Source organism: Carassius auratus, unplaced genomic scaffold (genome assembly GCF_003368295.1).
Source record: "Carassius auratus strain Wakin unplaced genomic scaffold, ASM336829v1 scaf_tig00037925, whole genome shotgun sequence".
NCBI classification, from domain to species: Eukaryota; Metazoa; Chordata; class Actinopteri; order Cypriniformes; family Cyprinidae; genus Carassius; species Carassius auratus.
This window is the reverse complement of record NW_020526413.1, coordinates 52,638-124,726: the sequence shown is the minus strand read 5'-3', so window position 1 is coordinate 124,726 and position 72,089 is coordinate 52,638. Positions and strand designations below refer to the sequence as shown.

General features: G+C 36.8%; 1 long non-coding RNA gene across 1 annotated transcript; it reads left to right on the top strand.

The window, feature by feature from the left end:
• The first annotated feature begins 15,564 nt into the window (after positions 1–15,564).
• LOC113083362 (uncharacterized) lies at positions 15,565–35,341 on the top strand. Its single transcript, XR_003283197.1, has 3 exons — positions 15,565–15,971; positions 17,677–17,755; positions 33,835–35,341. It is a non-coding gene; the product is annotated as an uncharacterized LOC113083362 (long non-coding RNA).
• The last annotated feature ends 36,748 nt before the right edge of the window (positions 35,342–72,089 follow it).

Genomic DNA, 72,089 nt, shown 5'->3' with positions numbered 1-72,089 from the left:
GGAAACTGCACTTCATTACTGTTACATCACAAACACACTGCCATTAGTGTAACAGATCAAAAATGTGTTGTTTACTGTCCTTCCTTCTGGTGTCTTTGGATAAACACTGACCTGCCTTTAATTATGTTGTCCATCTTTGTGACATTTACACAAATTGATACCATTGGAGTTCATAAATTGTTAAAAAAATAAAAAATTACAAAATGATACTGACACAAATTTAAAATGATTTTTAATGGTCGCTTTGTCACGTCCAGTATAAACAGACTTAAGTCTTTGTCGCATCCGGTGTAGACACATTGTAGTAAAGCAGGGATCTTTGTGTGTGTGTGTGTCTGTCTGTTTGTAATTGTTTTATGTCGAGAACCGTTCATCCAATCTACATCACGCGTGGTGGGTGTGTTGCTGCAGACCCAAGAACAGTGTCGCATTTTGGTGCAATATGGACACGCGACACGTTCAGTATTAATAAACTTTTAATAAACTACAGAATAATAATATTAATATTCGAATGCCAACCCGCCGAACGCATATTCGAATAATCAAATATTCTGGTTCAACCTTAGTTCTCAAATTGTTCTTTTGAACTTTCTTCAAAGAATAACAAACAAACAATAAATAAACCAGCATATTAGAAATATTTCTGAAATCATGTGACATTGAAGACAGGAGTAATGACTGCTGGAAATTTTGCATTGCAATATTTTTTACTATATTACTGTTTTAAAGTAAGTAAATGCAGACTTTGATGAGCATAAGAGACTTCTTAAAAAAAAAAAAAAAAAAAAAAAAAAAAAAGATTACCGACCACAACCTTCTGAATGGTATATACACACCCACATATATACAGATATTCAATCCCATTAATTAAAATGTAAACCACACCAACTTGCACAACCATATGTAGATAAGTGTGCACACTTTTCCAAGTGCCTGTTACACAGTCAAACTGTCAGTTACTAGACAGAAAATGATCACTATGATACTAAGACAAAATAATGAAGGTCATTGAAAATGACATGTATCAATTTTCTCTCCATGTCCGTCCCTCTCTGCGGAGTTGCCACATGACAAAGCCTCGGGCTAACGTTAGCACAGGCACACAGTCTAGAGATGACCAAACTGTCCTAGCAGAGCAAACAGTATTCCCCCTCAAAAAAGGGACGAGACTATAGGCACATATGCAAAATTTAAGTTTGAAATGCTTTGACCATGTACCCTACAAGAGACCTACCCAAGCTATTATGTCACAAACATGTCCTGTATTTGCTTGCAATAGCACTGAAATCACAAGGACCCTAGCTACAATTCTTTTAGATGATAAAAATGATTTATGGGTACAAAAGAATTCCAACATCTCAACTATGCAGTCTCAAACACCTTACACAAGCAGCTGAGGAAAGGTGCAGAAAGGGGAAAGAACATATTTAAAATTTCAACGTTCTATGCTGGCAGAAAAAAAGAAAGAAAGAAAGAAAAATAAATAAATAATGCAATTTCAAGCAAGTTACTGTGAAAACCAAATTTCCCACAAACAACCTGAAGCAACTAATCTCAAAGAAAGCGACTGTATCTCCACCAACAGCTCCGTGCTCAGACTGCACACAAGGTCAAAAAACAAAAGTCAGACCTTTTCGTTTAAGATATTAATGCTTAAATATGTGGCACTCTTCTTTACAGTCTATTAAATCAGAGAGACTTACCTGCATTTATGAAGAGCAGTGTTGATCCAGTGGTGGTCAATGGGGAGAGAGAAGAAAAAAGAAAAGATAAAAAGATCATTAGAAAAAGACCTTGAAATGTGGCAGTTATATACAATATGAAGCTGTATGCTTCAAATATTCTAGATCAAATTGATCCATATTTTTTAAATCACAAATAAAACACCTGGACCTAAAAGAGGAAGATAAAGTATAAATTTCATATTAATGGTGTCAACTGGCTCTTGACAAAGCTGTGAATCGCAGACATTATTGATTGTAATTCATGTTAATATTATTCAAAATTTAAGCTCGTATGAAAACCAAATTTGGCATCAAACCCAAAATGTAGGCAGTACATTAAATTATCCATTGAAGCGACTGGATTTTCGCCTCATTTAGACTCACACATTAATCAAAGGTTTACTCAACCACTGAGTTAAACTAAAATGTCAAAGTGCTTCCTGCTGGTATCGACATTAGGCTTTAAATGGTTTGATCTGAGTACATGTAAAATAAAACTTTGCTTCGGAATGCAGATGAAAACTACAGTATGAAAATGCTGCAGGAAAGAGGATCTAAGAAAATGACTTAAAAGATCTAAGAAAAATAACAAATAAGATCTCTATTATCTGAACTGTCCCTAACAAACAGCGATGTGATTAAATGAATAACAGATGACAACTTTTGCTTATCTTCTGCTTTTAGATTTCTCTTCTGAGAAAAAGACCTGAGTAATTTTAAATCTCTTTCAGAAAAGACTCAAGAATGTTCTCAGATTTGTCAAGGTCAAACCGCAATGATTTGAGCTGTCCACGACATTGGGTCATCATCTTACAAAAATTGCCTTATGTGTGTCTATTCAACTATAAGGAATTTTAAGAAAAATATCTAAGACAAAGCTAGGTTCAATCAAACATAAATGAGAACTCTATTGTGTCTTGCGAGCTTTAAAAAGCAAAATCTCTGAGCTTTCCAGGAAATCTAAGAAACCCTGGAATAAGCACTTATTGAGGACATTGGGGGGAAAAAAAAACAACTATCAATGCAGGAACACTTGCACATGTGGAAGAAAAGACAGTACTGCAGTAATTCTGTGAGAAGATCCAGACAGATAATGAGATTACATATGATGAACTGTAAGAAATATGTGCCAGGAATGAAAGTGCAGAGGGACAGACTGACAAATACAGTGATTCAACTTCAGAAAATGCAAAGAAAATAGAGAGGCATGGGGAAGGAGATGATGGCTTTCACCATTTAGGATTTCTTAATTTTAAATTGCCTGCCAATCTAGGAATCCACAATGAACCATGGTAGATTCTAGACTATGTTTAAGGGGGTTCATCCCCAATCTCTTATCCCAGCCCCCTTAAAAATCTGTGATTGTCTAAGACGTGCAATTCACTTCTCTGTCACTCATTTACAGACCACAATGCAATAACAAAATGAAATGCCATCCAATGTGCTCAGTTTAGTCACATACACGCATTGACATTTAGCTACAATAATAACTGACTTTAAAAGGCATTCAAGCAAGGATTGAACCTGGGATCTCACAAATTAAAAATCAATAATCAAGGAATTCTATATGCTTATATAAATAATAATAATCCTTCCTGCTTATTTCATTTCGTAACTATACAACATAATATATTCCAAAACAGTTATGATGGCTCAGGAATTATTTAGAGAACAGACCACCCAGAATTATAATTCCATAACCCCTGGATTAAAAAATGATCAATCAGATTCGCCTTTTCACAAGAGAAGCACTGCATTCTCCTTGTCTTTTACTAACAAGAGAGAAGAGGAAATAGTAAGACAAAAAGAAAGGCTTATGGATGTTTCTAAAAGAGCGGTAAAAATGAAAATGTACTCAACAACTCAATGACACACAAATCACAAAAACTGTTCAACCTGGCTGGGCAAAAGAACAATCCCAATGTTCAAAAGCTCACACGTACACCTTTTAAATTTCAATTTAAAATATTATTGTTTAAAATAGAATTACAGTATACTTGATCTTAAAAGTCATTATTTTATGCATACAAATATGAAGTGCCAAATAAATAAATGAATAAATAAAAATAATAAAATATAAAATAAACAGTCAAAATGAAAACAAATATAAAATAAAACAAACAAATAAACAAAAAATCATATATTGGGATGTTTTGAGGAATTAAGAGGTGGCTAGTGTAAAAGTTTACACATTTACTCATCTATAAAAATGATTCCCCCTCATGTTTAATGGCTGCTACAACTCTGTAGCCTGGTCATGTAGATGAGATGGGGCAATGACAACATTCTTACATTACAAATTTAGAGGGAAATGAGCCATGCAGTGAGTACTAGATCCTAGACATGTACTAGCAATGCACTGGGAACTAGATCTTTCCTGCCCTTATCTCTTCTTTTTTTTTACCCTCCAAATGTGAGCAAGGCGTCGGTGAGCATGGCAATTACAGGGTTTAACCCGGTTAGTGCATCGAATGCTAATTACTGAGTTAATCCCAGCGAAGCTATAAACACACATTCATTCACCAGCAGGAGATGGGGTGGGGAGGGGGTGAGGCTTCCATGATGAACCGATGGTTACAGCCCTCATCTGCTCTCTGATGACTTTTTAATCTGTCACTAATCACTGTGACATAAATGCGACAGCACGAGAGAGATGCAGGGAAAGGGCAGGGGATCAGAAAGGGAGAGCATACTGATAACTATCGTCTGCAGCAGTAATGTTTTAATGATGATTAAGGCATAACTTGTTTTGGTCCGCTATGGAGAGCTACACCCCACAACCCTCAAGTGTTTTGTGCAGATACCGCAATCATGTGAAACTACCCGCAGAGATGAGGAGGAGAGGTGAGAGAGACGCAAGAAGCAATCAGGACAGCCACCAGGAATGGAGCATGAATGGGAATTCATTCAATTTAAGGACAACTTTAAAGGAGTCACAAAAGCTCTGATGTTTAGCAGTCGGGCCATTTGTCTACCAAAGTTTTCATTTTCAGACACTAACAAGGCACGTTTCCACCAAAAAACAAAACCAATGCCAGGAGTTGAGGTCATCAGAACAACAACAAGGGAAACTAATAATACTCAACTACACTGTTAAAAATATTCTGTAAAATATACGGTAAAAAAACAGCAGCTGTGGTTGCCAGAATTATACTGATTGTAGGTACAAATATACACTGTTGTAGCTTTAACGGTTTTACTTTATATTTACAGTTTAATACCATAATTTAACTGATATAATATTAATATACAAACTTCTTGAAGCACTGAAATCTGTTTTGTACCTTTGTATTACACTGGTAACCACCAAAAGCAGTGGTGGTTTAAAGTTTAAAGTTTACAGGACATTACCGTTAACCAGTAAACAGGTTTGTACTGTAGCATTTTCACAGTTCTTTACCGTTAAAATAATAGTAATTTTTTACAGTGTAACTAAATCCCATTATAATCAACAAAGGTGTCTACACTGGAAACACTTGATGTTTTGATGTCCCACACAATCATTTGACAGACATACGTTTTTTTTTTTTTTTTCATCATTCTGCACAGCTGCTCTAGACCCTTTATTTCCTCCATAAGTCCAAAAGACTTAAACATAGTAATAAAATAATATAGCTGCCGTATAACTATTTAAGAATTTTAGATTTGTCTAACTGATTGTGTTACTTTTAGTACTGTATTTTGAATCTACTACTAGGGCGCAGTTGGGGGTTCGGTGCCTTGCTCAAGGGTACCTCAGTCGTGGTATTGCCAGCATGAGATTCGAACACACAACCCTAGGGTTAGGAGTCAAACTCTCTAACCACAAGGCCACGAATTTCAGTGCAATAACTGCTTAAAAATGTATTAGTAAATTTGGATACATTAACATTAAGATAAACAGAACTTTTGCAGTGATGTACAAATACAACAAATACCCCCAAAATAAGGCTTGCCAAACAAGTTTGCATGGATTAATCAGCTAGAACAGAAACTAACAAGCATAAACCAGCCTTAACCATAGCAGTTGGTGTTGGTCTTTTCAGTGGGAATTAAACTCCAACAACATTGCAGTCAGATTAGGTATTTTACATTTGACAACAACTTTAAAAAGCATGTAATTGCAGTTGGAAATTATTTCTGGAGGCGGAGAGTCATGGTAATGTGTGAAAGCATTTTGTTTCTAGGTCCTGTATCTTGAGAGTTAGTGGGTGAATGTATCTGATTGGTGAACAGGATCAGAGCAGTGGCAGCTGCCTGTGAGGCCTTCTCCCTGGATCCTGTGGTAATTGGGAAAGGAGTTTGTTTGAGAATTATTACTGCTCACCAGGGAGCAAACAACCTCCAGCGATAAACCACAAAACCAGTACACTGAAAACAAGCGGAGAATACAAAGCAGGAAGAACTGAATACTACAATACATTCTGTGTGTGTTTGTGAGAAGCTGATAGAAGAGGGGCATCAGTAAATAAGTGTAAATCTTTGTTAGTAGGTGTGTGTTACATATGTGTGTGTACAGGCACAGGGTGTGTGTGTTTCAGTTTACCCGAACCTGTTCATGCTAAGCAGTGACTATGCTCAGGTGTCCCAAGGCACTTAATCTTTTCATGGATCAGCAGTTGTGTGAGAACCCTACCTGCATACACTAGTGTCCCCAATGTATGGCTGACACACACACACTCACAGAGTCACACTCTGATGCACTTCATGCAGGTAAATAAACCTATAAATTCATCATTGTGAGCACTTTGTGTGTTTCTTTCCTTTTTTAAAAAAAATAAAATAATAAAAAAATACATCCAATAATTTTACATGACTGTGGGCTAATCGATGAAAAAAGTCCCTTTAAAGCATCTTGGTAACAAGCTGAAGCAGGCAGCTCTTTTCTGTCTACTCAGTATTTAATAGACTGTTTCATAAAATGTTTTGTAAAGCTTTATAATAGGGTTTAGTTTGTTAGCATTCATGTATTTAAACTAAAAATTAACAACCATTATTTGATGAATTTATTAATCTCGATTAATGTTTTGGGTTGTCAAGACTTTTGAATCGCTAATGCTCACCAAGGCAGAATTTTTAAAATCAGTACAAATATATATATATATATATAGTGGAAATCGGTGTTCTACATTTTACATACATTTTTGAAATGTAGTTTATTCCTGTGGTGGCAAAACTGAATTTTGACAAAACTGGTGCTTTTTTAAAATCAAGAAACATTATATAACATTATTAATCTTTTATGTGTCCTTGTTCAAAAAATTACTTTTTTTTTTTTTTTTTTGCCATGTCAAAATTAACACCAATGTTAACAGATTTTGCTTTTAGCTAAAAACTAAAAGCTGATTGGTTAGTGGGGGACTTTGAATCCTACACCTGTTCTGTCTTGTAATGTCTCTGCTTCAAGAAATCCATGATATCTTGCTGAAACAACCAGCATATTGGTCATCATAGCACATTTTGGATGCTGTATCTTCTGGCATCCCACCAAGCCTCTTAACTAACATAAAGCCAAACCTTCTTCAACCAGCTTTTACCAGAAAAACCACGCTAGTTCACTTAGTTCATCAGCTACATTTTAAACAGCATGGCCAAGCTGGTAACCCTTATAGACTAACTATCTGGCTTAGAAATTTACACCAGTTCAAGGGGGGGGGGGGTGCATTCCCATTTATTGTGATATGAAATGCAAACATTCATAAAATACACAAACAGGCTGTCAGTGTGTGTGTGTTAAATGTAATTACAGACTGTGTCATTCTCCCCACCAAAATTATTATTTCTTTCTAACTGTGAATTTGTAATCATGTGTTTTGTTTTGGGTCATTGTTTTTCTTTATCCATCACTCCTTTTCTCTATGTTCTAGTCTGTTAGGCAGGTGGGCCTTGGACTCCTGGGGCTCCTATTCAGTCAGAGGAGAACAGCAAAAAAAAAAAAAAAAAAGGCTTTGATCAGACATCAGAGGATGAGACTAGCCAGAGAAAAAACCTATAGATTTGCCGAAACATGAGCAGCTGGGTGCCTCCTCTGACCTGCACATCAGTGAATAGAAGATTAAGAAGTCTGGTAAACACAATGATTTTTCAGAGCACCAAAACTGTCAGTGCCGATGAAGAAGGATGCTAACTGATAAGCAAATTTAAATTAAAGTTTGATTAGATGACATCCAAACTGGCCTTGGTTTATTTACCAGCTAAACCGCCTAGGGCCAAATTCCTTCTTTTTGTAAGCTAAAGCCACATGTTTATTGCTCCAGATGTTTCTCTGGGGAAGTGGCACATTGCGCATTTGGGCACAATTCAACAGATGGAGAAAACCAGCACCAAAAGAATATAAATAAAGATGTGACAAAACACAAAGACTTTTTTAATTATTATTTATTTTATTTTTTTCTGGAGCACAGGAGACTCAAACTAGACTAGACAAACCAGACTCTCTGATCTTCCTTCATCCTTCAGATCTCCTCATTTTTTAAAGCAGTCTCACATTTGAGCGTTAGAAAAGGAGGGCATCTCAACCCCTCAGTCTGTTAATCTTCATTAAACTTACAAACCCCAAGAAAGGCAAAAGGAATGAAGCCTAATCTCTTTCATCGGCATTAAAATATTTAAATCACAAGCAAAAACAAAATATACTGAAAAACACTGCCATCTGAAGATGAAAATAGTCTCAGACGGCACACCCACAGTCTGTTTGATGACCCTCTGATACATGTTGCGCACAGAACTGGCAAGAATGATCTAAAAATTCATCCGTTTTAATAAGATGGAAAGTCAGAGAGGAAAAGTTAGAAGTAAGGTTGTGTTTACAAAGGAAACAATTCAAGCTTCTCTTTAAGAAGTATTCATTGGATTTGCCAAAATTCGCCAGATAGGTTGTCTATAATATTTACAATGTACTGTATGCATTCTGGTTTGAGGGACTTACCAGTATATTAACCTACTTTATATATCCTTTAAAAATATCCAAATATCCATGAACAGAAATGTATATTCTACTTTGCAATTATTTTTCTATGCCAGTTTAACTGTATTATCTACATAAACCGGTCAAGAACTACTTGTGAAAATCGAAATTGTTGTGTTTGCTTTGGGTCACTCACACAGCCCCTAGTCTAGACAGGCAGTTTGCAGCCAGATTTTTTTAAATTTATTTTTTATTTTTTATTTAGTCCAAACGATCAAAATGATTTGGCTTCCAACATTCTTCAAAAATATATTTTGTGCTTCACAGAAAAAAGAATGTCTTCAGTTCAGATTTGGAACAACATGATGGTGAATAAATGATGACAGAATCTTAATTTCTGGGTGAACTATCCCTTTAAGATGCAATACGGACCAGACCTTATACTGAAAGAATAAGTTATGCAAGACCATGATGTATAAGATATAAAATATACTTATAATTTGTAAATTATTAACTGGAAATAAATCAATCGGAAGGAAAGGCAATATGTAAGGGGAAACTTACTTATCAAGAATGGCAACTGGCATGCAGCATGTGCACGCTAACATCCCTCTGCATAATTTACAGTTTATGTGAGAGACAGAGAGAGAGAATGTGTGTCTGGATGTGTGCTTTTAAACATGCACACCAGCATGCTCACCATTTCCCTTTATGCTTTCTTGGCAGAACTGTGCATATATAAAGTCTTATCAGCAAGCGAGGAGTTAGCTGGGATGGTTCTTGCTCAGCTACTTCAGACAATTCCTCCACCCCAACAACACACAATGCATGTGATTTACAACCTTGACGTTCCGATGTTCCTCATGCCACCCTTAGCAACAAACGTGGAGGACAGGGCGACAAGATGGCACCCTGCCTCTTTTGCAACATGACATATCACCCAAAATCCTTTCGGAAAGCCTGACAGTCTTACCGTCAGGGACACCATAAATCAAACCAAGTTGCTTTAACAAGGAAGCAGAGACATTACAGAGAAAAGCACCAACTAAAAACAGAGAGCACCATCTGCTTCCTGTAGTTTGGACAGTTTGAGAGGATTTGTGTGAGAAAGAAGGGAGACAGAGCAAGCTGTTTGCTGAGGGAGGTGAGAGCACAAACTGAAGCATGGTTCGGTCGTAGCAGAGGGTTTGAGCAGGTTGATTCACTGCAGGACTCTGGGATTGCATGCTCAACTATTATTTACATGCTCATTCTTACAATGCAGTACATTTTCATGCATGTACAGTAAGTCAGTCTGTATCACAGAATATCTTAAACAAAACATTAAACTCACCCTCATTTAGCACCTTTAAGCAATTGTAAGGGAAACAGGTCAATTTAGCTCAAAGGGAATCATTTAAGATTTTAAAGGGAATTTGAACAGAATCACTGTTTCACGGCTGTTCACGGAGACGCGCCTGCGGTTCAGTGAACGAGCCGTTTAACATAAAATCTGCGCTGGATACTAATATGCAAACTATAGTGAAAACACTATCAATTAGCACAGTAACAAGATCGGCAGTTTAAGACATTAACTTGTAAGCACAAAACACAAGATACTTCTCTTTTCAATATGAATAAGGCTTTATTAGATAAATCTAAGACATATAAACTAATCTAACACATAAACGCACGCACACACACATTCACGCAAGTTGCAGGGAGGTCGAAAGTTAGGGAAAGATGAGTTTAAGAGAATGGAAATATGGAATCCCAAGTTAACAGCAATACGTTAAATTGCATCAACATGAACAACCATCAATCACGTAATTAGCGCTCGCATTGAGTTCCTCAATGAGGTTAAAATTATATTAGATACACCAGTAAAGGTCACAGTCTGGAGGTAAAGTTACTTGCATCTCCTGTGAAGAAGGAGCCTCGGTGAAAGGGCTATCCCGAGGTCGTTGATTGGCTGGAAGTTCAGTCTCTGAAGTGACGTCTTGGGAAGCCCGTGGTTGTTGGGCGTTGGCTGAAAGTGCAGAGTCGTGTTCGCTGGTTGAAGTTGAATGGACGTTACAAAACTTAACTCAGAACACGAAACTCTCAAACGGAAAAGAAAATAAATAAAGTTTGACGAGACTAGGTTGTGTTCCTTCTCATAGTAGCAGCAGGCAGGCACGCTGGAACCGCGCTCAAAGAACAATGATGACTAACCGCATGGCTAGATGTTACAAGCTAAAGCTAGGTAGCAAAGCTACAAGCTAAAAGCTAAGAGCAGGCATGACTAATAGCATGACTGATAGCACGAGCAAGGCTGGAACTAAAAGCAGACTAAAAGCAGACTTTAATCGTGTCCAAAGTATTTAAACTTCCTTGTTGGCCACCCCTCAAATGTTGCCTTGACCAATCAGATATGGTCTTGGGGTGGGTATCATAAATCATTTGTTTATCTTACCAAGCATGTGGTTCTTGCCTCACAGGGTCTAATTTTGGACATGATTCCTAGAACACAATTATGATATATTTTACAAATAAATGATTGTCAGGACAATATCAAGCAAGAAAATTCGATTACATCAATACTAGACATGACTATGTATCCTATAGTTATCAAAAGACATGATAGTCATATACATTATACATGATAGTCAAATGTGTGGGTTACACATAAATGAATATGGAGTTAAGCAATGGAACGATTCATTTATAAGTCTTTTTGAGTTCATTCTGGTCCATATATAATGTTCAACAAGCAGTTTCTTTGCCATTCTCTGGCAAAGGGACTTTTCTGTGAAGACAAAGGTTTAAAGCCCTTCCCCCTTAGGAATTTCAGTCTGGTTCTGCCTGATGGGGGAAGTCAGTGCAAGTATTTAACATGATCTCCTGGGTTTACATGTGATGTCCAGCGTTGCATTTCAATCACGAACAATAAATTTGACAATCTCTTCTTCGAATTAAAATTGTTAATAATTGTTCTATTGGTGTTAATGTTGAAAGCTGTTGTGTGAACAAGTTGGTTGGTTGGTTATCTTGCTTGGTTCTTGTGGCACTAGAACTGATTTATGACTTCCTGAGGAGTTCGGCTCTCGTTTCAATGCACACAGCTCTGATAGACTCTTTGATTTGTCTGGTTCGACTCATTTCTGCTACACAATTTATTACTTTCTTTGAACAGACGTTGTCATATTTGCCATGTCTGCTTAGAACTTAAGAACTTAAAAATAAATAAAATGTCAATAAAAAATTAAAAAATACTATATATATATATATAAAATTAAAAATTAAAAAAAGAAAATATGGTGTCAACTTGATTTTCATATTCAGATCCAAGCGCTTTTAGTTGACACCCTAGATCTAACACACTTTATTTTAAACTTTAAAAAGTTATAATGAATAAAGCAGAGATTGACCAAAGTGTATTCATGAAAACCTTGCATAACCATCTCAGTTTTGCTGACTTCTGGGAGCATGTGAATACGTGAATGCACACTGCCTAATTGTTTTCATCTAAGTATTAATCCTGGTTTCGAAGACAAAATTGGAAAGTTTGAATTATTGAAAAGGGAATCTGGGAACTGTCCCTTATAGTGGAACTAGGCTTCATGTTTATGGAAGTAAACGCTTATTTAAAGCGATTTCATTTTCATCTCATCATATCTAAATAATGCAAACATTCTCATCAGAAAGCAATGCAATAATCCAAAATGGCAATTTTGATGCAAACACAGCCTCTAAATAGCAAAGGAAACTGCAGTCACCAACAAGCCTTTTTTCCAAATTTACCACAATGCATATTTTTCAGTCTGGTGCACATTAGCATTTGAATAGAGGTTCTACTGTATGGTGTTCAAACAGTACTTTAAACCAATATACAGTCAGGGTTATATATATAAAATTATTTTATTCAAGTTCCTCAAGTATAGAAAGATGAAATTTTCCTTATTTCTTTGACATACACAATAATGGAAGCAGGATTTATTGGAGTTGGCAAGCACAGCATCTATGCAAGAGCAGTGCTTTCTCTCTTTCTTCTCTTTCCCTTTAAATTCCCCTTCTGTGGGCAATTTCATTTTCTCACACTGTCTTTGAAGTTGGAATCAAGGTCTTCTGCATGCGCCTGTGCCTGAGCTGACTGAATTGATTCCATGTTGATGAAAGATTGTTCTTTTTAAATGTCTATGTGTGTGTTTGTGTATATTTATCCATTTGCTTATTCATGTGCGTCATTGTGGAGGTTTAATCTGAAAAGCATGTTCTCTTGTGGTGGAAGAATATTAAGAGATAACTGAATGACCATTTCTAGGGATGCACTGAAATGAAGATTCTTGCCTGAAGACGAATAAAATGAAACACTGGGTCGAAGGCCGAAGGCCGAATACCGAACACTGTTTTTCACCTTTTCCCCCCATGTAGGCCTATTTTGCTATATTGAATCCTTATAAGGGAAAACTACTTACGATTCTTAAAGGCCAAAGTTTTAAAAATAATTTGGACGAATGACAGATCTAATTACGTAGACGATGGTGGAACTCTTTATATGACCACGTTGACCAGAGGAGAGGGAGAACGCGCACATTAACGCGCTTCATCGGGGGAAAATTGTCTGCAGCGCTGCATAGGATTTGTTTGAGAATGTCTCCAAATAATTGTGTTTTTGGATGTGATGGACAGTTTACCGTGTTCAGCTTCCCAAAGAACCCAGCGACGGGCAGCAACGGAGGGTAGCAAGTGCTTTTGTGTGTTCTCGTCATTTCAGTGACAGCACGCCTCCAGGAGCGCGGCTTTTTAGGAGAGAATCGGAAAGCTGTATTTTTCTTTTATAAATATGATAAAACTAAAGACTTTTTGGAGATATGAAGGATGCAGTACTACTCTATAGGTACTCAAGATTAACATGAATTGAGGTGAAACTGTGTATGTTATGCACCCTTTAACACCATGTCTATCGGCGTGGCGCAGCAAAATACTATAGAACCACTGATCTATAATATAGATTCAGTATATATAGATCATCAATAGAACTCATTATAATAAGTGATGCTTTAACACAATGCTGGCGCAACACGTTATGTCTATCAGACATTGGCAATGGACGATGGCATCGTCTTTTGGCCCAACCCTAGCCGATATGTTTGCTGCATTAGTGCGTGCCTCTGTTTGATCATGTTAGTCATTGTTCGGTACATATTATTTGGCCTTTTCACTTATTCGGCTGAACACCAAAATACATTTTTTTTTTGCTATTATCAGCTGAATAATTCTGGCTGCTGAATATTCGTGCATCCCTAACCATTTACCTTCACATTATTACCTCCAGTACCACTGGTATGATGGCACTTAGTTTTCTAATCAATTATTTTTGAGTTGAGTGCAGGCCTTCAGGATATTACTGGGTAAAATTTATTTTATGGTGTCCTTGTCACACATTACACGTACTTACTATTATAATAACAATTAATCATGCATGCATGTAACCCAAACCCTAATCCAAACCCTAAAGATATAGTAAGAACATGTAGTGAATCAATATTACGCAGTACTTAAATGTATAATTACACTGTAAAAAAGGTAACTCAAAATAACTGTACTGTGTTAAAAATTTTCTGAAAATTAACTGTGTAACTGATTAATGAAAATCTGCACTTGATTACTAATTACTTCATTAATACTGAAGATTAAAATGAGATGAAAACTTTGAAATAATCCGAGTCTGCTGTCATTCAGACTAGAAGGTAAATGGCTGTTTAAAATAAAAGTTATAAGTAAAAGCAGCATTTACAACCACTACCTCCAATTGAGACTACAGACAGGCCCATGTGAATGCCTGATTTCCATGCTAATTACTTTAAGGCGCAAAAGAACAAAGTTCATGGTGATAGAGATACATTTTAACTACTGTATCTGCCATGCTCCATGCCTCTCAAGACTGTCTTTGCGGGTATAAAAAACGAATTCCAAAACAATACATTTAGAAATGTTTAGATATGTGTTTTTTTTATTCCTTTTACCATGGTGTTTATATCAGATGCTCTGTATTGAGAGATATGTTCATCTTTGTCAAGGCGAATTTCCAGGATACAGAAATAGAATGATTCGTTCTGACTGCAATGTCAGAAGAGCAGAGCGTTTACATCCCTCCAACATGGGCCACCATCTAGTTACTGGGGCAGGGAAAGAGGGGCCTATGAATTAAAATGTGGTCCTGAACTCCCCGAATTAAAAAAAAACTAGAGGCCATGATGCACCAAATCATGAAATAATTTGCAATAATGAAAGCCAACTGTGGTGTCGCCTCGCATCAAGTGCATCTGGGTTAAAAAATTGTGCTTGAACACAGCACAAACACTACAGTCAACAGCAAACTAGCACATCTTCTGCAGCTGTGTTAGAGGAAATAATGCCAAAGACTACGGTCAACGATCAACTAGCACATACATTTTGTGCCTGCATGAGAGGAAATAACTGCAAAGAATACATCCATGACCAACTAGCATGTATGTCTGTGATAGAAGAAATAAATGAGCTGTTGGCTAGGTGTGTCACTTCATGTGCACATTTCTTTATTTTTCCAGTAAAACAAGTAAAGCAATTTTGGTGTCCTAAGCTAAATCCCGATTTCTGATGATTGATGATTGAATAACATTTGAAAATTTAAATCCTTCCTATGGTAAAATTGAGTCGCTTAAATATTCTTAACATACAAATTGTTTGCTTAAATAATTTTAACTAAGCTGTTGGAGCACCCATTGGTGAGCCCTCCAGTTGGTGTTATTCATCAGTCACTGATCTGGAGAAATAGTGATGCAACACATGGACACTACAGCAAGCCTCATTATGTTTCTACAATGTATAAAACAAGCTAACACCTAGTTTTCACTGCAAAAACAGTAACAAACTCCAGTGTGTTGCACTAGCACTAACAATCAGCTCCGACACACTGGCACATATTCAGTTTCACATAGGGGTTCACTCGTTTTCTCGATGCATCGATTACAAACCCTGTCGATTCATATGCATCGATCTTGAAACATGATTTTTGAATCGTGAAGCGCCCGATCTTGAACAGCAATCGATTCAAAATGCTAAGAATCGAATGAATCGCGATTTCTATAGCGATTCAATGCTTTCAAAATGTATACACATTAAATTACTACACGCACGAATTAATGGATACCTTGAAGAGAGTTCGTGAATCGTGCCTCTTATCTGTCCTTCATGCGCTGATTGCGCTCCACTGTTTACCGCCTGATGATGAGACTGTCACAGGATTGCGCTCGCGCTCCGTTCGTCCCTGACGCAGCTGACGTGTGATCTATAAGACTCGTGGCCAGTGCCGGAGCCGTCGACAGCTGTACGATTTATTGCATGGACAGAGCAGAAATGTAAGAGTCTAAATCATAGGCACAGATCCATTGAATGATAAATGTTTTTAAACAATGATGATGAAATGCGGATGAACCGAATATACCAAGGAAACTTTTAAAATTAACCACAGTATTAACAACAACAACCTTGAAATAAGAGCGCGAGATTTATCTGATAATCAGATGCATGAAAGTAGCGTTTGTTTCATTAGCAAACAGACATCTGGTGCGTTTTCTCTCAGAATCATTAGCTGATGGGGAGGAAAAGTTAAATAGAGATGAAGACATTTTCACACTGAAAGAGAAGCGATCTCGCTCTCATAGACGTGCCAGGCTATATCTTCAGCTAAACTGAATAAAAGCAGAATGAACTGATGAAACGACGACAAAAAAAAAAAAAAAAAAAAAAAAAAAAAAAAAACAATTTATGAATGATGCAGTGCTAATTGACATTTATTACAGTACAGAAACTATAAAGTATATTTTCTACCTTATTCTGTCGAGAAAATGTAAATAATTGCTAATTGAAGGTAGCCTAGTATAAAAAACAATCATAAAATTGCCATTAGGAAAAAAATATCGATTACAAATGATTGATTATTGTCCAGCAGTGTAACATTATTTGATTTATTACAGATAATTAAAAGTAATTAAAAAGATAATTCCTTGTAAATAATAATAGATTATTATTATTATTATTATTATTATTATTATTATTATATAGGCTACATACATAAAATGATTGTATTTGACATTTCTGTCACTTATGAAATTATGGCTACGCCCCTGGTGTGACAAAATGTTAGCTTATATATAATACTCTTTTAAGCTCTTTTATAAACACTTGGCTTACATACATTTTTACGTATGCCATGTCGCATCTTTAAACTAGCCTTTAAAAATGGACAAAGTTTTTTTTTTTTTTTTTTCTAACCTATGGTTCTCGAACCATAAATGCTACTGTAATTTGCCCCCTGACTATAAGCATTTAAAGAATTTAGTAGAAGCATTTAAATAATCCCGTGAATGCACTTAAAGAATGCAGAATCAAATCGTTATAATCGAATCGAATTTAATTGTGAATCGAATCGAATCGAATCGTTCTAAATTTGCAAAAATCGTTCTTGAATCGAAAACCTATGAATCGTAATCGAATTGAATCGCTGCCTTGCCAAAGATTCACAGCCCTAGTTTCATACCATTCCAGTGCTAATAGTGATAAGCCACTGATGAAAACAGGTCTTCGCCCTTTGAAACCAAAATAAAAATGGTCTATCGCCAACAGCCAAAGTGGATTTTGGACTTCACAAAGCTGCCAAATCAGTGAACACAGAAACCTCTTGAACTTGTAACAGAGGCTTGTTACAGCTGTTAATCAGCCTTTGACAGAGCTTGATAACCAGCAGGACTGGCAATTACCTAGATTGCCTAATCAGAGAACAAACGCACAATTAGGCCATGTGATTTCAGTTACACTGCTTCACTAGGGCTGGGCGATATGGTCCAAAAAAATTATCCTTGATATTTTTAAATGCGCCACAGAATGCATTGATAAAATATTTTCAATTGTTATCTGATGTCCCCAGAGTGTGTATGTGAAGTTTTTTTTTTTTTTTTTTTTAATCTCAAAATACCCCACTGATAATTTTTTATAGCTTGATGAAATTGGCACTTTTAGGGTATGAGCCAAAACGCATTTTTTTTTTTTTTTTGTCTTTTGAAGGAAAATGAGCTGTTGCTCCCACATCCCTTTTCTGATGAGTGCTGAATTCACTGTTGCCAAGTCCATGGTTTTCCCACAGGTAATTAATAGGGAAGAGAACGTCACAAATGGGAGGGACTTTCACTGACTATGCTGTCATAGTAGTGAGAAACCTGGAACTGCTTGTGTGCAGAGACTGTTTATGAATTATTGGGATTATAAAACAATTAGTGGGCGGATTTTTACCATTATAGGCTGGTTATTTTCACACACTGTGGCCACACATCTGTGTTCAAACGCCTTATAAAAGGGATTTTTGGATTTTGTCACCTTTAACTTTTATCATTCAAAATGTTTTCATTATCAGTCCATAGAGATAATTGTCATGATACATTTAGAAATCTTTATTTCTTTCAAGTTTAAAATAGATATAAGCAGAAACCAGACCGTTATTCTTTATGGTCAGAACATGACAAACACTACACGTTTTTTTAATTCTTTAAACTTTTCCAGTAATTTTTAAATTTGACAGTAGCTTTAGTAGAAGTAGTAGATTGAGTTAGGATGCAGTTGTAAATTTATGTTCATTATCAAAAACAATAATATCTGTAAAAATTGTGACAAGCACATTTTTATACTATGAAATTGAATTAAACGGACTGTTTGAGTTTTATTAAAATTAACCACTGGTCTTCCATATATCATAAATTTAGATCATGATAACCATTAGTTAAAACAACATTTACAGCACCTCTATATCATGGTATGAATGTAACTACTTTTTCTGGGTAATTTTATGAAAAATGGTCAAAATACATTTAGTATAAATGCACAAACACTATAGCATAATCACAAAATACTGTAATTATATTCCATTACTATTTTAATATATTTAATACATTTATAATACAATGTCATGTGAGTTTGTTTGTCAGCACTGTTTCATCTGGCTTTAACTAGCTTAAATCAAAGAGTTGTTTGTGTTCAAGCACTTCACACTGGATCTCACAGAACTGTATAGTGGTCACATGACCGAGACTCATCAGCGAGTAAATGCATCTGCTCTAGTGAGCTCGCACTGCTCTGCTGTTTGAACTTTGAGCTGAGCTGATAAATGCTCCATTTGTTGTGCTTCAAATGAGTAGTGCTGTTTCGTTCTGCTTTTGCCACATAAGCATTATATCAAACTCTTGATATAAACTCTAGTTAACGTTTTATTGAGGAAAATTATATTGCCATAATTATCATTATCATTTTATCACCCAGCCCTATGCTAATGTATGTTTTATTAAAGTTCAGGAGGAACACATCCAGACAATTACACAGCAGGCCCAATCCCAATTCTTCCCCTTAGCCCTTCCCCTCCCTTAGCGCTTCCCCCTTTCTCGATTCTCTTTTGGTTGGAGGGGTAGGATAGCCCTTCATACTAAGATTTTTGGGGACCACACTTCAAATGAAGGGGTATGAATTATCTCAGAAACATGGCTGCTACAGCGAACAAAAAGACACATAATGTAAGCTTTTAAATAAATAAAGATTTTAACGAAAAGTAATAATTTGTTATATGTTATATTCAATTGTGAGTTCATTGTAATGGTCATGTTACTCAAATAAATGTTTGCAAAAAAACGCTAATATTTGCTAACGTCATATCATTACAGACTGAATGATAGTGCCACAGCATATGTCTGATCAGGGTGATGACTGGCGTAGACATTGATGGGGCCTAATCCCCCCCAATAATTAGATATCGCTAAACAATTTTCTCAAATATTGCCTATTCCAGAGAGAGAGAGAGGGAGAGAGAGAAATAAAAGTTGCGTGTATTCGCGTGCATTTATCTTTTTAGAGTGAGTTTACTTAAAAACAGCGATTGTATCCTCTCGTCGCTAGAAAAATATAATGTAGTGATTCAGTATTTAAACTGTATTTAATAAAAGTCATGGGGCAGCATTGACAAGTTTATTTTCTCCTGGATGTTTGAGCTGCACAATTTCAGATATATGTGTGTGTGTCTACAAGTAGAGTGAGTTTACTTAAAAACAGCGATTGTATCCTCTCGTCGCTAGAAAAATATAATGTAGTGATTCAGTATTTAAACTGTATTTAATAAAAGTCATGGGGCAGCATTGACAAGTTTATTTTCTCCTGGATGTTTGAGCTGCACAATTTCAGATATATGTGTGTGTGTCTACAAGCAGCTCATTAATACCGAACGATAATTAAAGGCTCTAATGCACACCAGCACATCAGTATATGTGTGTATTGCAAGAGCCTGACGACATACGATGACGTGTGACGGCATAGTAGTGGTGTCCCAATCCTTAGGGGAATATTTTCTTCCCTACCCCTTGACACTCTGGGGTAGTGGTATGAAATAGAATTAGGATTGGGCCTTAGCATCCCTCCACCACCCCATCTCCTCACTTCTAACTGTTCCTATCTCATCTGTGAAGGGCTAAATCCTGAGCTCCGAGCCCTCCCCTTAGACAGCACGCAAAATACGCATAACCTTTAATCAAAGTGTGAACTTGTGAAACCAAATGTGTCTTTATCTTTCATTCTGCTTTCTAGAACTCAGACGGTGACATCAAATGGCCCACTAACATTGCTGTTAGTCACTGCACAACCACTCTTTTCTTGCAGTCTAAGAGGGCTTCTTTTTCTTCATCCTTCACCCCCTTTTTTATTCCGGCTTTTCATTACTCCTGCACTCTCTCATAACAGTGGCCTTTTTGCAGCAGTACAGTGGAAGAACACAATGGCAGGCAGGTTTTTGCTGAGTCAGTTGACTTGGATGTTTATGTGCTGTCTATCCATGCGAGTTTATGTGTGTGAAGTCAGGCAGGCCTGGGCAACACACAGTGAGTCACTATAGATGGGGAAACTATTACTGTGCTATTTTTAGCCACCGCATAGATGCTTTATCACCCCCCCCCCCCACACTCCTTCTATTCATTTGGCCAAATATTGGTGCAAGCTTGCAGTGTTTTGCAAGCACTGCAGTGTGGCTGCTGGGATGTTAATCAATCGCAAAAGGCAGTGCTGCGTGGAGTGAGATTCAATCTGGAACATGTCAAATGGGGTGTCAAGCAGACCAGGTAGACTTGTCACAGGCACATCTGAGCAATCTTGTTTCTGAACAACAAGCAACGAATACTGAGGAAATGAACACGAATTTCTCCATCCATCTCAATACTCAGCAGCCCTATATGTTAGGGGTGTGCAGCGAAATCATTATCTGTTAATGTATCAGTTGCAATGACACATTTATTTTCACTATATTCAGACAGAAATAAGTGAGTGGGACTTGAACTAACATGGCAGAAATGAAGAAAAGGCTTATTTTTAGATGCATTTATTCCATTTAGAATTTCTATATTGCAAACATGCTTGTTAAAATTCATAAAGGTTTTTTCTATAACAAACTTATCAAAATAAATGTGAATGTAAAAAAAGCTAAATAACAGTAAATGTAGTGTAAATAGTAAAGACATAGTAATGAAATGTAAAATTATATGTATATATATATATATATATATATATATATATATATATATATATATATATATATAAACAACCTTTATATAAAATGCAAATGGTAAACATGTAAAAAAGAATTAAAATTACGGAGCCCGCACATGAGATGCAAGAAAAAATAAATAGTGCACACGATTTACTAATTCTTTCCCTCACTATACTAAAATGTGCACACGATTACTATTGCGTTCCCTCGATTTACTATTGCATTCCCTCGATTTCAAATGGTAAATCAAGGGAACGCAATAGTAATTGAGGGAATGCAATAATAATTGTGTGCACGTTTTAGTACAGTGAGGGAGCGAATTAGTAAATCGTGCACACAATTTAGCCTAGAATCTTTTCTTACATGTCATGTGTGGGGCTCCGTAGTAAAATACCCTGTAAATTAAAACAAAATGCTAAGTAACTGTACATATAAATGTAAACTAAAAATGTTCCTTGCATAAATACAATTTATTTAAATTAAACTTGTATGTAAAATGTAAGATGTAAAAATAAAAAAATAAAATAAATACACAAAATTCATAAGTTTGTATTTTAGCCACATTGGCTTCACAGACTCAAACTATGGCACTTACATTTTAGATTGATTGATTAAACTTGTATCTCTGAGATTGCTAAGATAATCACTAAACCTTTTTGATATGTACAGTATCATTCAGAAGAACTCCTTTTCCGTGCCTTTCTGAAAGTATTCATTTTTGAGCACATTCCATGCGTCACCACAGGAACATCATATCTGGACCTTGAATGACCAGTAAAAAGCCACATTACAGGGTGCTTCCTAGATGGCTTGTTACTTCTAGTCTACATTAGCAGCAAATGACTCGTGAAGAAATGGCCTTTTAGACATTAATAGTGAGGCCATCACTAGATAAACAAGATCCTCTGTCGCTACACGAGGCAAAAGCTGAAAAGCTAAACCCATATGCTAAATGAGCCGACAAGGAATGTATTACAAGAAAACCAAGGCAGTGTAAGTCAAAGATTCAAACGGGGAGAAATATTTGATACATGTGGATGTTCCTGCATCCAACACACGAAGAATGATCATAGTAGGTCTGTGTTGGCGAAGATTTTATAAAAAAATGAATGCAAAGCCTTGCATGCACATGGCCTAGGTCTGCTAGCGCTACATAAAAAAAAAAAAATAAATGATACAGTATGATGAATATAAATTAAAATCCATCCAATCACGGAGGGGTTACAAAATACCTCTGAGATATGACAATCAAAAGCTTACTTGAAAGAGATTCCATGCAATATCCATTACTAGGAATCCTCCACGTTCAATAAGTGCTGATGTTTCTTGGAAGACACCTTCACCTCAGGAAAGAAAAGGATACGATATCTACAAAGTGCTCTTGTTGCTTTTAACTGAGACTGGTAAAACTGAATTAGCTCAGTCAAGGTCACAAAACTGTAATGTACACCCAGCATTTGATTAAACAGGGCACACCAACATATATATATTCAAATTCAGGAGTTATTGGTTTCCTCACAGCCAAGAACAGAAATAATGCCATAGCAACCAGGTTCAAAAATTAATACTTGCAAAATGGCAAATGCAGGCATAAAATGGCTCTAAGTCAAGTCAAGTCTGCTTTATTGCAAATTACAAGTTACTTTGTATAATCTATCCTGGCTCTATACTTTCAATGGAGCTTCTTTTTTTGTGGTGTGGTGATGCACTGTGCAATAGAAAACGTTAGATTTATTAGATTTATCTATATATGTGTACTACATACATGTTAAACAAATTAGAATCTTTAAAACCTACTCTTGGTCTTCTTATATATTTTATTAGCAGTTTTAATACTTTGTATAATTTTATACTGTATATTATAATACATTTAATCAATATATTTATTAAAAATATATGTAAAAAATATTTGTATATTACATGGTTTATATTTTAAATAAACCATCTATATATAGGATTGGATATACAGTATAAGTTTGTCCAACTGTATCCACATATATACAGGATACTCAATATATAGCTTATCTCTACTGCTTAATTACTGCTTAATTGTCAAAAAAAAAAAAAAAAAAAAATCAAACTGCATTATCACCCAGGTCTTGTCTGCTAAATGTGACTATAAGGCATGACATATTAAGATTACATTAACATCAAGATTTTCTGTGAACTTACTTTGAAACAATGTGTACTGTTAAAAGCTCTTTAAAAATAAATATTGAATTTCATGACCAGTACGACATATTTGTAGCTGGTACATTTCCACTATTCATATATCATAATCAGGTGTGGCAAAATGTTACTGCAGTACTTAATCCAGGATTGCATCTCATTTCACAAGACCCACAAAGGTTCAGCATGACATATCCAGGACACCATTAAGATGATGACTATCTGCCTCTGTGCCTTTGGACCTACCGCCCTTCTGAACAGCTCATCTTCAGCTTCCGCTCGTCTGTTGGCATAATATGCACACAACACCCCTATTGTTTCATACTCCACATGAATACATTACTCATTTTGTATTTTACTTTAAATTAAAAAATAAAACCTTTTCCAAAACATGTTTTCACCCTCCATCCACATACTAATAAACAGACAGGAAGGCAAGTTGAATTCCACAGTCAGAAACTTCTGAAATAAACCATCTGCAACATGTAATTGGGGAACAGCGCACAGTCCAAACGATGCAGCAGTGACATCATCCACAGTGTTAAATACTGAGCTCACCACAATAAGAGCCATAATTCCAGCTGAGCAGGCATCTGTTCACTGGCTTCGCTCTAAAAGACAACACAATAATGTGCAAGTCTGTTTGTTTAGGAAGATTGACCGTGAGGATCAAATCATGTTGAACTGTGCAGATCATAAAGCTTGATCCATGGCCTTTAACTCTTTCATTCACAGCCAGAGTTTTGTGAGTGGTTGGAGTGGGGAGCAGAGTTGCACTATTTTGCCTGAAGCAAGAAGTATTTCTTTTTGAAAGCTGAGCATCAGTGTTTTCTCTTTCAAAGAACAATTTGATACCACTCATTTTTAAGTGTTGCAATTGCACGTCAGCATGAATACATCACGCTTTAAACACATTGTTAACAGCATTCACACATTCTGAAGAAAAATATGAAGAAGAAAAAAACTACACACAAAAAAAGAGTGTTAATTAATGATGAAAAGAGTAAACACATTTTTGCAGAATGTAAAAAGACAAATGTTGAAAGTGTTTATTTCAAATTTGGAAATAAAAAGCTGAAAAATATGTCATTATCTCTTTAAATTATTTATTTTTTGACACAGGAGGCAAAATTGCTGCCGCTCTGCTAAGTTGATACTCTCAAATAAATAAATAAATAATCAATTGATCTCCATATATGAAAATTAAAAGGAAGGCTTACTTCTGGACGACTGCGGCTGCTTCTCACCACAACTTGATGGATATATCTTTCCAAAGCGCAGCATTCCAGCCTTATGAATATTCTTAGCGAATTCTGTATGGCTGAGTCTGAACCAGCAAAATATGATTTTTCAAACCCATGCTGATGAAAACAATGATCGCACTGACTCACAGTTGCAAAGTTCGTGCATAAGACATACATTATTTCCAAGTACATAGCGAAACATGTCTTGGCGAGACTCACACAGACATAATCTGTTATGTCTTACATTAAAGTTTTGTTAATGGTTGGGGGGAAATCTGATCTGTAACATCTGTAACTATTTGAACAATCTAAGCACATGGTCTAAAGCGTACAGCACAGGTGCACTCAGGGCATGTCAGAAATCCACTTTTGCTGGAAAAGGGTCGGCGCACCCAGACGCATAGTCTAAATGGGTTGTCCCTATTCTCTTAATGAGTAGTGGGTGTTTTTTGTGTGTAACTTACAATAAACCAATCAGAGTGTCATCTCCCATTCCCTTTAAGAGGCAGTTGCACTAGTGCCATGGCAGATTTGCTATTTATGGTGGAATTGGCAAGCGCAAAGACAGAATGCATCTCCAGAGATGAAACAGAACTGCTCATGTGCAAGCAAATAGGTAGCCTAATTCTGACACATGGAATGGCTATCCATTATGACATGTTTGCATTTTTATATTCATGTAGCCTACGTAATAATAATCTTTTACATTTGAATCTTTTATTGTTTCATATTTAAAATTATTGTGTGCATCTGCACATCCCTCTGTAGGTTTGATTTGGTCTATGGTGCTGTCTATTTTCAGTTCCTCAATATTGCAACGCACCAACAATGCACCTAAACGCACCTCTTTTTTAGACCAGCATGCCTATGAGTGCACAAATGGGCGCAAATGCATTTGCTATTTAAACAACGTGGTGCAGGACACGAAAATAAGAAATATCTGTCTCAAACATTAAAAGAAAACACAAAATCATTAGCTGCTCTTGATTAAAATACAATTTATTTGCATCTTTTTTCTTTCTTTTTTTTATAACAAAGATAAAATAAAAAATGAATAACATAGTAATTGTTATTAAGAAAAGAACTGTAGGAAAATATGCAATGTTGTTTGATGATTTTGCTTAGGAATCTTCATAAAACTTTTATTAGATTTTTTTTCTCAAAATCTACTCCGCTCACTCTATCACATTAACAGATCACAAAAATATTCATTTACTGAGTGAATATGGAGGTATCAATATTTTAAAAGTGCTAAAAGACACCAACGTTGGAGAGTTGGTAGAATGAATGAATGAATGAATGAATAAATAAATAAATAAGTACAGATCAAAAACATTCAAAGCTCACGGTTTTCAAAGGTACTATATTTGATTTTGTAGCATCCTTTTGCATCACATTTGTTGAAAGGTCTTTAAACTGCTCATAAGAAAGTAGAATATTGTAGTCAGAACTGACCATTCAAGATGTCAGACACAACCAAGACATAGATCTTCCATTTAAAAATAAAGAAAATCAATGGTTTCCTTTAAGCTAGCTATATGACCAGCCTGTGGCATGCTGTCTATATATATATATACCGTAATGGAAAACTTACATTAAAGGCCAGTGCCACAGGAAACAGATCCACTGGAACAAACTGGCATTGGAGTTTTGCCCTCTAAGGCAAACACTGGGAAAGGAAACTCTTGCAATCTTCCTGTCGCTCAAAGGGAAGCAAGCTAATATGAAATGACTTTGCTACAACTGATGTACACTCTGGAAATGAACTAGTTATGTTCAGCTGGGCGGAAACCCTGATGATTCCATTAACTGAGAGGGATTGAACTGTAAAATAAACCAATATTGACCCCCTGCAGAATATATATGAACTTGGCAGTTGCGATAATGCATGCTGCTTGTATTCCACCATCTTTGGATGACTGCTTGGACAAAAGGAACGACTCTCCTTGAAAGTGCACAACAGAGTTGTGTACACTCAGCAACTTGTGTGTATCTGTCTAATACGTATAACACATTCTAAAGTGTTGTGTAGGCTATATAGATTTTCATTTGCCATTACTTATGACATTACAAGAAACTATCCCAGAGGTCAAGCGGCAACTGAAAGCCACAAGTGTTACTGGAAAGTTAAAATATAATCAGAGAGCACAATTATGGCGTAAATATATACATCCAAATGTCCGGTCAAAAGTCATTCCTTTTCCTCTGTCTCACATGAAGACTAAGAAAAATTATTCTAGAATTTCAATGTAAAGCAGATTTGTTGCAGGTGTGTTTGTGTAAGGAGTATCACGTGACACAATGCCCTCTTTCTTGCATTGAGAAAGACTAATATTGCAGTTGTGGTAGACCGTAGATCTCTTAATAAATGGAATGCTAATTATGTTGCAAAATCTTTTATATTTAAAACTCAAGCAATTGGGGTAAATTTTGAATGCATGAGGCACAATCTTTTGTCAAACCAGTTAAGTGCAAACCCCTCACACTGACAATTATAAAGATTTAATTGTTCATGTCAGTCACCAGTCATGTCAATTACCTATACAACGCTGAAACAAATACTAACCCCTAACACTATCATACCCTAACCTTGACCTTAGTTTGTGTGTGCACAGTATACATACACATTTGTCATTCTTGTGTGCATATTCGAAGATATTTAAGTGATAAAGTTTGTATGCAAAGATTAACCAGAACTGCTTACCCTGGAACAACATAAAGCTTAAGCTAATTTCAGCCGAAACCTTAAAAAAGGAAGCAGGAAGTGAGTGAAACAATAGATCTAAACTGATAAATTGAAATAGTAGCCTAAGGGTAAACCTTGAATTAATACCACCTCACTTAACTGGTAATGAGCATTCATTGTTTTCACTGCGTTCAGAGTACAGCTGGGAGTACAAACATGTTATTAAGGCTAAATAATTCAATTCGAATGCTAATCGCTTTAACGTGACAATTCAGAATGGTTAACAACCCAAATATGTTCATTAAGTGCTAAATGCCTGAAGACTGCATTACAATCGAACCAAAGAAAAGGCCACCAAAACACTGGTATCCTTTATACCAATTTTTATATTTATACCTCTTAATTTCAACCCTCTCCTCATCCCTCCAAAAAAAGAAAAAAAAGAAAAGAAACAATATGTCTGAAAGACTTCAAACGCTTTAAAATCTAGTCACCTTTCACAATCAGCACTTGAGATTCAATTAAAATTGAAGCGACGAGGAGGCTGGAGGTGGTGGCGGTGGCGATGTGGAGGCAGGAACCTGAATCCTTCGCTGGGTAATTACACAAGGTTGTGTCAGGAGAGGGGAAACGTCAGAGAAGCAGGGACAGGTGCAGAGAGAGCAAGCATGGCGTACTGACAGTAATTGCTCCTCTTAAGGGAAAAAACATAGGAGAACATGTGTAGCCATGAGAGAAACACGAGCAGTCCAGATGTAGAAAAGACAGATGAGGCTAATAGATGGATAATACATACATCTGGAACCAGACCAATTCATCTCAAGCATGTTTCATGGTGATTGTGTATTATGTGAAATGAGCTTTCTGTGTGGGAGATGGCAGGATCTCATTCAGAAACCTTCTTCACCAGGTGCTTAAAAAACATTTTTGTAAGCGAAGCGTTGCGTAGGTGTGTGCTTCATTTATTGGATAGAATTGTATCTTCATACTAGAAATAAGCTTGTCAACAGTCACTTATCCAGTCTTCAGTGTTCCATTAATCTTCAGAAATCATTCTAATATGTTGGTTTTGTGCTTAAGAAACATTTCTTATTATTATCAATCTTAAAAACAGTTGTGCTGCTTAATATGTAAAAAAAAAAAAAAACTAATCCTGAATTTATTTCTTCTGTTGAACAAATTATTTTCCATACCAGGAAAGTAAATGGGGGCCAGTGAATGTTTGGCTATCAACATTATTCAATATGTATTATTTTGTGTTTAACAGAAAAAGGAAAATCAATATTTTTCATTTTTGGATGAACTATTCCTTTAACATCTTAACATGATTTCTGGTAGCTTTAATTTTCTTGGTAAACCACTGAATGAATGTCACACAATTCTGCTGCAAGGAACACGGAGCCGAGGATAATCAAAACCAACACAGGAGTAAATCCAATAGTGAGAACAGGAGGAAGACACATGTATGGAACTGGTAGACCCAACAAAAACTGAACTGAAAGGACAGGGGCTTTTAAAGGCAGGATAATGGGGACAACACAGGTGTATGAAATGACTAAATTAAAAGGGACATAGAACACATGGAGAAGGAACTAGATACACCTGGAGTCAAATTAACAAACTACGGGAGACAGGAACGGGGTCACAAGGGCAAAAACACACAGACAGGTCCATAATCTTGACAATGGATGAATGAATGAATGAATGAATGAATGAATGAATGAATGATGTTTTTCAATTTTAATAAACCAGGACCTTGCGAGGAAGACATTTATGAAAAAGATTATTAATATTAAAATTTATTTTCAAATACTAAGAAAATGTTTTTTACATTAAACTCTCAATGAATTTAATGATCTGTCTGATTTCTTAAAGTTACATTTATCGATTTAGAAGTTGCTTTTCTCCAAAGTGACTTGCAAGTGAGGAATGCTAAGGATGAGGATCCAATTTTGTGTGGCATTCACCAAATAACATTTGGATGGAACACAGGTTTGCAGTGAGTGTAGGTAGATGGGTATAAATCTGGCGTTTTTTCTATGTGAATAAATCAGTGACCAGAGGTGGGTAGTAACGAGTTACATTTACTTCGTTACATTTACTTGAGTAATTTTTCGGGGTAACTAATACTTTTCGGAGTATATTTAAAGATGGGTACTTTATACTCTTACTTGAGTAAATTTTTTGGGAAAAATCTGTACTTTTACTTCGTTACTGTGGCCGACGCCCCTCTCGTTACTTTATCTTAAAGCAATAAATGTTATAAATGCTTCAGTTTATTCCAAACACGCCGTCTACTTTTCTCTTGGCAATGAGCGATGCCCATTCGCGAATGATTCATTCTTTTGAGTCAATTCTGTTCAAAGGCTTGATCAAACCAATTGGCAAACGAGTGAATTGGTTCATGAATCAGTTTGAATGAGTCGTTCAGTTCCCTGCTTCACGAGCTGAGCGTCTGAAGCAGTTCACTCAGAGTTGTAATGTTTAAGAATATCAGCAGCGCTGAAAACGGGGCTATGGAACTGCACTGAATTGAAAGCAAATCTACAAAGGCTATTATTTGCTTGCGATGGAGATCCTTATTAGATGAACACCACGTGTGCTGTCTACTGTTTAACAGGTAATAACTTGGGCTACATTCGATTACAGTACACGATACCACTGTGACATTAGTTTGTTGTACGTGTGTGGCTTATAACAGAGGGGAGTCAAGTTGAATGCAGCTTCCAAAAGACAAAAAAATAGCCGATTAAGATTTTATTAATTTTAATCAAATCACACCGGTGCGAGTACGTTCAACAAGTCATATCAGCTGCTAAATTCAGATCTGTGATCGCTTGCTGGCGCTGAGCCAGAGACAGAGTCATCGCTAAAATGCCGGTGCTTCCTTCACTCGCTCACTGAATGGAGACCTCTTTCTGGCGAATTATCTCGTCAGAAACAACAAAGTGCAGATGTGTGTACGAATCTATAATTAAGATATTGATTTCATAGTGTTAACAGTTTCAGTGATTTTAATGGGAATTTCTGAGAGTGATTGAAATGTAGACATTCAGTGAAAATGATCTTTAATCATGTAGATGTTATTTGCTCTCTTTCTGAACAATGAAAGATTAGTAGCAATATTTATATCACATTAACTTTCAATGTTAAATTCACATTAAATATAAAGTCAGTCGTATTAAAAATATGTTATGGCATGACACCTATATTTGTTACTTAAGTAAACAGACAGGGTTTTATAATAAATTACATAAATTGGAGTAAAGGCTGATGAAATATATACATTTATACACACACACATACATTACATACATTTTATCTATTTATCTAAATAAAAATAGGCTCCGTATATATGACCCAAAGTAACTAGTAACTAACTACTTGAGTAGATTTTTTATCCGATACTCTTTTACTCTTACTCAAGTAACTATTCAAGACTAGCACTTTTACTTTTACTTGAGTAAATATTTCTAGAATTACTTTTACTTTTACTTGAGTAAAGTTTTTGGGTACTCTACCCACCTCTGTCAGTGACTTTAACTTGATGCTGGCAGCTACTGCCAGTCAGTGAAGAAAAATAAAGAAACTAAACAAAACACCCATCTTGCTAAAAAAAGTAGTTATAAAGCAGTGCAGTTGAACCCAAATACATTTTTCTGTGTGAACCGACCACAAGTCCTTCAAATGTCCTTGCCATGTGTGTATTCTGCAGATGAAGGACTGTCATCTGCCGTTCTAATTACCTGATACTAATTAACTGATGAGTTGTTTCAGCCCCTTACGAAGTCATGTAGTTGTGTCTCATGTATAATCGTTCTATAAAATCTCCCACACAAGCTCCACAAAATAATTATACAGTAAATGCATGTAGTGCATTAGTATTTGTCTCATTAGTCTCAGTACTTATGTAAATATGCTGTGAATATCATATTATGAAATGTTACTGAAATGTACTGATGAGAATTTCAGAAATTTTAAATGGAAAAGTCTGTAAAAACAACTTTTAAAACAAGGCAAAGTGTAAAAGTCTTTTATATCCTTTTAAGTTTATAGATTCTATAGGTCTAATGTACTTCAATTACTATATAATAGGACAGATAGACAGACAGAGATACTATGGATAGATGGACGGATAGATAGAGGGACTGACAGACATTACAGACAGACTGTTAAACTGTCAGACAGATAGACAGAGGAATAGAAAGCTCAACAGACTGACAGACAGGAAGTACTGTTGGTGTTATCAAGTGATATGGTGCACATGACCTTTGCCCTTTTCTATGTAGCTAATGAGTTCATATGTGTGATGAGGACGTGGGTACGGGAAGAGCAAGATAACCTTTGGAGGGGAAAGCGGGAATATTATAATGAGTGAAATATGATGTGCTCTGTTGCCAGTAGCTCTGGGTGAGACAGACAGCAATATAAACAAGTGAATGATGAAGAGATGACAAGAGAAAGTGCGACTGCTGAGGGGGAAAACATCACAACAGACAGAGGAATGGGGAGTCTTGGGGAGTCTTCTAAAGACCTGCCAGAAAACTTGCCACTTCTCTTGCCATTTTATCTGTGTCAAATAACTGCAAGGGTATAAAAGGTAACCTGGGCAAAAGCCATGTGTCAATACACAGACAAGAATCCTTCTGTAATTGTAATCTACAGTACAGGGCCATTCAGTTACTAGAGGATGACCTCTGTAAATTTAGAAAGTTTGAACAATTGAATTAGGGCTTTTAAGAGCCAGACTATTTTTTAAAGCTGTGAGGGGTGCAGTCATGGCCTAATGGTTTGGACTTGTAATCTGAAGGTTGTGGGTTTGTATCTCAGGTCCTGCAGGGATTGCAGGTGATGGGGATTGCAGTGCTCTCTTCCACCCTCAATACCATGACTGAGGTGAGACCCTTGAGCTTGTGTTTGTGTTCACTACTGTATGTGTGCACTTAGATGGGTTAAAAGCAGAGCACAAATTCAGAGTATGGGTCACGATACATGGCAACACATCCTCAAACGAGCTTATTTCCCCCCTCTACACTGACAATGATGCTTCTTAGTACAAACAGAAGATAGTCTCTCCCGTCAAGAGTGAAGTAACAGCAAACACTTAGCAGTCCTCTCCTCACTTAAGGACAGGTCTTATATGAGCAAATCAATACGTCAGTGTCAGACCGGTGAAGCACTAAGGTTTGGTTTTGCTTGTCTGTCCAAATGGTGTTTAGTATTGACCTTGCATACGATGGTCAATGGTCTAAGAGACTAATTTTGTTTACCGCTGTCTTTCAGTTTAACATCTGCGCAAAGTTGCAAACACACACAGTCAGGCTTTCCATAGCTCTCAGCCTGAAACATTAAGCATTTACAAAATATTTTCAACTAAGCTGGTGGCTTCTCCCGATTTTCGTGCATTTAGAGGAAACTTTAAGATAAATTAAATTACCAGTTTAACTCAGACCCTTGAAATAAACCCAAAAGTATAATTTATGATTTCTGGAAACACTCATTGCAAGATTAAAGAAGTGATTTTTGCGCACACTCATGCACACACTGATAATTTATCCTAGCAAAGAGAGGGTTAAACCTTAGCTCTGAATGAGAGATCTGACACCCCAAGCTGTATCGTGGATCTTCACTTAACGCAGATGTTGCATCAAAAAGGATGCTGAAGGTTAGATTGCTCTTTTATGTTGTTTGATTTGAACATTTGGGCAAGTCAGTGTTCTGGCTTTTAGTGTTGAAGAGAATGAGCTACTCAGTTCTGGTTTCTCTAGTCTTTGAAGGAATAATTCACCCAAAATTTCTTCAATAACTTCATTCATTTTGTTTCAAACCTCCAAAAAGGTTTTTTTTTTCTCTAGACAACAAAGAGACCTGCTCTTTTTCATATAATATACTGAATAATCCACCAGTAACTGTCGATCTCCAGAAATTACAAAAAGCACCCTAAAAACAGTCATTTAAATAAGTATGCAAAGTATATAGATTTACTTTTTAAAAATTAACTTTCTTCAGGGTGCAATATTTTAGAGTTCATCTCATGCTACCTCAGTTTTTTTTTTTTTTTGGTGATATATGTGATATTTATATCTACCATAAAGTATCAAATAATAGCAATAACTGTTCATGTACTATCCGTTAATGAAAAAAGTGCTCATGCAGTCTACTGTTACTATGGTTACTTCTTAAGACACCCAAACACAACATCAGTTTCTGAGTGTCTATTTTCTGCAATCTGAAAATACATTCTCTAACTAACTTGTAATTGAAACTTCTGTGGTTAATGAAAAGTTAGAAAGAGTTAAAGCCCTGCCATCATATATGTAAAAAGATTATATTGGTGCAACTAGTAACAAAACATATTGGATTCAACTACTGTTGGCATTAATAAAAAATGGATCTTCTACGGTATATTGATACCTTTATTTTGAATAATCTGAGGAACCTTCTCTCCACTACAAAGAACCACAGATCCCAATGAAGGACCTTTATTTTTAGGACACCATAATCTATATTCATGGAGAGTAAATGATGACAGAAACTTCAATATATCCGTACAGGCCTATATTTGTTCTGTACTTTTTGCACCTGTGTCACCTGCCCCAGAGACAAGGGCACAAGGAGAGAGTGGACCTACTCTGGTTGCAACATGGTAACTAGGTGACAGATGGACCCAGGTGACCTTGCCAGGCTGGGTTCCGGTTCAGGACGGCACATATCCATTTTGAACACATGCACCGGCAGGTATGTACTGGAATTCTATGATAGTTTTGTTATGAGTTCAGGTTCAGTTCCCTTTATTGAATGTCGATGGAAAATAAAGCCCCCCAGAAAGTACAATAATAAATTATATATAATATTGAATCTCTCTGCATGAGCATGTGTGACGACCAACAAGTTACAGCAGACAGCAGAATCCTTATTGATCTGGTCTGTGGCAGCGAAATAGCCCCTGTCAGCACTAAATCCCTCTCCCTGTCACTCTTACCTTGGACAAGCAGTCCCTCCAGTTACTCCCTCAGGAATATTCATGAGTGTGCGAGAGACTACCTGAATGCCAACACGTTTGACATCAGCTTTTATCATCGGGTAGAACCAAACTTTCACTTGGAGACAAAGGAAACCGATGGGTTTTAGTGGCTCCTTAAACATATTTAGACATAGGCCACAATTAATACTGTAAACTTAATTGCATTTAGACATTAAATGCAAATGAATAAACAACAATTACATGCTTTGCTTGAAAATCAGTTTGTGCCATCTTTATTTTAAAACAAATAGCATTTGGTTTGATATTTGTTTGTCTAGCGTAATGACATTCATGTGGCTTAAGTGTCCAAATACATTTAGCTTCTACTGTACATTTTAAGCTCATTAGCGACTGTGGAATTTATGCCCATGGCAAGTCTAAAATTATTTTCAGTAGAAATAATCCTACTCATCTCTTGGTGGACTGAGAATAACCGCCATCATCTAAATATTACATTCATGTAAAATACTTTATCTCCTGCCTTTCAGTGCTCATCATAGTTCCAAATGTAAAACAAGGCATTGATGAAAGTCGAAGTCTCCAGGCGCTCTCTTTCCCTCTCAAACCCTTTCCATCTCATTAAGTGGTGTAAAAGCTTAAGCAGCGGTAGAAGTACAGACTTGCAGATCTCAGGGGATGAGTGCATGGGGCGTGAGTCTCTTCTGTTGGGTACGAACAATCATGCAGGAAGTAAAAGCAGCAAAGGATATAGGGAGCAGATGTTCATTGTATACAGAATTATGTGATTTCATTACAATTAATTAATATGAAATATGATCAAATGAAACTTTTTACTTTTTAATAGTTCATGTACAAATACGCCAGTGATATATTCCAGATCACTGTCCCTCAGCAGTGTACTGTACATTTTTCATGACTTAACTAACAATAAATGAGATCCTGTAAAGTAGCTTTTTTTCCTTTGAAAACATCATAATGTTGTCCAAAATATTCAAATAGCAAATGCTGATATTAAACTGAATGACCCATTCAGGATGTTATGCAAAATCCAATACACCGTGGTTGATTATCTTTGGTTCTTACCCCGTCCTCTTTATATATTATTGTGCTTGATGACAACATTTTATAAATAAAATCATAAAATCATCCTTCATAAATATGTTGAACATTCTGTGAAAAAAAAAAAACAACCTTTTTTATTATTATTTAATATTGACTGAGTAGGGTTCAAGTTAATCTTGTACCACCAGTGGTGCAGAAAAGACTTCTCAGAAGACTGTTTCTATTAGGAAATCTCAAGCTTATTCAAGCTGATGTTTTTGTGAAGAAGTAAATTGGTGAGTTGGAACCTGTCAAAAGAAGTGAGGAGGTGTTGAGTTCGCTACCAGGGTCTAACAGATAACAAGTCTTGCAGGTTTGTGACAGGTGTTGCATGATACAGACTGTGAGCTGTCATTAGAAATGAGTGCACTGTCATGGGCAGAAATGATGGTGAAAATTAACAAAGCTTAACAAGTATAATAATAATGTACTAGATATTATGTATAATTTTCTGTTTCAGTGTAATTAGACAAAAGACATGACATGCTCAGAAGTTACAACATAATTAAACATTATGAAAAATATGCATTCCACTATTTCATATGGATTGACACTCAGAAAATATCTTCTTTACCTGACAGAATCTACTGAATTAAGTTTCCTGAAATATCACACCTGTCTCCGTGGAAACATGAGGCTCTGTGAACTGCGAAAAAAGATTAAAAACTACTATTTTGTCCTCAGTAGGTTTGTCAAATAATACAATAAAAACCTTGAGGTTCTATCAGGTCGATTTATTTTGTTGCTGTACTACCGGCTATTTTTAATAAACACCATATTTGTGTTGCATAAGTTACATAAATACAGTCTCTAGACATTTGGGACCTTGTCCTTGACTAAATTCTTTCTTCCCAACCCAACCATCTTACGCACAACTGCTTCCATTCACCATGCTGATATTGGATTATTTTGTATTCTGTGCATTTGACAACATTAAGATCCTATCTGACAGCTGCTCCCATTAGAATGCTTCATTATTCAATACCCAAAGCAAACAATTCACTGTGCTGAAGCCAAACAAACTCGGGATTCTAGAAATCATGTCTCCATGCAAACATGTCGAGCACTGATAGATATCCACCAGATGGACACAGTCATCCTTCCCATTTTCTGCTTCAAAAGAAATTGTCTAGTTTCAGAGAAATTAGGGCCAGGGGTTGGAGGTTTCAGGTCTTCTCATCCATGTGAACACTGTACAAAAGACCAAAGATGTATCAGCCGAACCAATAAATGAAATGCTTGGATCAACTGTTGCTTGCAAGGACTAAAATATTGAAAGGGCCCTTTTTCCAAACTAAATTCAGAAAGACAGTGGCTAGAGAGGGAGAGAAAAAAAGTAGTGAGAAAAAAAAAATAAAAACTCCCTTAAGCTCAATCACACCAGTTAAACTAGTCAGGAACAGCACAGCATCAAGTACTATCTAACTGTGGAAATGCCACCATATATTGAGACTGCAGACAGTCTACTGTATGTGCTGCTGACATTTCAGACACTCTTTAAAAGGTCAATATACAGCCTGAAAGGTACAAATATAATGAATAAAAGGCAGGGTGTAAGGTCAGTGGGGTTAAAGTAGGCAGGAACAGGAAGCGGAAGAGCACAAAATGCTGATCATTACAACGCATGGCAACACAACAAATGCTTCTGCACGTCATTTATCACCTTAGACTTGTGCAGCTTCATAGACTTTGAATAAATTGTTTGAGGAAGTCTACAAATTTCACATTTTGGTTTATAAATAACTAATCGCCCACAGATCCTTAAAGATACAGTGAGCTATTTCTGAGTAACGCTGCTAAAAAGTTGATCAGACTGAGCACCAAAACACACTTGTAGCCAATCACCAGGGGGCCTGTTGCATAACATATTTGTGAATCTGGAGGCGGAGCTATCAAGATAGAGGCATGTTTTTTTGGTCATTTCAAATATCAACAGTTTCTAAGTGTTGAATTCATGGTTACAAGTTGTACTGAGCACTCCAGCCTCGATTCACTCAGTATACTCAGAGCACTCCCAAACTGCAGGGGGCAACCATACAACAGGAGGTGGAACCAACTTCTCGGAAGTGCTCTTGGGACCATATTTACCGGCGCACCCACAGGGAGTGCATGGCATTGAAATGTTTGGTAAGAGCTCAGTTGGTCCTCTCACCCGTTCCTGGAAAAAGATACCCTAACCAATGAGCTTACTGCACCTTTAAAGTAAATTCAAAGTTCTATTGTTTAGAACTGTTTCTTCAACTAGGCACTTTAGAAGAAGAGTCATAAGAAAAATGACTGAGAAAAAAATGAAAAATTCAAATTGTATTTACAGTTTATATACATACTTTTTTTCTAAAAGTAATGGACATTTTTACAACAGTCATTTCTACCACATTTCAAATTATTCACTTTTAGCATTCTACATGATTTGACACAATTAAAGGTTGGTTGGAAACAAATAAATAAATATAGCTCAACGACTTTTGTATTCAAGTATGAACTTTTGGTTGCACTTTATTTTACAGTACGTGTACTTACATGTACTTACAGTGTATTTATCTAAGAAAGTTCTCGTAATACAAGGCAACTGCTTGGGGTAGGGTTAGGTTTAGGGGTAGGTTCAGGGTTAGTACCTAGTTATCACATACTTATTGTAATTACTATAATAAGTACATAGTATGTACACGAGGAATTGGACTGTAAAATAAAGTGCTACCGAACTTTTTATTAATATTTTAAAAATAAGAAAATATCTTTATAAGGCGTGAAATTGAAGGTGTGGTGGAAATGACAATCAGTTATAATTGAAAACAAACTGATTTCAGTTACCCACAAATCCTTAATTTATGATAGCTTAATTATTTTTTTAGATTATCATATTTTTAAAATGTAATTCATGTTTATCTGATGGTTTTTCACATTTTAAGACTAAATTTAGCTCTGGGACGAGGGTAAAACAAAGCCTATTTGAAAAGTAGCATAAACAAAATAATGAAGGCATTGCAAAATGTTTCCAAATTGATTTTTTTTTTGACCTTCAAAAAAATAACAAATAAACAAAAAATAAAACACTCTCACACTGTCATTGTCTGGGAATAACTGCTGTGTTTGCTAACAGGTGTGACTCAACCATCCTATTCATACATCAGCAAATAAAAAAGATTAACAAAATGTAGGTTTAAGTTCTCAAATGTCAAGGGAGTTAGAACACAAAGTTACTTTTTTTTTTTAAATATCAACTAAAGCAACTATTCAAGACTGACAGCTGCATTCTGCTGCTGTGAAGCCAGTAACTGTTCTCTTATGCAGATTGGCTGGCCACAGCTCAAACCAACCTCCAGTTAGTCCTGTATGCTTTAGATGTATTTAATCACATTAGATTTAAAATGAACATAACCCTGCACAGCCCATGATATGTAGGTCACCGAGAGGTCTGTGTGTGGCAGATCTAGGCTGAGCATCCAGCTCTAATTGGATTGGAGGCTTTAGGTTAAACTACCGGCACCATCAAGCTCAAGGTAAATGACTCCCATAATCTCCCACCGGTGAACAGCCCCCGTGTCAGTCAGTGACCTCAACGAATATTGTGACTCCTTGAGCTCCCCGCATGTGATTACAGTTTATTAGACTGTTGGCCTAATCATGACCTACAGCTCAAAGAATCTGTCACATCGGTGTGCTTCACGCACAGAACTACCGGTTCTGCATGAAAGTGTTTGTCACAACATATTTCTACAGAACCTTCCCACTCCCCCGACTTTTCAGATCTACACACCCTCCAAAAGCCATTTACAATGATACATAAACTGATACAAACACACACTCAAATACCTTGTCGTTTTTCGCATGCCACATTAAAGCTGATGGCTGGCAGTTTCAAGGGCATTATCAGATGCAGTGAATGGGCTGTAATGAGCATCAGGCTGATCCGGAGGAGACAAGTCATTTGTCTGAGTGACAGGTACAAGCATCCCCTACAAACCAATCAGCACTTCAATAAAAAGCCCATGTTTCATTGTATAACAAAAAACCCAGTATGTACTCAAGACTATTCCATTAACGAGAGGAAGTCACAAAACAAACTTGTGTAACATGAGATTTCAATTGAGGTGCAAGGAACATTACTGTTAACACTTTTCGAGGTAATGAGGTGTCAAAGATTATATGAATTAAAAATGGTTCTTTTTGAGAGAGACTCAAAAAAGTAGCCCTCAGACAGGAGAGACATATAGACACTAAAATTGACTATATACAGTAAGATGGGTTACTGAAACTGGTCCAAGATCGCCTTAAGGTGGGGAGGATGTGGTCATACCATTGTTAATCCTCACTAAGAGAATAATTTTATCAAAACACAGATGAAACACTCCTGTGGTCAGGGGCACAGCTGATATTTTTTTTACTGGGGGTGGAACAAGCAGTCAGCAGTCCAATTTTTTCAGTCCGGAAAAATACCAGCTCAGATGAGAGTATATGATCAGTATGATTACCGTTACAAGCACAACTGAGGCAGCTACCAGCTCCTCATAAGGGTCAGTTGTCATAGCACATACACACACAAAGAATTTAAACATTGGTGGTAGCATAGATATATATGGTGGCAGCACCATCGTCACGTGTGTTTAATGTGTGTTTAATGTGCGTCACGTGTGGTGACCAGTAGATTATTATTGTGCATCAGTTGCAGACCTGCCTCGACCCGATTCTGAAGCAGTAGTGGCAATAATTAAAGGTGCACTAAGCAATTTTTACCAAATTATGTTGATATTTGAAAGCACAAAAACAAACATGCACATACACCAACAGGACCTGCTACAATGGCCAAGAGAGCTCAACTGCACATGAAAAAATTAAACACAAAAACCATCTTCATCAATTTAACAACATGCACTACAAATGCTCATAACACAAGCAGATAAAGAAATGCAGCGCAAAGACAGAAATGCGCTGCAAATGCTCACAGCACAAAGAAACACACTGCAAAAACAGAAACGTGCAGCAAATACTTACAATACAAAACAATTAAGAAACGCATAGACTGAGTATTTGCAGCGCAGTTCTTTATTTGATTGTATTGTGAGCATTTGCTGCTTGTTTTTGTATTTGTGTTATGAGTATTTGCAGCACACGTGCTGCCAAACTGATGATGTTTTCTTAATTTGCTGATGCTTTTTCTATTTGCATGTGTTTTGTGACATTGCAGTGTGTTGAACTCTCTCAGCCACTGTATCTCACCCCTATTTTAAAATCTTTGGGGGTCATGTCCTCCCCATCCCTAATGCCATCTGCGCGCCTACCTGTGGTGTCCCTGCTAGTAGCTTTTATTTGAGTTTAGGTTGGCAGACATTTGTTGACTGGTGAGAGTTACTGTTGTCAAAGCAATGGATTTGGGGGTGAGCCAGACACCCAACCAGGGAGCCATCTTAAGCTGAATAGCCCTGAATAAAGCAAATCTATCAAAGTACTGACTGTAAAATTACATTTAATGGGGTCTGAAGATATATTACTGTACAAAACAAATCTGCTATTATGTGTATAAGTGGCACTGGAATGTTTACCTCAACTCCATTCCAGTGATCTACAGGATTGAACGGAGATTTTAAGGCATCATACATGCACTCAAAAACATTCAGAAAATATAGACAACTTTTTAAGCTACCTTACAGATGTTATGCATCAAAGAAACAAGTTTTTTTTTTTTTTTTTTACTTTTTGGTTTTTGAAACCATTTTTTCATTAACTCTATATCATCACTGTTGAAACGTATTGTGCTCATAAAATGTATTCCAGGGAAGCCATGGAAGAACGAGCAGTTCATTCATCAATTCATACTACCTTACCTTCACACTGTGGAGATACGTACAAACCAGATGACAGAGGACAACCAACATCAAGCACAGGGATTAAAAGGGGTGGGGCTTCATAGGACCTTATACCTCACCGTAACCACATTCTAACATTTTCTGCATGTATTCTTCATTGAAAAGGTTATCCATGAATGCACTGCAATGAACTCATTTGAAAACTACACAGTGTGTGTTGTAGCATGGTTGGAACAAAACTCTGCAGGGCTCCGGCCCTCCAGGAACTGAGTTTGACACCCCTGCTCTATTGGAATGAGTTGTATCTCTCATGCAGTGCACTATTTGCATGCTTTGAAGAGTTGCTAATATGTAAACCTAAAAAAAAAAATGCAAGAATACATCATGTTTAAATGGCCCCTTAGAGTGTCATGAAAATGGCAATGAGAACATGAAAATAGCAAAGAAATTACTTGCTAAGGTATTTCTTTTTGTGTTTATCTCAAATTAAATTCAGTGGGGCTTATGGACTGTCAAGTCTCACTCTCCCAATCCACTTACTTTATACACTACAGACATTCAAATCTGGCTCTACATCTGGAGCAGCCGATCTAGTGGTGTGTGTGGGCTAAACTGTGAGTAGACCCTGATTAAAAGGCTGGCAAGTCACTGGACTTCACAGAGAGATAGAGCTCTGCTGGTATGGAAGACTCCTGCTGTGTTCACCGGTTTAAACACAAAGAGAATTTATCCATGTCTGTCTTCTATTCACTGGAAGAAAGAAAGGAAGGAAGGAAGTACAACACCCGTCACTCTAGCGGCACCCTTTCCAAAGGTACACTGAATGTTAGCATTCTATCTGGGTAACAGCAATTATCGCAGACACAACCAATTCTTTGTTTATCTAATATGCTGTAATAAGATGTTTCTTAATATATATATATATATATATATATATATATATATATATATATATATATATATATATATATATATATATATATATATATATATATATATATAATTATTTTTATTCTTTTTTTATAATTTAAGAAATGGAAGAGAAACGGACAACAGAACACTGCTTGAAAAAAAATAAAAATTGTTTCATTTGTCCTGGCAAGTGCAGACATACATATTCACTGTGACACTGATATTCAGAATGGCTGCAATCTGTTACAATAATTTGTTTATTATTACACTTTTCAAAGATAAAGGTATTTCATCTAATACTGTGTATACTCATTCAGTAAGATTCCCATTTCACATTGTTTCCTCATTGTGCATCTGCTGTTGTCTCATTGCTTTCCTTAAAATTGAGAATGAAGCACTTTTTTATTATTATAGGCCCAATCTTTTATCAATTCCATTCTCCGTGTTGCTTGTTATTTGTGGTAGTCTACTTATGGCTCTTATATGCAATTCTACCTCCGAATTTCATTTGGGGTGATAAATAAGGTTCTGATTATTCTCTGCCTGCTTAAAGGGGGGGTGAAATGCTCGTTTTCACTCAATATCCTGTTAATCTTGAGTACATATAGAGTAGTACTGCATCCTTCATAACTCCAAAAAGTATTTAGTTTTATTATATTCATAAGAGAAAGATAGTCTGTACCGATTTTTCCCGGAAAAACACGACCGGCTGGAGGCGTGACTTGTGGGCGGAGCTAAAGAATCACGAGCGCGAATAGGCTTTTGCGTTTGAGAGCATATGGAAGCTGTGACATTACCGTGAGGGAAAACCCATCATCCAAAACAAACCATGGCTTACAGTGAGATTCAGCCGTTTATTTATGATCCAGAATCAGATCCAGAGGCTGAAACTGAACGAAAGCAGCAGCAGCAACGACTCGCTCCGAGCGGGGCTCGAACCTGGGTCTCTGGCATGGGAGGGACGCACTAACAAGGAGGCAGAGATATTTGAAGCAGTTTTACTCACCGCCTGCGGTTCCAACACACGATCTTGACCCTTTTTCATTGGGATTGCATCATCCTTAAGAAATAAACGATGTGCAAATCCGTCGTCAAACTGGGCCTTGTGAACAATCATCTTCGAAATGCAGGGAACAAACAAAAACACTTGCACAACTCCGTAGATGCTCTGTAAAAATAAACTCCATCCACTGGCCCCTTAATACTTTTTTTTTTTTTGGTAATCTATGCAGGGTTGTCTTGCCCTGGCAACCAAAAACACACTTCTTTTGTGACTTTTCGCGACGCTCTCGCTCTGATCAGTGAATCGCTCTGATCAGTGAAATGTCTGTGCTGCTCAGCCTCACTATACGGGAGCGCGCACTCTTCCGGCAGAAGTGCCTTAGGACCCATATGAGGAAATTCCACTCCATCTAACGTCACACAGAGCCATACTCGAAAAAAAACTTTCCGAAACTTGTGACAAACCGAAAGGAGTATTTTGGGAAAAAATACTCCATTAAAAGGTACAACTTAATTTTTGAAACTTTGTCCATGTTTAGCATGGGAATCCAACTCTTTATCAGTATAAAAAACTCAGTATGGATGAAATAGCATTTCACCCCCCCTTTAACTGTAATAGTCTGAACAATGTGGCCCCTTCCCCAAATGAGTTCCCTACTCGTGGATTTATCACTGGCTTTGTTGTGTTGGCTTATTTGTGCTGCACAAAGACTGAATCGAATCAGATTTTTAAAAATAATAATGCTGCAATAACAGATTGTTGTTTAATGGAAGGAAAGATTTTGAAAGGAGAGTGATGAAGGAATGTTATGATCATTCTAGCATACTTCCCACCGCTACTCCTGGCAGTGGTGCACAGGAAGTTTATTTCTATGCAGTGCTGCCCTGGGGACTATACTGAGATTGAGTGAGAGTGAGCGTGCAAGAGTGTGTGTGCATAGATACACGTGTGACAGGTTTCTCTTCCTCACTGACACTTCCATAGCAGACATGGTTGGCCATACTAAAGCAAACTCAACAAGATCTGAATGTCACTAGATACTAGTGTAAAGGTGGATCTGGAATTTCCTGGAACACAAGGGAATTATAAAGACAAGCTGCTGTAACTCAGAGACTTTGAAAATCACCCGACATTAACTTGTTACATCTCATCTCAGGTGGGTTTTGAGAGATATCTACTCAATCTGCCTGAATCCCCCAACAACAAGATCTACTGCTGATAAGGGAACACAATAAGCTTGGCCCGTAATATGTGGGCTTTGGGTTGTCAAATACCATGAGTGTTGGAATGAAAAACAGTGTTCTTGAAGTTATCCATTGCGACATATAATGGGACTCGCAACTGCTAGAGGGTTCTAATACATGATACCATAAACCTGTAATTGTTTCTCAAGGTTAAAGGTACAGGTTGTAGGACCTGCCACTAGAGGGCGCACTACCAAATCAATAACAATCATGTGGTTTGATGACGCTAAGAAGGAGCGTGGAATGATGGGATTTGTATTCTTCTACCCAACTGCTGACGGCCATCAATCAGACAGAAAGATAAATCATGGGTTTAACGCGAGTTCAACGATTTGCACAAGTAGATTACATACAAAGTCAATGCAAAGACGCGATCAGACTATGAATCAGACACGTCCTCGCGCGGGTCTTGAGACGCGATGCCCCGCGTTTGGCGTGTATGCCCCATAATACTAATCTTGTGGATCGTTGTAATAGCATACGTTTTCTGTAAAGATACGAATCAAAACACCTCACCTGTCGAGTAAAACACAAGCGAGATCAGCATCTCTTTCTAGTTGAAGTTTGTTGCAAAGCTACTTCCGCATTTGTCCGCGACACTGTTGTCATGTGGTTTCTACGTCAGTAAAGGTGGTAACAAAGGGTAACTGACATCATTGACAAACGACTGTTTAGAATGGGAATTTTCTCATGATTTACAAGTAGTTGAAAACATTAGAGATATTGTTAGTAATCAGCTGGGCAAAATATATAATACTAGCCTAGTGGTTTTGGGATATTGTACTGCAAATATCTTACAAAGTGTACCTTTAAGTTACATTAGTGAAATTTTGGTGATATTCTGCAGACAAAAAAAAAGTCCCCTTATCTATAGTCAATAATGTTCTGTTGTATGAAGCACAGCTCAAACAGAAATCCCTTTCAAACCATACAGCTTTCCGTTTGTCAGCTCTGTGAATTAATGTGGCCAACTTGAAACTAAATCACTGTGGGGAATTCATTCATCCTTTCAAAATTAATTTGTGGGGTGACAAGGTACATAATTATTAAAACATGCATCATGTATACATTACAGTTTCATGTAGTTATTCTATATTGATTCTCTGTTTCTAATGAAATGCTTAGTCTCATTCTAAATACACATGAGCTTAGCTATTTATAGAACTGAAAACCACATGCAACCACAGAATATCATAAAATTAAGGTGGGCTACTATTTTGTTTTGCTTATACTATTTTGGTCAGAAAATCTACCCACATTTATTAAAATATTTGCATTTATGTTAACATCCAACGCACATCACAATGTTTCTCACAGCATCCATGCTGGACTCCATGCTGGAAAAATAATAAAAATGATATATTCCTCCATTCCACCAAGTAAACTAACACGTCAACTGAGACAGGCATTAAATTACTACATGCCTGTCATGAAACAATTATTTGCTTTATTTATTTATAAAAATAAAAAATATATATTAGAAATTTGTCTGTAATTGTTTTAATTTGGTTTATTTGTATAGCGCTTTTTACAATACAAATCATTACAAAGCAACTGGGTGGTGGGAGAAAAACAATAAAACCACAGACTATCATATTTAAGTGCTGAAACTTAATCATTTTGCCATGTGAAACAATTACCATCTAAATGGGGCTTAAAAATTCAAGTGCACTATATAAATAAATAAATAAAAAGCATCAATCAACAGCATATATTTAATGTCCTCAGTAACACTTGCTGACTGTGAAATCAGTGTCATTATGACAGAAAATGTGTGAAAGGGATGAAGGTGGACATGTTGTCTGGTTTGTTTGCAAACATGCTGAAATCACAAATGATGTTTTAACATGATAACACCCACCGAAACATTTGGTAACAACATTCAAATGTGTTCTCTGAATTTAATTTGAGTCAATCAGAAACTGCAGTCAGAAACACAGATGGTAAATAACTCTATGGCTCTGGTACTAAATGAGGTGTCATTAAATACAATTTGACAAATCAACTGCCTCATTAAATATCCTATCAAATCAAAAACTCAGCACTGTAGTTTTTATTAATTGTTAAAATTGGCTAACTATGTTACTGAAATGACATTCATTTTGTTTCAAAATGTTTCAATGTTTTGAATGATTCAAACATTCCTATAAAATAGTTTATGAATTTCATGATTGAAAAGTGAACATTAATGTTACAGTATTAACTGTGGTCTTTGCAACCAATAACAGATATTCAAAAGTTACTTTTGATTGAGGATTTCCTTCTGTTTATGGTTATTTGATAAAAAAATGTATAGTGATTACACTATTTTTCAAGGATAACACAATAAAGTTTAAATCAAAACGTATTTCCATTGTGGTCCTTGATGTAAAGCGCAAACTTCACTCCCGGTAACAGGGAAACTGGCACTGTATTATAAATACAAAAATGACAAAAAAATTCATATTTACAAATATTTACAATCAAAAAATAATCCCATACATAATACAAGTTCATCAACAAAACAACCTTCTTAAGAAACAACTATTAACTTTTAAACTAAAACAAACCATATTCAAAAATACCTTTAATGTCCAGAGTTAACATATTCCACAAAAGTGCCCCAGAATATCTAAAAGACCCACGACCATACATTGTTTTTTAAAAAAAAACTTAATATAATATCCATGAGACTTTGCCTAGTTATATAACAATGTTGCTCATTTAGCCTAGAAAAAAAAAATACATTCAAATATGAAGGATCTCTATAATTGATATTTTTATGTAACATCTTTCATTTAATATGTTCTAGTCTGCTTTCTATAGGTAACCAACCTAGTCTAATATGGAAAATCTCCACATGTGTAAAATGACTATACCCTGAAACTAAGCTTATCATTTTATTCTGAGATCTTTGTAACTTTTCCAACCAGGAGACAAATCAGACATCCAAGAAATACATGCATAATAATAATAATAATAATTCATTAAATTTATATAGCGCTTGTCTAGGCACTCAAAGCACTTTACATTCTCGGGGGTATCTCCTCATCCACCACCAGTGTGCAGCATCCACCTGGATGATGCGACGGCAGCCATATTGCGCCAGAACACCCACCACACACCAGCTTACTGGTGGAGAGGATATTCGATATTTGCATATTCAAAATGTCATGACTAACATGGGAATATAACTTAGGAACCACTCTTTCTTTTGAGCATTCATTTCTATAATGACTGACACATGACCATTAAAAGCCCATCTGCACCAAGGCTTCTTATGGCTGTAATCTTACACAAATTACTCCTAATGGTGATTCCACATCCTCACATTTCACCTCTGTCTCTCATGTCTATTTGTGTGTATTAATCTTATTTGAGCCCAGACTGCCTGTCTATTTGAGGGTGAGACTCGACAAGATGGGGTCAAAATGTGTTTGCAGGAGAAAAGTTTTGTCTCAGCCAAAAAAAAAAAAAGCTTTTGAAAAATTGAAAAAATGATAATCCTTATACACTAGTGCCAATTTGAAACATATATTTTGATATACTGCACAGCACATTGGGAGACAGTTTACTCCAGTTTGCATTGTTATACAACAACTTGAGGTACTGTTAAAACACTTTATTTTATATTTATCTTTTATCAGTGCTTAATGGGATTAATTCTCCTAACTCTGATGAGTCAAAAATGTGGCATCAATAAGTAAGCATGAGATGCTCAAAATAGTTAAAAAATTGAACGCAAATTAATAAGTAAAGGTGAGAGAATGAAATGAGTGCTTCTGCTGCTTCCCAGAAGGAAGATGATTTGAATTGCAGAGTAAGTTATCTCCTAATCAAACCACTCAGGACTTCTGGCGAATTGCTGTTTGTCAGAAAGATACATGTCCACCTGGAGGGGAGTGGATTTGTCCTGGATGATGCCAATGCTACTTCACTATACCATCCCCCCACCCCCAACCCAAATGTTTTTTTTTTTTTTTTTTTTTTTTTTTTTTGCTGTTTGTTAATGGTCATTAAAGGTTTTTCAATATGTTTAAGGTAACTATGTATTAGACGCAATATAATGTATAATTAATACAAAGTTAGGAAAACAGTTCATAGGTTCTGATGTAAACAGAGAGTATTTGGCTATTGGTTAGACGTCTTTGACCTGTTATCTTAAAAACAAAAAACAAAAAAAAAAAACATTATTTTAATATAACGAAATCCATTACTCTTCCCCAATGTGTTAAGTTAAATACCAGACAAATCAATGGTCAGTAAACAAAATGTTATAAACCTTAGCCAGGATAGATAACATATTGAATATTAATGCAGATGAAAACAAGGTTGTGAGGGATAGACCTCCAGTGTTTACAATGGCATGAGCTGTATAAAGGTCACAGACCACTGTTTTATGTGTTGTGTACAGCACAGCCCATTGAACACACCACACTTCTATTCCTCACAGCCTCTTTTTCATTCTTGTCAGAAATTAAATACGGTATAAATACACTAACTAAGGTCTATGCATTGTTTGCTCTGATAGACTTGGTCTGTCCTTGTTTACAACTTATAATGCTTGTTAAATACTCATGGAGCTACTTTAGTGTTTTCTGTTGCGTATGAGCGATGCTCTTAATTGTGAAGCATACAAATGGAAGGCAATTGAAATGTAAATTTTCAGCTGGGGTGCAATTCTGCTGCTAAAAAGACATAAAGGAAAAAGAAAACCCAGACAGCACTTCTTTCAAACAAGGGTTGTTTAGAGGCAACATGTAGCATAGCATCTTTGGTATTTATCACCATAAAGAAGGTACATAAGGCCAAATTTGCTGTAATTGCATTCTAGAGTCCAAGACAAACCCAAGCTGGCGACACAATCAAGAGAAGCTAGGAGAGATTGCTTTTAGAGCAGCTTGCTAATCTATTTCTCGGCCTTTGGACCCTCCCCTGAGACTGTTGGAAGAGATAAGGATGTAGACACCGGCACTCTGCTGATTTACGGGTAGCCAGCAGATGAATCCCTGTGGTAATGTCTGAGCAGGGGTCACAGGTGATAAACTCAGAGGTAAAATTACGGCATAGGAAGACATAACATTCTATAAGGACAGAGGGCTGTTCCGAGGTTGGTTTAGGACACCCTGACAGACAAAATATTAAGATGAGAATATGGAGAGAGTGAAAAACTAAATAAATGCATGGAATGGATTTGGTAATGTTAGGTATGAATGATTGCAGCATACAGGGCTAATTCACCCAAAAATGAAAATCATGTCATGATTTACTGACTCTGATTTACTGATTTCCAAAAACCTGCATGACTTTACTTCTTCTGTTTTTGTCCATTCGATGAAAGACAATTGGCTAAAAACAACACTGGACCCTATTGACTTTAACTGTATGGTCAAAAAAAAAAAAAACATCCCTTTATTCAATAGGGCTGCACAATAGATATATTGCATGTGATATTTAATGTGCATCATGTCAGTAAACCTGGTTATGTAATAAGCGGTAAATCTCCATCACCTGCACGCTCCATCATTAACTTCCGGGTTATTTTTTTCAGCGCACAGAATATTGCCTTTTAAGAGGAAACAAGCGACAACAACAACAAAAAAGGCACACAGCCAAAAGTACTGATTTTAATGACTGTCAAACTTTAGGCAAGATATCAATGGTTTATCACAGCTGATGTTCTGTTCTCACTGGTGAACATGACCTTGTGTAGAAGCCAGTGTGCATTATTTACAACACTAAATCTCAGCAAACAATGAGGGAGTAATGGTCTGTCTCCAGAAGACATGTGTGGCACAGTTTCTCCTTCCACAAGGGTGAATGCACCAATGTTTATCGGACATAAAAATGGCCTTTCAGCCAGACGCGTGAGGAGTTTCCATCACCTCAAGTCAGAGGCAATAAGCAACATTCAATAAGACGTTAGCACAATCCCACTAAACTGCTTCCCACTCAGATATTTTCTCCTGATGTTTGTCCTGAGATCTAATTTCTTACAACTGCCCTAATCCAAAGGGATAAATGTCTGCTTGTGGGTTCTCAAGAATTGATTACAATTTTCTCATTTCCTCTCCAGAGAAGTTTGTTTACAAGGAGTGACGTATCGTCAGTGTAGAAATGAAAGCAATTCATTCTATTCAATTCTTTAAATCAATCTACAGTGGCCCAGCTGCACCCAGATCTCAATTCACAGTCATTTGTTTCATGTCAGCTGAGTAATCCGAATGTAGAAGATGGAGGGAATGAAAAAGGGGATGATAGAATGAGAGAGACAGAAACGCGCCAAGTGTTTTCTAGCTCAATGCATCTACCCAATGTGTGCCAACACCGCAATTAACTAATGTGAGGAGATTTTTAACCAACACATTTGTGTTAACTAAAAAAGGAGGCAGGCTCTCTTTTGTGAGATGTTGACGGCAAACACTGACCAGACAGTCTTTCAATGGGTTTGGAAAACCAATGACCATCTTTTGCAAATTTGATGGGACTGCATCAGTAGATGTAACAGGACCCTTCAGAGCTGTGTTAAAATAAAACCAAATTAATTCCAGTGGTGTATTGTAACTCAATAATAATACTTTGTTATGGTGCTTAAGTATTTTTTGGGGCATGTCAGTACTTTACTTAAAGTCAACTTTTAATTTTACTCCACAACACTTTTACTTCAATACATTTCCCCGAAGCATATTCTTTTCGAATCAGTGGTCTGGCATTTGCAAGTTAGACTCCTAAAAAAACACTTTTTCTCCCACTTTGCTCATGTGCATTGTGCAAAAAAGTGTGTGCACAACCAGGGGTGATTTCATGTTCCACTCAAGTCGAGGCTGGGGTGTGCGATACATCATCATCTGCGATAACATGGTAAGTGTTGCCGTAGTGATGTGCGATCTGACATTATCAAGTAGGCTATATCACCAAATCACAGCATGTTGATTTATTAGTCTATTAAAACTCAGAATTCCAGGCATTCTAAATAGTAGACAGCAAAAATGCTTCTGGGAGGATTCATCTGGGATAATGAATGCAATATTGTGTAGCTTGTAAGTGATCTACGGCTCTGTCTATTAAATGCCGCTCCATTTGAAAGCAGGTGATGGCGATTTAGCGGTAATCATGGATCCAGATTTACTGACTAGATGTGCATGATCATATCGTTAGATATATCGCCCAGCCCTACTTACAATTTGTAATGTTACCATGTTAACAAATGCTGTAAACACTTTCAAGCGGCTGACGTATTCTTAGACCTCTCTAATCTACCTCTCACCTATCCATTGTTCTGCCATTTCTTCACTAGTGTTATTTATTTCTTAGCCTTGGAGCCTTCAGACAAGATGTAGCTGACACAAGCTGACCAAGGTAAGCCAGAATGGTGCATTTTGAAGTCATGCACTACCTGCTCATAAGGTGAGAGAGAGAAATAATAAAGCATGTTTTCATTTGGTCTGATTAACCAGCTCTGAAAATAGCTACACTATTACAGCTGTGGGATCCTGGCAGTTACCATAGATACCATCTTTAAGGAGGGGGACGGAGGCGTCTTTGTCTCTAGAATCAACGTAGCGACCACAGATATCCATCAGTGAAGAGAGCCATGAAATACCCGACAGAGAGTCAGAGTGTGTCTTTCACAGACAAGATTTTGTCAGATGGATAAGCTTGTCTCTCTTTTCACCACCCACTTGATTGGGCTAAAACTGAGCCCTACACTTCAACGCCTCTCTAATCACTTATTGCTTAATCAAAGAAGAGAAAACAAAAAACAAAACCAGAAGTTTCTCACAAAAATGTTATGCAGCACAACCGTTTTCAACATTATTAATAAAAAATAAATGTTTGAGCAACAAATCTGCATATTAGAATGATCACATGACACTGAAGACTGGAGTATTGGCTGCACTGCATTACACTGCATTTTAAACGTGATAATAGAAAATGGTTAAATTAAATTGTAATTATATTACACAATATTACTGCTCATAAAACGGACAGTTCTGGTGCGTGATTCTGATTGGTTGAGATGCATTCAAAGGTGTTGTATTTTACCATAGACAGTAAAAGAAACTGACACAGCGACCCCATCGTTTCAAAGGAGACAAGTGAAGTCAATTAGAAGCACTTACTTCCTGTGGGTCGGGCGTACTGCGCAGACTCAAACTGAGCTTGATGACGTAGATGTCATGTGCGCAACCTGTAAATCTTCTAATCGCTGTGCCAAGAGAAATCTGAATCACCCACCAAATCTTCCAGAAAAGGCGAGTGGGAACAGGAGCAAATTTAAGAAAGTATTCTGATTAATTATCTCCCTTGACTTTATGCCTCCATGTCCCCCCGATAGCCTCATAGACAGTAAAAAGATTGCCTGCGAGCTTTTCCGAATTTCTCTAGTGTGTGACAGAGAGTCGCTTGTTATGATGCAATCGTAAGCCTATTTTTTATAAAAACTGCTTCTAGGGAACCATAATATAAGATACAAGGTAATGGAGCCTTTTGTACATTTTCGTGTTTCTTTAGAAACAATTATTGGATAAATGGAGCCTTTGTAGCGCTCTGGTAAGCCGCTGGTTCTGAGCTTCTGAGGTCATGGGATCGAATCCAGTGCAGTTAATGTTGCTTCTGAGATCATGGGTTCAAATCCAGGATAACTAATGTTGGGGAAGTCATGGCCTAGTTGTTAGAGAGTTTGACTCCTAATCCTACGGTTGTGATCCTAATCCTTCCCACTACTCCGGGTGTGTGTTCACAGTGTGTGTTCACTGCTCTGTGTGTGTGCACTTTGGATGGGTAAAATGCAGAGCACGAATTCTGAGTATGGGTCACCATACTTAGCTGAATGTCACGTCACACTTTTTTTTTTTTTTTTTTTTACGCCTCAGATATAAAGTTATTCACTGTCAAAGTGACGCCAAAATGAATGGGAGTCAATGGAATGCTAACAGCAGGTGGGGGTCCACTAGCCAATGCCATGGTTTACAGTGAATTAATAACAGCTAAGGTACAACGCAAAGCTTCTTGGGGCTTATTGCTTATATTACTGTATTTTTATTGAAATAATGCTGCCAAGTAAATTATTTTTATACTCATAGACATCTTCATCTCAGCTATTTCATCTTTTCTTTGTCTTCTCTGAGCCAGAAAGTGCTAGATTGACATGAATGATAGACTGTATAGTTAATATAACAGTTATGTTATGAGGCTGATGAAAGACTTTTGCTGAAACTTTGCTTTTCTTGATACTGACTTGATTATTGAGCGCCATGAAGAAACTCCCAGCACCCCACAAATACATACATCAACCATAGCTACTATAAAAAAGTATATATATATATATATATATATATATATATATATATATATATATATATATATATATATATATATATATATATATATATATATGGCAACACCAATGTCCTTGCAAAGGCCTACACTTCTCCCAGAACCCTGTTCACTTTTACATACAATAAACTGGAGCTAAGCCAAAATTCCACTGACTGGCTCATGCTCCTGCCCCTCCATCTGCTCTTCTCTACATTAGAATACCTGGGGGATGTCGGAGAAATTTAATTTTTAGAGTATCAAGCACATAAAGGACATAATGTATAATTATTTTGAGGTGCAAAATTGTCAAGTTTATTCTAAATATTACTTAGTTTTAAATAGCCTATCTATATTGTATTTATAATTAATGAATTATTATTATTCTTGTTATTATATTTAAATGTGCTGCTTTCTGTCCTGAAGGCACCCCACAATTCTATTCATTCCTCTGTCAATTACTAACAGGAGAAGACCATGCATTACTGAAGCTCTACATGAAGCTCTGTGATACGTAAATATGTCTAAAGTTACTATCTGGAACATAAAATTTGATACACTCATACTCAAAGAAACCATCTATCACAAGAAGATAAATGATATCTATAAATAATTCAATTGGCTGGATGAAAGGATGGCAATTTGCAAATACTTCCAGGTAAGATACCTATAAATTACAATTCCAAAGCGTCTGCCTGTCCAAGATAGAGGGAGAGAGATGTTGCACAATACTGAAATATCACCATGTGCCAGCCTATACGCAAACACCTAATAACAAATAATAATAATACTAATAACTGACAGCAAAACTTTCTAATGAGCATTTGCCCAAAAGACAGTGACAAACAGACAAAAACTCATCTATTTGCATTTAAAACTGCAGTCCATAACATTCATAAGGACGTGTTTGACAAAACTTAATCAACTGAAACACAACAGCAGCAAAAGACACAGTGAATTCAAATTGTGTTTACGTGCTAAACTACACTAATCATAATGAGGTTATAAAAAGACGTTCTCTCGGCCTTATGCTTCATGCACTATGAATACTTTTAAACAGGATGTTTATGCAGATATAACAACCAGACACACACTAATGCATGCACAAACTTTGGTAGGGTAAAAATTAATTAGCAATCTCATCCTACCGCTGAGTCTAGACAGACCTCTGCACAAAGAATGTACAAATATTGCTTCTAATTTAAAGGGATAGTTAACTCCAAAAAATAAACTCTTTCTTCATTTGCTCACCCCAAAGTTGTTCAAAACCTGTTTGAGTATATTTCTTCTGCTGAATACACAATAAGATATTTTGAAGAAGAAAAAGAAACAGTATCATATAAAACATTTTTTTTTTTTTTATGTTCAGCAGAAAAAGAAACTCACAGTTTTGGAATAACTTCTGGGTGAGTCAATGATTTTTGGATGAACTATCCATTTAAAGAGGTTTAAAAATAGGTGAACCAACAAACCCCTCTAGGAAACACACATTTATGTATGAACTTACTGAGACAAAGCCTTGTCAAGTCAAGTACCCTTTATTTATATAGTGCTTTATACAATACAGATTGTGTTAAAGCAGCTTAAACGAGAAACTAGTGTGTCAATAACGTAAACAAAATTGTGACAACTAGCCTCTGTCTTCCCTACATTACAAACCACATGCAAATATTATGCCAAAGACTTGGCATCTTTATCTGTCCCTCTTCCAGATGTAGTCACCCACTTCTGTGGCACACATGTCTGCAAGCACCGCCTGAAAGCAGCTTAACATGCTCACTGCCAGCTTAGTGGTGCATTAATTCATGAAACAGCAGGTCATTTTATACAATAAGAAAAATGAACAGAAAAGAAAATTATGGCTTATGCATGCATGTGTGCTTGTGTGTGTCAGATATAGACCAGACATTCAGAGAGATCAATAAAGCCTGTGTTTGTATTCTACACATGTAAATGGATGGTTTCCTCGGTATGCACTTGGTCAAGTGGGTTTCCTGCCTTTACTCATCAGCCTTTTAACATCGGCACTTAACCAAGCCTGTAAAATGCTCTCTTTAAGGATATATCTAACAGGTAGGGATGCAGCAACTCCCTCGTTTGTCATTATGCCTAGATGGTCCAAGGTCTTATTAGAAAGCAGAGGAACATTGAAAGTATTCCGTGTTCACATCTCTAATGAGTTTATAAAGTGAATCATGGCAAGCTCTTCCCCTCTAATGGAGCTCATAGTCTAGGGCTGATGATTTGTGGATGTGATTTCCTGCCACAGACCTCCACATTTCATGAGCACTCTGGATATATCCATGCAGGGAGTGGACGAAGGAAGCACAGAAGTACAAATGTGCTGGATTTAAAGGTGGTAAAGCAATAGAGCTGGAGATATGCCCACAGGTTTTTTTTGGGGGGGTGGTGCAACTGTGGGTTCGTCTCATCGCTAAGATAAACAATTTGAATATACCGGACATACATGTACAATGGGTGTTTTGAGAGGATGGATGAACCAATCAGGGGTAACTGCAATTTGGTTGCTGCAGAAAAGTTCCCATGGCATGGCAACCTGTGGCTGGCAGATGATTCCAGAGGAAACAGCAAAGACCTTTACAGAGCACAAAAGGTGACTAGACCCAAAAAGCTTTGGAAAAATGATATGTATTCTAAGCCATGGGAATGAAGGTATTATTGACACTTTAAGAAACACATATAAATTGCTATTTGTATTGTGAGCAAGCAAGCAAGAAAATAAATAAATAAATAACTGGTGCAAAACAAGTTTGTTCTCAAATACAGTATATTGTTTTGTATATCATTAATCATTTTTACTACTTTATTTTATTATTATTATTGAATAATATATAAATTGGTGGTAGAGGCACAGTGTTACACTTGTTCTAATTACTTAGTTTTGAACAAGTTGACAAATCTCGCTTTCATGAGAGTACCCTACAAATAAAAATAAAGGGGGAAAAAATGAGGGTGGATAAATTATAATTTCTAATAAACAATTTTCGAACTAAATCACAATTAAACATGCAGCTGCCAAGGATAAAAACAGATTCAGCAGATTGATTAGCACAATGTTTTGTCTTTATAAGAGGTCTGACAATCAATCATTTGACATATGAATGTGCAAAAAATGTATACTCATGCCAAATGGAAGTAGACATAAGAATGGCAGGAAATTATATACATTGACTGCACATGCAAACAGACAGACCTGAGGAGTTGCCACAGGATTTCAGAGCTCATTATGGTTGACTGCAGAGTGGTGATTTGGAGGGCTGCCATAGAAAAGAAAGTGAACATGCTCCCCAGGCAAATGAACACACACTTATGCTATTTGTAATGTACTCAAAACCCTTCAAATGATGTTTAACATCCACTGTCCGATTAGATCAATGTGAGGTGCACTCCATTCTCAAAGTTCAGCCATGGGGGGGACATCAATCAACAAAGTGCTCTCACATTCTTTAAACAGCATTTTGATTCTACTGATTACATATGTAGTTTATGCCCTTATATTAACCAAAATAATTTTCTGCAGAAATCCACAGATGTTAGTATAAAATCAGTCACACTGCTGCACTGCGTATGTGCTGCTTGTTGTGGAGTGTAAAACAAGCTTAATGCTGAATATTTGAATTAATGCAATTGTATTTCCATATCTAGCTCCTGAGAATCTGACCTTGCATGACTATGTGAGTCTCAAGTCTCTATATTATTAACCTTCTCTGCACCAAAGCCTGTAAACTTGCATTAATGCACGTACCCATCTACCTGCTCTCAAACCTGCCTTCTTTCATGTTGCCGTGCGTGTATTGCACTCTTTATTTACAGCGCTTCATTCACCAGCCAGTACTGGCATCGTTTATTACCACTCTCCCTGTCAATCAAGTTGCAGGCCTTCGTTCCCCCAGCTAAGTGACAGACTCTCAAAGTCTGCAGTGCTGAATGTTTAGCATACCAATCAGCAGCTCTACTCAACACAAGAAAGCAAGGTACAGATAAAGGGAAGAATGGAAGAAGGGATTTCAAGAAAACAAGGAAATCATAGATGAGACAGAGACAGAATACAGAGGGGAAAAAGTTAAGAGAAAGACAGCACAATGTAAAGATATAAATGGGTCAAGAAAACAAAACAAAAAAAAAAACACTTGAACTGTTAAAATCAAACATTTCTGATAACCAAAAAAGAAAGTTGAAGTGCCAGAGGAAAAAACAAACAAAAAGCATTTATCTACAAAAGCTCATGCAGAGTAGAAAAGTACAGCGCTCCGGGCATGAATGCTACTAGACAAAATCAATGCTTCAGAACCTGAGCGTCCTTCCAGCCTGATTCCATCAATACTGATGCTTGCTGAAGTAGCACACCTCAGAAAAGACAGTTATTTTCACATACAGGTCAGACAGGACGCAACGTTTGATTCCTGCGCTGTCCGTGAAAGAGAAATCAGCTCTAAGAACACCTGGAGTTTTTCATGATTTAAAATTGACTTGAACTGAAACAATCAGGGAAGGATCCCTTGTGCTATGATTAGGTGTGTGCGTGTGCCTTTGGGTGAAATAGTTTGTTTGAAATAACGTCATTGAGTGTTTTAAGCATAGAAATAAATAGATTAAGTCTCTCAGATGTGATGTGCTGTGATAGATTATAAACTTTAATAGTATAGGTTTAAATGCAATGGTCAGAAGAGATTAAATTTATTTATGTATTTATTTGCTCAGAATAAAAACAATATAAAAAAGATTTGGAAAGTATTTCCCTTCAGTTGACAAATATTTTGCAAATATCGATTACAGCCTATATGTTTTTCTGCTTGGCCGATGTGGATGTGTTCAAGATGGCGCGCAGGTCTTTTTTTTTGATGGCACTGAGAGTGGCAGCGCCCATCTTTAACAGTTCTGTCTAATACCGATAAAAGTCCATCTAATAATCAGATAGAATGGTTAAACAAAGGAATTAATGTATACAAAAGGAATTATAACGAATGCTTGTATATTATTAGTAATAGGCAAACATTATAATACTTCCTTGTTTGCCGTCAGCATTAAGCAAATATGCATGTATATCACTAACATTTTCCAGTTAAGCTATTATTCCTCTAATAAACAAAGCTTTTATACCACACTTGTCATAGTCAGAGCTTATAATTTGTAAATAAATCGTTGCTGGATTCAAAACAACAATTAATAGGCGCTGTGACCGACACTGACAATACGTTTTCCCAGAGCATTCACTGATGTCATTAAACGGTAACGCCATCACAAGTTTCTGCATGGACCTAACTAGGGCACAGATTCTCAACCCTGGGACAAAATGTGATGCTTTAAAGGGTTAGTTCACTGAAAAATGTTATGTAAAAATTATGTCATTAATAACTCACCCTCATGTCGTTCCAAACCTGTAAGACCTCCGTTCATCTTCGGAACACAGTTTAAGATATTTTAGATTTAGTCCGAGAGCTCTTAGTCCCTCCATTGAAAACATATGTATGGTATACTGTCCATGTCCAGAAAGGTAAGAAAAACATCATCAAAGTAGTCCATGTGACATCAGAGGGTCAGTTAGAAGTTTTTGAAGCATAGAAAATACATTTTGGTCCAAAAAGAGCAAAAACTACGACTTTATTCAGCATTGTCTTCTCTTCTCGGTCTGCTGTGAGTTCAAAACACAGCAGTTTAGTGATATCCGGTTCGCGAATGAATCATTTGATGTATCTGGATCTTCTTGAACTAGTTCACCATATCGAAATGAATCGTTTTAAACGGTCCACGTCTCCAAAAAGCATTAATCCACTAATGACTTAAGCTGTTAACTTTTTTTATGTGGCTGACACTCCCTCTGAGTTCAAACAAACTAATATCCGGGAGTAATTCATTTATTCAAACAGTACACTGACTGAACTGCTGTGAAGAGAGAACTGAAGATTCAAGTTTTTTTTTTTTTTTTTTTTTTTTTCGGTGAAACCTTTAAAGAAAATGTATAGCCTATATAAGTAATAGGGCTAACATAAAAATATCAATTTGTTTTCATAATAAAAAAAATAATAAAATAAAAAAAATAAAATTTGAAATATATCTGGCTTTTTTATGATGAATTTAAAACAGAAGTGTGGCGTCGCTCCAAAAGTTTACGGAAAGAAAACTGTTTGTGTTTCTGTTCAAAGCATTCTGTTTGTTTGCTTTATTTTACAAGCGCACAAATATTCTATTTTTATTGTGAGTGTGCACAATTGAAAGTAAATACTTTTGCAGAATTTTTTTTTTTTTTTTTTTATCGCCTCGGATCCTGGCGCTAACATATTCCAGCAATTTAAACTTACATCACAGTCTGTTCATTATCAAAATAATATAGCCAACTAAACATTTAAAAGGTTACACTTGTCAGTTTAAATAGACCGTAATATAGGCTACCGGTTTATTCTGCTGTTACGCCAAGGACGTTTTTGCTCATATGAAGAGGATGATATTTCCCGTCTATATGCGAATGCGTGTAAAGTACAAGCCTAGTTTACATTATAAATAGTAGTTTAACATTAAAATACATTGCGAATATGGTAACATTTGTATTTGTGCCGAATGAGACATGAGCAATAACCTCCAAATAAATCTAGCCAAAGCCGCACTCGCTCACGATCTACAGTAATGCACTGTATGCCGGATGTCTGAAAACAAAGGCCTACCAGAACACAAAATTCTGACATTTTCCAGAACAAAATCCAGCAGGATCAAATAAAGTACTGGTCATAGTAATCAGATAAAAATATTTAATGTGAGCTACAGTGTGTTTTGCAACAGCGGTGAATGGAGCGGTTCACTAACTGTGCAGCACAGCTTACAGTTACGTTTGGGAAAATTTTATTTTAAAAACCATAAAATCAGTTGAAAACATTGCAATTGTGTTTTAAAATACAAAACCAATCAAAGTTTGTGTAAACAATGTGTGTGTGTGTGTGTGTGTGTAGGGCTTTTTCCACATCCTGTCATACCAGTGACTGGCTGCAATGCTGCAATAGATGCATTTTGCAGCATTAAGGTTAACGATTAATCGATTGTTAATTTAAACGACAATCAATCATGGAAAATCTATTTTAAAAATAATTTATATTAAAGATGGTTGGGGTAAGGATAGTTTTCAGCAAAGAATCTAGAATCTTGTTTTGCAACATTTTGCAACAGTTCTCTTAAGAAGTTGAATAATTTATCTAGGATCCTGCAGGAGAGACAAGAACAGGTAGTTCAGGCTCACACATTGTTAATTAAGAGCGGTAGCTGCAGGCCATTCATCCCAGTGGAAAAAGAGGACCACTGCCATCTGTAGAATGAAAATATATTGAGAGAGTGATCCATGCACAGAGCAGAACACTGTAACTCAAAGGATGTTAAGCACAATTTGACTTGTGAAATAAGATCAAATGTCAGCGTGCATAATAAAATGGAAATGCTACTATGAATCTGGATTGCTATCCCACTGTTATGCTCACATATGCATTCAACAAATTAAATAGAATAAAGAATGTAGTATTATGCCAAAAAATCTTTGAATTTAATGGGAACTGTGAACTTTATACAATTTGAAATGGGTAAAGTGAAACAGACAGTTGCTGACAGCTTCTGCCTATAAGCGAAGAGAATGTGAACCAAAAGCTATTCCTTCAACTTTTCACCTCATTCAATCATTTCTTCATTCATTACTGAGCTCTTACCTGCTGTATAAAACCAGTCACAGACTGTTTAAATCAACTTTTACTATCTTTAATACGTTCACTTTACTACATCAGCACTAACTGCTTAAGCGCTGTGCCAGCAGAGACCAGTGCCTCTCCAAATGACCACTTTTTCTCTCCACCTCTGGAATGAGAAAACAAATGGGCCATGCGTAGGAGGAATCTCCGAGAGATCACTATTAAATTATTGAATCAGTCAAGGGTATTTAAAGTTTCATGGCCACCCATTAGCATCTTGGAGAGCAGCAGATAAAGCATACCATCAGACTCACACAAACACGTGTTAGATTTAACAGGGGAGCGCAAAGATTACAGCACACACAGACAACACTTTGCCTGACCTACATAGAAACACCAGCCCGTTACATTCAAAGAACGGCCCCCTGTGAGGAACCACATGGGCTGACTCAGGATCCTATGGGGATAAAGACAGACAATCTACAATGGCGCAACACACACATAATTTAACCGACTCCACGTCAACTACTGTGTTCTAAATTGAACAGAGATGCAGGGTGCATTGTAGAGCACACAAGAGATTTGGGTCGACAAAGGGGAATACACTGCACTCGAAGAGCAGACAAAGGGCAAGAGGGTAAGTGACAAAGAAAGAGTGTCCTGGTTAAAGAAAAGAAACAATTATGGGAATTTTTTTATAATATATACACACACACACACACACACACACACATATATATATATATATATATATATATATATATATATATATATATAGAGAGAGAGAGAGAGAGAGAGAGAGAGAGAGAGAGAGAGAGAGAGAGAGAGAGAGAGAGAGAGAGCAGCAAATCAGCATATTACAATGATTTTTGAAAGACCATGAGACACTACTAAAACTGAAGCGATGGTTGCTGAAAATGTAGCTTGGCATCACAAGAATAAATAATACTTCTCAGTATATTAAATCAATTATTACTGGTTTTACTGTATTTTGATCAAATGAATGCAGCTTTGGTGAACATAATAGACTTTTGAACAGTAGTGTAGTGTATTTTCTTAAAAACATATAACATCATAAGAAGATGTTTAAGTGTCTTTACATATAAAAGGTGTTTTAATGTATCTAGACAAAAAAGATCATCACATAATTAATCCATAAGCAAATACCAGCAATATGAATATCTCAAAATAAGGATATTGACTATCACAGACGTTAAATTAACAAGCATAGAGGAATGCAGGCCCCCTAGTGAAGTATGTTTGGAAAATAATATTGAGACATGACTGGCAGAGGTTACAGAGTGGGACACAACAAAAACCTGTTCAGACCACGAACTAGAAAAGCATCTACTCTCTACACAATAGCTGCAGTACCTCTCACTGTTCAGTTACAGGTCTTGTGGGTTTCCCTCAGAGGACTGTGTTCCCTCTCTCCTCCTTCCAGCTCTAACTAATGGGCTGTATTGAAGAGAATTACTCTGCCCCACATGTTTTTTTTTTTTGTTTTTTTTTTTTAAAGTAGAGAGAGAAACTTCTCAGATCTCTGAGTTATGGGCCATTACGCCAGGCCTCTGTGGGGCACGCAAGATGCCTTTCTCCTTTTAACCACTGATCCAAATGCCCTGCTGCATCTCACATCAGATCTGTTTCCTGGATGAACAATGAAGAGTACCTGTCTCGTCCAGCTACACATCAGTATCAGTGACAGACACAACAGTGTGAGGATCAGACTCAAGATGAAACTCACAACTCCTGCACTTAAATCTCTTTTTCTGGGTTTACACAAAGCAATTTTGGATCACAGTTAAACACTTAACACTAAAGTTAAACACTAAAGTAGTGTATAACTTAAAACTTTGAAAAAGACTATTGAAACTATGCAGCAGAAAACTATGTTTTTTTTTTTTTCATACAGTAGGTGGACCATACTGTGGTGGGGGGGGGGGGGGGGTGGGGGGGGGGGGGTTGGGGGTTAAATGACAATTACATAGCAAAGATTCTTTAAAGCTCTAGATACAGCAGTCTAAAACTAAAGTCACTGATGGGAAAGAAATGGAAGGAAGTGTAGTACAAGGAGTGCATTATTACATTTCTATAGTGATCGATGAATGGGCAGTGGTAATGGAAGATGACTGCATTAGGCTATGTTTGACTTGCAATGTCAATTTAACCATATCTAGTTGCTGTCAGAACTAGAAAAATAACGAGCGAGGGAGAGAGAGAGAGAGGGAGAGAGAGAGAGAGGGAGAGGGAGAGGGAGAGGGAGGAAAGAGTCATAATGATCTCCAGAAACTGTAAGGTATAACCATAAATATACAACGTGTGGACTTATTTTAGATTGAATCGCATCCCCTCCTTATCCACACTCCCTACTGGGCCACAACTGAAATATTCTGGGTCTTATTTTATTCCTATTCTCAATCAATATGCCCGCAGTCATTTTCCAAAGAGTGCAGCCAAGAGAAAAAAAAGAAGAAAAAAATTATAATAACGTGAAAATGGGTAAATTAAACAGTAAATGGCTTTTAGAGCTTAGCTTAGGCCACTGAGCAGGCAAATAATTTTTATTCATTTATTTTATTTTTTAAATCATACCATGGGTATACAAAAACACAAACAAATGTGCACATAGCTGCATCTGTACTCTATTAATGACTACACAACACTTAAATGCACGGTAAGCACACAATACATCCTGATCTCATTATAATGATCACATTAAAGTTCCAAGCCCTAGCCGATAGACAACAGCACTATCATCAAAATGTTCTCTAACAACTAATCTTGTGATTTAGGGCTGCACGATTAATCAAACACAATTTATTCATGACTGTCATGCATATTTTGTCAGTAAAGCTGGTTCTGTGATTAGCAGTTAATCTCCATCACCTGCTTTTAACTGGAGCAGCATTTACTCCACAGAGCCGTAGTTCTCTGACAAGCTATGCAGAATCACGATCATAATCCAGATGATATATTAGTAGGATTACGAAATTGACTAAATCGTTCGCGATAATGACAGCTGTTTGTGTATCTTCTCAGTGCGCCTATAGCTCTGTGTAATAAATGCTGCTTCATCTGAGAGCATGTGAAAATACCACATTTAATGACGTTTTTACTCCAAACTCACTTCATAACATCAGTCGCGTGTTTAAAATAAATCCTTCTGTGAGATGATGTGCCTTCTTAAACAATATAATTAAGGCAGACAATATTCCATTGTATTTTAAGCACTGTAAATGGCTATGTCGATTAGCATTTCATTAGAGATGTACTTTATTTTGAAGAACATTTTAATGATAGGAACTCAGATAAACCATATATTGCCGCAGTTGTGTGTTTATTAGTCACTTTGAATCAATGAAAGCATTTAAATCTTCTGTTCATTCAGCTGCATTTCCTCTTCGGGTCATATTTGGATTCTCAGTGATGAGAGCGCCCTCTGGCCCTTGGATGAAGATTTAATGCTGATTAATAATAATGATCGTGCTTCACTGGTACACACGACAATCGCTGCTTCTGCCTAATTGCGATTTATTGCCTTTGCGATTTAATTTTGATTAATTGTGCATCCCTATTGTGATTAGATTAGATTAAATTAAAAGGAAATTAAAAACAATGTTCAATGTATTTAATAATTTAAATATATGCATCAAAACCCAACCTTATTCCATGAAAATACGTACCTCTGGGTACTTTTCTGCAACACCATTTTTACGTACCTTACTGCATGTTTCGCTGCAGTTTCAAAGAAAAATATCCACTGAGTGGCACTAAAACACGGGTTCAAAACATGAACCCTGGCATTTTTTTTTATTACATTGATATATGTAAGTATTGCTGTGTTTTATTAAGCTGCTTCATGTACGCATTGCAGCAGCTCAGAATTTAAATATCCAGGTACTTTCACTAAAAGTTAACATTCTATTGTGTTGGAAATATGCCCTTTTTTACCCAGGGGCATCAGACTGGGGTTAAAACCAGTACTGATTACCAGGGCCCCAAAGGGAGAGAGAGCCCTTGAAAAGTCTGGAATATATATTTTCAAGGGGAGGGGGGCCCATCAGGACTGCCTATGCATAGGGCCCGGGATCTTGTGCAGCGCCCCTGATTTTACCTACACCAAACCCAACCCTCAACCTAACCGATAGTGTTTACAAATACAAAACTATATAAAAACTAAATTGTTGATGCAACCCTGCCATTTCAACTTCCTGCAGATTTGAACTGTTTTGTCGAACCATAATTACACAGGATTCGAACTGGAGCTCCTCACCACTCAAGTCTCCATACTCCGTGAGCTACTGAACAAACCTACCATCTATGATAACCTGTAGATTTGAATATATACAATGCTAACATTCAAAAGCATCACTTTTCAAATCTCCCAGCACATTAAATTTGTTTTTAAGTCATAAAACAATATTCTTCAAGTAATTGTGTGAATATTACACTTTATTAATCGAAACTCTGTAAATTTGTGTGAAAAGGAATAAAAGGTGTCAAAATGTACTGCCTCTAGAGTTTATTTATTTTGGAAACTGCAGTGATATGTACTTATTGGTATGCATTTCTATTCTCATGAAAAAGTGCCCCCAGGTAAGTTTTTGCCATGAGACAGCAGGTAGTAAAAAGCATATATTATTAAAAACAATTATGATGATGACGACTAATAGTAACAATAAGAAGAACTGTAACTCGTTTGGGCAACAAAGAAAATGTGTTTTCTTTGTAATTACAGACATGTTTTATTGTTGTTGTTAGCAGCAGGAGTAGTAGTAATATTAATAATAATTCTGACTTGCTCTGGCAACAAAATAAATATTTGTTTGTTTGTTATATATATATATATATATATATATATATATATATATATATATATATATATATATATATATATATATATATATATATATATATATTAGCAGCATTAATAATAATAATAAATATGTTTTATTTATTTATTTATTTTGTGGCCCAGAGCAAGTCTCAATGGTTCAGCACCCCAGGCTGTGGACAGCTCCGCACCATTCATTCAGCACCACAGAAGAAGACAGTTCCCTGTTGCAGCACTGTTTTCAGAACTGGAGGACTGTGACAGCTCCAGGCCTCATGGTGTTTCAGCCCCACAGCCCGCAAACAGATCCTGACACTGAGTTCCAACAGCATCAGGCAGCTCCTAGTGAGTGTCCTCTCAGATGAGTTATTATATTCCCCGAGGTCGGGGGGGGACTAATCTCAGTTTAACCCTAAGATACTTTTTTTTTTCTTTCTTTTTTAAGCTGTTAAAAAAATGGTGTTAAAAAGTTGATCACTCTTTGTAAAATGTTTAAATCCACAACTGAACTGATCTTGTCTGCTTAAGTCTGCTGAGGGGTGCTCTTCAATGGATCAATTGACACAGAGGGAGCAAGGATTTAGAGACAAGGCCAAACTCTTCCACAAATGGAGCTCTGGAGCCAGAGATTAGCATACAGAGCAAACAGATAAGAGGTTTCTCTCAGCGGGTGAGCAAAGCATGTCTCTCAATGGCTTGTGGAAGAACACAGAGACATGGCATATTACAAACAAAAATCACGATCTTAGTGTATGTGGAAAACCAGGATGACAGATTTAAAGTTGTGTTTATACGCAATTGAAGGGAAAGTAAAGTAAGTGAAAGGAGAAGGAAAACATTAAAGGAAACGAAAAGAAAGGATACGATAGACGACAAGATGGGAAGAAATAAGGCAAGCTGAAAAGTAATTAGAATAGATATGATGAGAAAATAGGCCAATAAAAAAGGCCAAAATGATGTGAGGTGAGAAACGATGAGAATAGAAAAGAATGGAACAGAATAGGAGACAAGCTGAGAAGATACAATAAGAAATGAGACAATTCATGAAGATGTAAGAAGAGAGGCAATGCAACAAAGTGTGAAAAGATGTGAGAAGAAGAGAAAATGTGATGTGAAGAGAAGAGAAGAGAAGAGAAGAGAAGAGAAGAGAAGAGAAGAGAAGAGAAGAGAAGAGAAGAGAAGAAAAGAGAGCTAATCTTCAACTATGAGAACATGAAATGTGAATAAAAAGACGTATAGTTAACATTCACTATTGTTTATGAACAATACCAATTTGTCAGGTCAGGGTTCACAGAAAATCCTGAGAATCCCCACTGGTCATGCGCTCATGCGGTGGTGTTGATGTGTTCTCATCTCATGAAAACCAGAATTCTGATATGACTTAAAGGCAACAAGAGGCACACACTCAAACCTCCAGCAGCCTAAATAGCCAAAATATTAGAGGGCTGGAGGTCAGGATTTCCAGCAGTGAAAATCACTCATGGAGGGATGGAAAAAGGACTATACAGGTAAAAGGGGGATACAGAGGGCAAAAAAAAGTGTTTCAGAGGACATGGGAAACTGTTTATCACTTTAACACTTGCATCTGGTAAAATCTTGGCACTTTAACGCAAGAGAAGGCCTCTTGTTTGTCATCTGACCCCCTCCTACCTTTCTTTCCCTCCATCCCACTAAACATCCAGACCATTCAAAAACATCTCTGCATGCTAAACACTCCCATCTTAAATACACTGCATCCACCCTAGGCTGTTATGGACAAGCCTCTCCAAAACAGGAGAGGCTACCCTATTCCTTTTCAGTTCAATCTGTCATTTTCAATTCATTTTTCAATCCCTCTAGTCTCAACACTTCTCAGTGTGCTCCCTCTAGTTCTCATGCATTCCAAATGTCCTCTTTGGCTCTCAGATCCCACACCAATTGTAGGAGATAAAGACAGAGCCCCCAGAGTCACGCTTAAAGGTAGAGATAATCAAATAAGCCAATCAGGGCCTTTTTTACTTCTCAGGTGTGCAGGTTGCCATAAACTGCATACTTATACCGTATTCAATTTTAACAAAAGACTTGGCAGGAATATTCACTTTATAAAACACTTCATGAAACATAAAACAATGTTATGGATGATCATATTCTCACACTAGACATGAAGAAGTCACTGTTATAAATGACAATGAAGACTTCACTCTATGTCATTAAGTCTTCTTAAAATGGGACCATTATCGATCAAGCCCCTGTCTATATGATCTGCAGAAGGCACAGGGGAAAAACCACCATCAGAACCAGACTAAAAGCATAATTAGTAATCTTGCCACTTGACAATTGCCAAGTCACTCTTTTCTGAAAGTGTAACTCATCTAAGAAAATGTGAGAGTGGTTTGTGGGTACAAAGAGTAAGAGAATGATGGCAATGCTTTGCCCAGTGAGTGCAATCTAGCCTGGACAATGCCATTTCATACTGACCATTGTCTGATTGCACATTTATTTTATGTTGTTCTCGTTTCGAGAGTGGCCCCTTTTTATTATTTCCTCTGCTCTCCTCTCTTATTCGTCTAGACTGCTGACCAAACAGTGTGCAGAATGCTAAAACCTTCAATGAACGTTTACATAATACTAAGATTAGACTCTCCCTTCATGAAGGTTAGCCTGCTCTTCACACACAAACATATCATCCTGCTACTTTTGTCACCCTAGAATAAATCAAAAATCATTTTCATTTTAAAAATGAGGTAAAGGAGGACTACAAAGCATACTTAAAGTGAAATAATTAGGAATAATTAATTAATTTCATCAAACTAAAAAGTACAAAATTACAACCCCATCCTTTTTATTTCATCACCTCAAACACTGACTAAGATTTCACACTTGTATTAATCAAAGACTGTTCTCTCATAAGTGTTTACCATAAAACTCACACATTTTTACCATCTTCACATGGTTTTCTTTCATAACAGTTCCTGAACATTCCAGCATATTTTATTTAATCCTCTAGCCACTGTCAAGTCTGACACATAAGTAGTCATTATTTTATTCAAATCAAAACTGAGTGAACATACACTGTGAAAAAAGGCAATACTACTAAACTGTGAAGCACAAGAGGCTTTTAAATGGAAGTGGAATATGACACTGACCAAAATTATATACACAACACACTTGTTTTTGCCCGCATTTTTCATGAGCCGAACTCAAAGATCTAAGACTTTTTTACTATGTACACAAAAGGCCTATTTCTCTCAAATAATGTTCACAAATCTGTGTTAGTGAGCACTTCTCCTTTGCCAAAATAATCCATCCACCTCACAGGTGTGGCATATTAAGATGCTGAATAGACAGCATGATTATTGCATAGGTGTGCCTTAGGCCGGGCATACACTGTGCGATTTTCATCCGATTTTGAGCGCGAATTTGGACTTGTGCGACTCTTTTTCGGGTTGGGCCAAATTTCAGCATTTTCGTGCGTCGTTTGTCGTGCAGTGTTCGTGCAGTGTACAAGGGGAAATGAGAGGCGATAAGCCTCTCCCGACCGGCAATCGGTTGGTCGGATGGATTTCTGACATGTCAGAAATTTTGGTCGCCTCTCGTGAGGTATCGCACTATTGAAGCAGTGCTACAAACTGATTTTACGCGTATCCCTCACTGCGCATGCGTGAAACCATAAACGAAACCATGGTGACATGGCGTGTAGTGTGGACTGAAGTGATGGAAGGAAAACTTGAGGGGTTATGGCAAAGAAAAATAAAAGAGGGGAAAAAAACGCCTGCTTACCTCCAGTTTGCGTTGCAAAATGGATTGACCATATTGGCCACGTCTTCCCATGCAGCCACCTGCACGTCTAGATACGCCGACACCTTTTTTTTTTTTTTTTGGACGTTTCAGCACACAGAATTGCGCATATCACCAAAGCAGTGTGTTTATCCCGGGAAAACATGTTTATTCTGAAACATCCACAAACATCTGGGTTCTGAGGGATCCTAAGTGTTTATTCGGTTGATTCCCCATGTATAGTGTGAGCAGTCAAATCGCAACTCGGTGATCGGACCATACAGTGAGCACACAAAAATCGTGAGCTTTGGCTTTACATCGCATGCAAACTACCCGTTCAGTGTGAGTTGGTACCTTGCCGAAATCGCACACAAATCGCACAGTGTATGCCCGCCTTTAGGCTGACCACAATAAAAGGCCACTCTAAAATGTGCAGTTTTACTGTATTGGGGGTCCGGGGGATCCGAAAACCAGTCAGTATCTGGTGTGGCCACCATTTTCCTCATGTAGTGCAACACATCTCCTTCGCATAGAGTTGATCAGGTTGTTGATTGTGGCCTATGGAATGTTGGTTCCACTCCTCTTCAGTGGCTGTGCGAAGTTGCTGGATATTGTAAGGAACTGGAGCACGCTGTTGTATACACCGATCCAGAGCACCATAAACATCCTCAATAGGTGACATGTCCAGTGAGTATGCTGGCCATTCAAGAACTGGGATGTTTTCAGCTTCCAGGAATTGTGTACAGATCCTTGTAACATGGGGCTGTGCATTATCATGTTGCAACATGAGGTGATGGTCATGGATGAATGGCACAACAATGGGCCTCAGGATCTCGCACGGTATCTCTGTGCATTCAAAATGCCATCAATAAAATACACCTGTGTTCATTATCCATAACAAAGGCCTGCCCATACCATAAGCCCACCACCACAACGTTGACATCAGCAAACCACTCACCCACATGACACCATAAATGCAGTCTGCCATCTGCCCTGTACAGTGAAAACCGGGATTCATCCGTGAAGGGAACACCTCTCCAAAGTGCCAGATGCCATCGAATGTGAGCATTTGCCCACTCAAATCAATCACGATGACAAACTGCAATCAGGTAAAGACCCCAATGAGGATCACGAGCATGCAGATGATCTTCCTTGTGACGGTTTCTGACAGTTTGTGCAGAAATTCTTTGGTTATGCAAACCGATTGTTGTAGCAGGTGTCCGGGAGGCTTGTCTCAGACGATCTTGGAGGTGAAGATGCTGGATGTGGATGGAAAGAGAATTGCTCACTAACACAGATTTAGACATATTTGTGAACAATATTTGAGAGAAATAGGCCTTTTGTGTAGATAGAAAATGTCTTAGATCTTTGAGTTAAGCTCATGAAAAATGAGGGGCAAAAACAAAAGTGGCAATTTGCCAGATGTGAACATAATATCTTATTTACAGTACCTTACATATCCACATGTGAAAGGGCCAATATAATGCAAATATTTCTAAAATCTGCACAAAGATATCATCATGTTCTCGCGAGACTGGTCAGATCCCACGAGACACATCGGATCTCGTCACACCCATACTAATGAACATTTAATTTCACAAACCTTTCAAACTTATTCCTTGTGAATTGTGTATTTGTATGCAGCATGATAGCGTGTCCTCTGTCTGAAGGTCAGTCCCTGTGAATTGAATGCTTTAAACTTTAAACTTTAAACTTGTGATTTCAAATTATGCCGCACTTTATGCTTTTGGCCACTGTAATTTTCATGTAATTTTCATTGTGTGCTATATGTAGAATAAGTGTTACCCTGGCTTTATTTGAAAAATATGATTCTCAATGCAACACAAACTTCCCAGAATACTGAGTTCCCTGTTGGTTACAGTGTTTACTTCTTTATTTAATTAGATTATTTTAAATATTTATTTATTTGTTAAAAATAATTTGTCATCTAAAGTATAAGTATGTTTATTTTATATAATCTCTTTCAATTAATTGACAAGTGATTTCAAATTTCTCAATATTACTTATTATTTTGTTTTTTTATTACAAAATAATAATAAAACAAGATATCGGCCTAGGCGACGGCTGTCAAAAAACAATATTGGTCGACCACTACTTAGTGTTATTTATTTAATACATGCATTTATTTATTGCTTACTGCTGTTTATTATATTTGTGTAAACAGTGA